At 44.0% G+C, this 59021-nt stretch overlaps 2 protein-coding genes and 1 non-coding gene across 3 annotated transcripts; all 3 read left to right on the forward strand.

Moving 5' to 3' along the window:
- Positions 1-5922: 5922 nt before the first annotated feature.
- On the forward strand, positions 5923-6083 carry LOC131822749 (U1 spliceosomal RNA). The gene has a single exon (XR_009350306.1). It is a non-coding gene; the product is annotated as a U1 spliceosomal RNA (small nuclear RNA).
- A 13407-nt stretch (positions 6084-19490) lies between these two features.
- Positions 19491-30459, forward strand: LOC131818937 (endotoxic shock protective protein U9-ORF-like). The gene is made up of 4 exons (XM_059153724.1): positions 19491-19557; positions 20375-20425; positions 28091-28126; positions 30191-30459. Exons 1-4 carry the CDS (start codon positions 19504-19506, stop codon positions 30308-30310), a joined length of 261 nt encoding a protein of 86 aa, XP_059009707.1. The 5' UTR covers positions 19491-19503; the 3' UTR covers positions 30311-30459.
- A 3642-nt stretch (positions 30460-34101) lies between these two features.
- LOC131820118 (uncharacterized) lies at positions 34102-47271 on the forward strand. The gene is made up of 4 exons (XM_059155679.1): positions 34102-34314; positions 38246-38311; positions 45037-45117; positions 46840-47271. Exons 2-4 carry the CDS (start codon positions 38255-38257, stop codon positions 47269-47271), a joined length of 570 nt encoding a protein of 189 aa, XP_059011662.1. The 5' UTR covers positions 34102-34314; positions 38246-38254.
- Positions 47272-59021: the final 11750 nt, after the last annotated feature.

The raw sequence follows: 59021 nt of genomic DNA on the forward strand, positions 1-59021 counted from the left end.
ACATTTTCATAAGATAAAAATCCCAGAGGTAGATCACTTGATCACAGAGTCATATCAGTCTGTAAGATTTCTTATAAGGAATTGGCTCACATGATTGTGGAGGCTGAGAAATCCCAAGACGCGCAGTCAGCAAGCGGGAGAGCCAGGAGAGCTGACCATGGTGTGGTCCTGGTCCAAGTCCGCAGGCCCAGTACCAGGAGGGCCGATGGTTGAAGTACTAGTCTGAGCCTGAATCCAAAGGCAGAAGACAGATGTCTCAGCTCAAAGATGTGCAAGCAGAGAGAGGGAATTCTCTTTTATTCAGCCTTCTATTCTATCCAGCCCTACAGTGGATAGGATGGGGGCCACCCACATTTGGAGGGCAATCTACTTTACTCAGTCTACCAATTCAAATGACAGAATATGGCAAAGGTGGTGAGTGTTGATCCTGTGATCACATTACATGATATAAAAATGTTTGTTGGTGGACTGGAGCAAAAGATGCTCCTAACTGGCTTGATGAAGCAACATGTGGTCTTCAAGGAACCCACAGGGCAAGGAACTTTGTAGGATCCACACATGGATTCCAAGGGGAGTCTACACAAAGCCAGGGTCTTCACTCATACAGCTATAAGGAAACACATCTGCAAACAACCTGATTTTGCGTGGAAGCAGATTCTTCCAGATGTGACTGAGCTTCCGGAGGGAAATGCAGCCTGGCCAACACCTTTACTACAGGTCTGTGCAACCTTGAGCTGAGGGTGAAGCCATGCCAAACTCCTGGCCCAAGAGACTGTTAGATAATAAATGTTTGTTGTTCGAAGCTACTAAGTTTGTGGTCATCTGCTCCACAGCATAGAAAATGAATACAACTTCCTTCTTGGAAAACGTTTTATTTTCTTATTCTACTACTCTGGAAAAGTCTGGATTTCCACCGGTGAGTACAATCCAGAGAAGAGTTAAGATATTTTAGTGAATACATATGACCCATGTGTTCATCTTGCCTGAATTAGTAACTAAGAGATTAAGTATACTAGTAAATTCATGCTTTTTAAAAAGATTTATTTATTTTAGAGAGAGACAGCACCAGCAAGGGGGAGCTGCAGAGGGAGAGAGAGAGAAGGAGGCTCCCTGCAGAGCTTGACATGGGACTCGATCCCAGGACCTGGGATCATGGCCTGAGCCAAAGGCAGACGCTTAACCTGCTGAGCCCCCCAGAAGCCCCTAACTCGTGCTTCTATCCGTCTGACACATCTTGTGCAAACAGCTCAAGTTCAACAAAGTGCTTGTTATTTTCATGTCACTTCATGACATTCCCACTTCCTGGTGATTAAAGGTAAACAAATATTCTGAGCCTTCAAAGGAATAGCTCATAAAACAAACAAAGGAATGACTCCGCGTCACTGAGATCGAGCTCTCGGGCTCTACTCGCATCTGGGCAAGGGCCCACGAAGACCACTGCTCTCCAAACAAAGGCAAGTGTTGGGCTTATCAAGGCAAAAAGCCACGGGGTTTCCCAAGGGATGGCTCAGTTTAACGCGTCCTCGGCTTCTCAATCCAGAATTGGTTGTAGTGGAGCTCGGTTGGTTGACCCGTAAACCCGGAGTTCCTTTCTCAACTGGAGACAGCACAGTCACAGATTCCTATCTGGATGTTCTGCTCGTTCTAACCCATTTTCTGCAAAGAAGTTACTCTGGTGCCTTTTTTAGGGGCGCTCAGTCTTTGCTGTCTCACACCCTTAGGGGCTGTGTGTCCCCAGTGGGGACAAGTCCTACACACACACTCAAGACTCAGAAAAGATGTCCTTTCCTGGTTAGCATAGCCAATTAATAGGGAGTTGTTCAAGGGAGTTGTTTTTTTGGTTTTTTTTTTAGGATTTTTATTTGTTTGACAGAGAGATAGAGTACAAGTAAGCAGAGCGGCAGGTAGAGGGAGAAAGAGAAGCCGGCTTTCCACTGAGCAGGGAGCCCCATGCGGAGCTCGATCCCAGGCCATGGAATCATGACCTGAACCAAAGGCAGAGGCTTAACGACTGAGCCACCCAGGCGCCCCAAGGGAGTTTTAATTTAAAAGGAATTTTAAATTGTGCAAGGAAGAAATAGCAAAATCGTACTTCTAATCCAGTGATGTGGCCTTAAATGCTAATTAAAATCATCTGGGGAGCTTTTAAAACTTGGGCCCCACTCCAGACAAACTAAATCAAAATCTCCCGTGAGAGGCCATGCTAGCGGGATGTTTTATTTTTTTTTTAATTTTTTATTTTTTATAAACATTTATTTTTAGCGGGATGTTTTAAATGCTCCCCAGGTGTTTTGGACGAGCGGCCCCGCTTGAGCTAACTGGCTTACCCTGCAGCAGTGACGGGTGATGACCTGGTAAGACTTTCAGCGCTAGTTGCTCTGGTTTCACTGTAAATAGGAGAGACCAATTCAGAAAACTAACAATTTAGATTTAAGATGAGGAAAGTGTCAAATACCCCCAAGTAGTATTAACAGACTGACGGAGAGAGATGAAACACATATACTTCACTTGGAGGTTTTTTTTTTTTTCTTTTTTAAGATTTTATTTATTTGACAGACGAATCACAAGTAGGCAGAGAGGCAGGCAGAGAGAGGAAGGGAGGCAGGCTCCCTGCTGAGCAGAGAACCCAATGCAGGGCTTGATCCCAGGACCCCGGGATCATGACCAGAGCTGAAGGCAGAGGCTTTAACCCATTGAGCCACCCAGGCACCCCTTCACTTGGAGTTGTAATGGACATTCAAAATTTAATGTTTACAAAATAAGCTCCTGTGTTCCTCCCAAATATCTGTTCTCTTGTGATCTGATTACATGTCAATTTCATTTTACCATTTTTCTTGTGCAAAACAAACCAAAAAACACACAAAACCCAAAAAACTTCTTTTTCATTTCCCACATCCAATCCATCTGCAAATCTTGTGGACTCTACCTTCAAAACACCCAGGATGTAAGGAACCTCTCCTACTCCTCCATCGCTACCTCCCTAGTCTAAGCCATAGTATTTCTCACTCTCCCCACTTTGTCCATTATCTATGTCACTGCGATTCTCAAAGTTTTTGATCACACGATCCCTTTAGACTGTTAAAAATTATTGGGGATCCCAAAGAGCTTTTCCTTATATGGGTTATATCTGTCGATGTTGACTGTATTAAAAATTGAAACTGAGAAATAGTTAAGATACTTATTGTTTAGAAAGAACAAAATGTCTATTAAATGTTAACATAAATTACATATTTTTAAACTTTTTATTTTTAAATAATTATAGACTGTAAGGGGTTAAATAATGCAGAGAGATCCCGTGTTCCCATCACCCTCCCCCAACTCACTTCACTACAGTGAATTGTCACAATCAAGAAATTGATAATAAACAACATATATTAAAGAAAATCAACTATATATCACAGAGCAGAAAAATAGAAGAGTGGCATAGTTTTAATGTCTGGCTTACTGGAAGACAGCTGGGTTACTGTATCTGCTTCCACAGGCAATCTGCTGTGATGCAGTTTGTTGGCTGAAGTATATGAAAGAAATCCAGCCTCACATAGATATGTAATTGAAAAAGAATAGAGTATTTTAATAACCTTTTCAGATCATTGTGTGTAACCAATCTTCTCCGATACTATACCAGAATTTGACAAATATAGTTTATAGACAAATATTGACATATATTTGACATATATAGACAAATATAGACAAATAGTTCTTAAACATTAGTAGAAATAAGTAATTTAAGCCATAACCATAAACGTTTCATGCAGGCAACACCATACAGCCAAAGACCACAAGGAACACACCTAAAACTGAACAAAGTTAGGTTTGCTGGATGTTCCAACCCAGCCAGTAGCAGCCCAAGCTGAGAACACATGGAGCAGAAGAATCACCCAGCCGAGCCCCGTTGACCAACAGAATCATGAACTATAATAAATGGTTATTGATGTCCTAAGCCACTAAGTTTCGGGATAGTTGCATAAATAACCCAAAACATTGACAATTCAGGGAATTAAAATTTAGCCATGTTAATCAAAATGGAAGGATAATTTTAGGAAGTGCTCACACTTACCCAAAACATTGTTTTCTAAAGATATATAATATTCTTTTTCTGTTTTGAGATTTTTGATATGTCTTCAATTTGTAAGTATTTTGGGGCTTTGTTGTCTATTAAACAATTATGCCTGCCCCCGGACATAGAATACACATGCAAGTATAATTAATGGTCCATAAATCTTTAACAATCTTTAAATGTGAGCGTTTATTTCTGTAGAACTCAAAACTTCTTTATTTTAATTAATTAAAATTATTTAAATTATTTTTTTATTATTACTTTTTTAAATATTTCATTTATTTATTTGTCAGGGAGAGAGAGAGAGAGAGAGAGAGCACACAAGCAGGCAGAGAGGCTGGCAGAGGCAGAGAGAGAAGCAGGCTCCCTGCCGAGCAAGGAGCCCATGTGGGACTCCATCCCAGAACTCTGGGATCATTACCTGAGCCAAAGGCAGTGGCTTAACCCACTGAGCCACCCAGGCGTCCCATTAATTAATTATTTTAATTAATTTAATTTAATTATTTTAATGAATTAATTAATTTTTTAAAAATTTATTTATTTGAGAGAGAGACAGAGAGAGTACAAACCGTGGCAGGGGCAGAGAGAGAAGCAGACGCTCCACCAACCAGTGAGCCCAAAGTGGGGCCCGATCCCAGGACCCTGAGATCACAACCCGAGCCAAAGTCAGACACTAAACCAACTGAGCCACCCAGGTGCCCCTGTATTTTCATTTTAAAACAAAGGCATAAAATTCTCAATCTCAAGGTTATTGTTTTGAAATATTTCCCAGTTACAGACTCAGAGAGTCTTATGAATTCTAAGGGACTTTAGATACTAAGTACAGTCTCAAAACCACTTCCTGGCAGGTGTCTGCTGGGACGCTCCAGGGAGGAGGTCACTGCGCTTAGAGGCTGCCCAGCTCCATTTGGAGAGAGATGTACATGTTAAGAAGTTCTCTCTGGTGTCCAACATCAGGAGAGTATGAGGATCTGGAGTCAGAAGGTTTGGACTTCAGTTCTTGGCTATGGGATCTGGGAGGTCACCTGTCTGACTTCCGGAGATCCAGCTCTTTTGGGGGCAGAGAGTAGCCCTAAATATCCACATAGGTGTGTTGAGAATCTGGAGGCAAATTAACATAAAAACAGAAGCAGAATTATCTTGACATAACCCTCACCTTAGTCTTAAACTAAATGTTACAGAGCTGAAACTCCTTATTACTAACTGATTATAAACCACTTTATTTTTTCTCCCCAAAAGAAGATAATTTTAGGCATGCATTTCTTTTTGCAAACAGATTAGAGTCATTAATATATTTCTTTTTATCTTAATTTTAAATAGTTCAAGTGTACTCATTTGGTTTTTTTTTCCCCTTTATTTTTCATTAAATTTATTTTTCTGGCATCGTATATATGGGAAAGGATAATGGTTCTTCAATTACAGTATTGAGGTTATGTTTTCTTTTAAAAAAGTGTTCATACTTGGGGAGGGGGGCGCACCTGAGTGGCTCAGTCGGTTAAGCATCTGCCTTCAGTTCAGGTCACGATCCCAGGGTCCTGGGACTGAACCCTGCATCAGGCTCCCTGTTCAGGGATGAATCTGCTTCTCCCTCTCCTCCCCCTGCTGTGCTCTCTATCTCTGTGTGTCAAATAAATAAAATCCTTCAAAAAAAAAAAAAGTGTTCATACTAGGACACCTGGATGGCTCAGTTGGCTAAGCATCTGCCTTTGGCTTAGGTCATGATCCCAGGTTCTTGGGATTAAGTCCTGCAGAAGGCTCCCTGCTCAAGGGGGAGTCTGCTTCTCCCTCTCCCTATGCCTCTCCTTGCTCATGTTCTATCTCTGTTTCTCTCTCTCAAATAAATAAATAATGTTTTAAAAGTATCCATACTTACCTGGTAGGGGAAACACCATGATCACAAAGGTGGTTTTCCCAGGGCGAGACTTATCCATTGCACAATGGATGTGCTGACTCTTGCAATTTCCCCAAATGGAGGAAACGCTGCATAATTTGTGGTAATGGGGGACTGCATTCATACTGTCCCCTAAAAAAAAAATAATAATAATAATTAATTAAATAAATAAAATAAAGCATCCACAGAGTTTGGGAAACACCGGCCTTGCAGAAGTCTAAACTCTATGATCTAGTCTGTGTCCACCTCTGTAGTCTCAAAACTGAGCAGCTTCCCTAAACCTTTCTAGCCACTTGGATCTCCGTATGATCCCCCAATTATACTCTACCTTTCACAGTGTTTCCTGGATCCTAAATGGCCCATGTCCCCTTTGGCCCAGCCTCATTCTTCAAGATCCCGCTCAAATGCCTTCTTCTCTGTGAAGCCTTCCAGTGATCCGTCCCCTCCTCAGTTGCTCACCTTGGGTTCCTTCCGGTGGAGCCGGAATCACACCGTCGCAGCAGTGACTGGCTTCTGTCCAGCCTCCACTACCTCCTTAGGAGCACAGGGCAGGTGTCATGTCCTATTCGCTGGATGTCGCTGGCAACCCGCCAGGCACTAACTAAGCCCTCCATAAATATCATCTGAGTTAGTCAACATTAATAAAGGCCCAAAATATCCTTGTTTCTGAACTGGAATCCACCACCAGCTTACAAATTCAGCATGAAATATCTCTGGAAGACTCATGGTCAGAAAAAAAAAAGGAAAAGGATCACAGTGAAGTCAACCTAGTCATGGCAACAAAAATTCCTTAAAACACACACACACACACACACACACACACACAAAGATTAAAAAACAGCTACACAAAGATTTTTACTTAGGTGATGATCTGGTGGTATCATGAGGACAGGGACACAGGCAGTGTAAGGGCCTGCTTAGCCTGAGGGAGTCATTTTGCCTTTATGCAGTGAACTTAGATTGACCCCACCCCTACCAGAGAACTTACTTGCAAAGCCCAGATACAGGGCGGGTCAGGCCAAGTGGAGACACCCAATCAGTGGGGCACGCATATATCTACTAAGGTAAATTGAAATTCAATTGGCCACCCGTGTGTAACCTAGCATGACTGTGCAGTTTTCTCTGTGTATTGCAATCTCATTGGCCACCTGTGTATAGCCCCGCTCAACCACCTCTATAAAAGTTAGTCGGTGAGGCTGGGAGGGGTCCTCTCTTTGTAACAGACGCCCCCCACCCCCACCCGTCAGTTTGATTCTCCATGCTTGGCGCGAAATAAAGCTTTGCTTGACCTTGGCTTTGTATCAGTCTCACTCCTTTGATTACGGACCCTAACAGGCACCCTCCAACATTGTTGGGGAAGGTGTGCCCTCCTGAAGAAATGCTCCTTCTCCCAGACTTGTCCTCCCACTTGTAGATGACAACCTCCAGAAACACTCGGTCCTACAGACCCCGCACCAGAGACTCACAGGGCAGCATCGCTTGTAACGGAGACACACAGCAAACCTCCCATCTACCCGGGAGTCTGTCAGTGAGGGACTGGACAGACAGGTTCTGCGCACCCCCTCCGCCTACAGAACCCCCCAGCACTGAAGAGAATACTCTGCAGTCACGTTCCCTGTCCCGCTCCAGCGGTGGGTCCGGGGACCTCACCGGTGCAGTGGCCCAGGAACATCGTGAGCGACATCCTGCGAGCACTCTTACCGCCAAGGCTGCTATTACTCAGTGTCCTCTGAGGTTTTCTAATCCTCCTGGGACAGTTTCGGAATTGAAAAAAATACAATAAAAATACACGTCTAAAAACTAAAAAGGGGCCTCCGCGCCTCAGTAAATCGTGCTTTTCACGCCACCAGGTGTCACTCTGAGCAAACGCCCTGAGTCTCCACCGCCGAGGCCAGAACGTGCTGTGGCTCCTGGTCCTTCCGCCGGAAACCGCGCCAGATCCGGTGTCAGGGAAGGCGGACTTCCGGGAAGCGACCCGGAGAGCTCCCGGCGCCGGGTGGCTGCGTCGGGAGGGGGAGACAGGGAAGCGGACTGGTGAAGCCTGGACCTCGGGGAGGCTGGGCCGGAGCCCGAAAAGGGATGCTCGCTCGCCCGGCACCGCCCGCAGCTCCTTCTCACGTCGGCCGTAATCTCCGTGCGTGTGGGCCTCCCTGACCTATGGTCTTGTCTCCAAAATGGCTGCCTTCAGGCAAGACCTTCCAGCGCCCAGCAAGGAGTTTGGGGAGAGGCAGAAAATCCAGGTGGAATCTGACCAGAATCTGACCAAATTTCCGGCACCTACTAAATTACAGGAGCTACGAGGCCCACAGGAGGGTGCCAAAGGACAGCAGGAGTGTGTCGTCCAGCAAAATCCAGGATGGGGACCATCCCGGACAAACGACCTGGTTTCTTCAAAAATAAATTATGGAGAGACAAAACAAAAAGAGAGGAAAGGGCGGCCCTCAGATTAAAAGGGGATCAAGGTTCATATCAAGCAGTTGCAGTGCACTTGTACTGATCCGATCCACTTGGATCCCTGATCAAAGACACTGTAAAAAAAAAAAAAATCAGAGATGTGTGACTACTGACCAGGTGTGTGATGATGTGAAGGGAATATTATTCATTTTTAGGTATGATATTGATTTTGAGATTCCTTTGCTTTCAAGTCTTTAGAGAAACATACTGAAATATTTACTGGGATTTGTTCCCAAATAGGAAGCAGTGGATGAGATTATAGATGAAGTCACACTGGCCCTGAGTTGATCATTATTGAGACTGGTTGATGATTACATGAAAGTTAATTATACTGTCCTCTTTACGTTCTTTGTTTGAATTTTTCTGTAATGAATTTGAAATTAGACATCAGTGTTCAGGTAGAGGGAGCAGGTTCCACACTGGCCAAAGCAAACAACCAAAGGAGATCTCTAAGGCACAGCTGGAACTAGAGGAGAACCATCAGAGTCATGGAGCTTCTGAGTGGACAGGAGTTGAATAAACACAGTTGATTCATTTTGTGGGAGTGGGGGGAGGGGAATCACCACATCTCATTCAGCCTCAGTTTCCTCATCTGTAAGATGGGCATCGTACAACAGTATTTTCCAGGGGAGGAAATGAGAGAAGCATATGAAAGAGTGTTCTGAACACAGAGATCATTGGGAGATGGAGAGGAGAAGGGAGTTGGGGGAAATTGGAGGGGGAGAGGAACCATGAGAGACTGTGGACTCTGAGACAAATGAGGGTTTTGGAGGGGAGGGGGGTGGGGGGATGGGTGAGCCTGCTGGTGGGTATTAAGGAGGGCACGTATGGCATAGAGCACTGGATGTGGTGCATAAACTATGAATCTTGGAACACTGAAAAAATAAAGTTAAAAAAAAAAAAAAGAACTGAAACCCATAGTAAAGTACTACCCAGGTACTAATAGTCGTTTATGTGATAACCCTAGCTCATTTATTCACACACATGTTTCATAAATGTTTATGGGATGCCAGAGGCTGTGTTAGGCACCACAAATACAAAGATGACAGGTTGCTAGCTCTGCTTTGTCTAATTCAGTGTTTCTCAACCCTGGATGTGCACTAAGGATCCCAATGGCTGGGCATCACCCCAGAACAATTGAACCGGAATCTCAGTATGGGTCCTGGCATAGGGATTTTTAAATTTTTTAAGTTTCACAGGTGATTGATTCCACTGTGCATCCAGGTTAAGAACACTTTGCTTGATCTTTGATCAAGGAAGGGCAATGAGCTGTCATTGCAAAGATAGGGTCTTGGTTTATGTGGTTCTCAGACTTTTAATGAACGGAGGTGTCCTCTAGGTGTTCACTTCCTGGAAGGACAGGCTTTGTCCAGCTCTAGAGCCGTGCTGTCCTCTGGCCACATCTGACCTCCTCATTAGACACAAGAGTAAGACAATTCTGGATATTTCCCATGGAATCTCATGTTGGGCTTTTCTTCCTTATAGGGAATTTTTCTTCTCTGATTATAGAAGCTTTTGGGTTTTGTAAACTTCCCAGTTTCAGGCATGAGCAAGAGAGACGGGTCAGAATTCCTGAGTCACATGCCGGGTCAGACCTTTCCGAGTTTGCACCCCTGAGTCATGCTAAACACTGAAACCACGGGACTGGAGGTAGGACAGCAGTGAGCCTGGCCGCACCATTCGACCCAGCACAGAATTCCCCGGCAGCAACTTCCTGTTCCATCTTCCTGTTTGTTCAGAAGGCTCTGGAAGGAGAGAAGCAGGATCAGTGGAAATGCCTAAGAAAGGAAAGAAAATCTTGGTTAATAAAGTAAAACTTCCGAGAGACAAGATAAAATAATGTTGGGAGAGCAGAGTTCCTGACTCTCCAATCTCTGTAGTAGAGGTAGGAGTTGTAGAAAACCATGGAAGTAAAGATCGACTTGCAGTGGCGTCTCACTGGACTTCTCTTTACACATCCAGGCACCTTTCTCCCTCAACACACAGGTTCAAATGCAAGCACCTAGAGGGATCTTCCTGGGCACAGAGGAAGCCGAAGGGGAAAAAAAGCTCACCTTGTAAAATCACAGATGCTAAGTGAAATCCCAGCTCTGACCTTACCTGCGGTGCGGCCTTGAGTAAAACGCTCAAATGTTTTCCTATCTGTAGAGTAGGGTTTGTGATAGTACCCACTTAATAAGTTGCTGGAAGATTAAAGAAGATAAAACTTGAATGCAATTAGGTGACGTAATGAATGCTTAGCACAATGTCCACTGAATAATAAACTATAATTAAGTTTTTCAGAGGATCTACTGCCGGAAGTCCCCTAGGCCATTGTTTCTTATACTTCTTTGTGCTTATTGAATCACCTGGAGACCTTGTTAGAAGCATATTCGGGGCACAGAGTTCTAGTTTGGGAAGATGGAGTGGGGTGTGAGGTTGCACCACAATGTGAATGTACTTCGTGCCCCTGAACTGTACATTTAAAAATGGGTAAGACGGCAAACTTTATGTACATTTACAATATATTAAAAGCTTTAAAAAGTAAAAAACCACACATTCAGTAACATTTCTAGTAAGCTCCCAGGCTGACGATCTGGTTTGAAGACCACCCTTTGGGCAGCAAGTTCCTCTAAATAATGAAGCCCTACCATCCCATTCACGCCGCGCTTTATGGTTCACATAAGGCATTTCTATATCTCTAGTCTCTGTGACCCCCACAGTAACAGCACATGCAACAGTAGCTAGAGCAAATGTAATTCTTCCTCACCTGCAGACAACACCTTGATCTTGGTAGTACGGCTTAATATAAAATCAGGGCTGCTTCTTTATATGGGCAGACAGGATCTTGGGGGACTCTCCAGTTTTTGCTCTTTTGCTGCATTTTTTAGGCCAAGTCTCCCACAAAAATGCTTCCTACATCAATTTAGGGCTTTTCTTCACCATTTATGTGTGTGCTTCAGACTACAGATGGGCCCTGTGGCCCAAATTGGGAATATTTGGGTTGCCTGGGTGGCTCAGCCTGTTAAGCCTCTGCCTTCTGCTCAGGTCATGATTGCAGGGTCCTGGGATCGAGTCCCGCATCGGGCAACTTGCTCAGCAAGGAGCCTGCTTCTCTCTCTGCCTGCTGCTCCCCCTGCTTGTGCGTTCTCTCTCTCTAACAAATAAATAAAAATCTAGAAAGGAAGGAAGGAGGGGCAGACGGACGAACTTGGCTTCACCCCTTGGGTACTTGCCTTCCTCCCAGTCCGGTAGGAAGCATCTCAAACATTTTCTTTGTATCTACCCTTTTACTGATAGGACACATGGAAAAGTGCTGTGTCATATTTCTTGAGCGTGGGGCATGACAGCATTTGCTGAAATTCTTGTCTAGTTGTCTAGACGACTTGTCTGGTTGTCTAGACAACTAAACATTCTGTCTGTTTGTCACTGCTACGGATCTGCAAGTGAAAACAGAGTTGGGATCTCCCCACTACCCTGTGTGAGCCGCACAATTTATGACGCCCCCAAAACATCAGTTCTCCAAGCGTATCCTACTTAATCGGGCTGGAGTGTCTTCTCCAGAGAGCTACAAATAGGGCCCTAATTAGTGCATTGGCTAACAGCTGTTTTCTGTACCAGACATTCAAGCAAATTTAGATTTAGGTCTGTCATTATTGTACATCTTTCCTCAGAGTAACCTGCAGTAATATAACCATTTCCCAAGCCACTGGGAACAAGTACGTGATCCCTGGGCAATCCTCAATCGACTCAAGAGTAAGTTGTCCTGTCTGCTCTCCCAGTACTAGAAGGAACCAAACTATTGTGGAGGCCAAAGTGCCTGCCACTGCCCACCCCCCTGCCCATAATAGGTACCATAGCAACCAGCAGCAGTAGGAATTCTCAAGGGTTTCAAATCTTAAAAGAAAAGAGGCAGGATAGGCACTTCCGGATTCAAGTCTCTTAGAACAGAGGCTCTTCACTTTAAAATCTTCTGGGAAGGCAATTGTTTTTTTACAAATATGAGGCCTGAGCCCCATCCCAGATCAACTGAACCAGAATGTCTGGAAACTGGGCATCATCAATTATTTTAAAAAGCCAGTCTAATGTGTGGTCATGTTGAAAACCTCTCCCTCAGAGAGTTTCTGCTTTGTTTTGTCTTATTTTTACCTTGCTCAGAGCAAAAATGGTAGTCGAAGACAAAGAGGCTGGAACTGTGATCATCAAAACATAAGATGCCAAGGTTTTTGTTCTTTTTTTAAGGATTTTATTTATTTATTTGACAGAGAGAGATCGCAAGGACGCAGAGAGGCAGGCAGAGAGAGAGAGAGGAGGAAGCAGGCTCCCTGCTGAGCAGAGAACCCGATGCGGGACTTGATCCCAGGACCCTGAGATCATGACCTGAGCCGAGGGCAGAGGCTTTAACCCACTGAGCTACCCAGGTGCCTTCACCAAGGTTTTTTAATGACAAAACAGGAGCCCTTGTGTCTGAGCTAAGCAGCAGTTTGAACCACGGCAGTGATGTTGCAGGTGTGTTTGTCCCCAGAGAGGGGATGATTTGCTCCCAGGTAAGAGTTCGAATCAAGGGCCGCCTGCCACCCGGTGATCCCTGGATTGCTGACCTGTCACTGAAGGAAAGGCCCTGGAGGGCAGGAGAGCCCCGTGAGCCTCGCTCAAGGAAGTGGTTACCAAATACTGGCTGACACATTGAATTTTGAAATAAAAAGCATTTTAACTATAAAAGATATTTCAAAACTTAAGTCTCTTTTCCTGAGAGATCAGTTGGGAATTAACTGTACAATGAAGTATTTGGCCAATATAACAGAACTCTGTGACGCGATAAATGAATTTGCCTAAGACTTGAATTCTGGATTTTCTGTAGCCTTTTCCGCACTCACACTCTCCTCCATCAGGAAGACTGTTTGGACATGCTTTAGAAAAATGACATCCCCAAAGACAAAAGGTAAAACCACACAGCTTACATTCCCTAAATCTATTCTCCTGAGTGGATTTAAAAAAAATTTTTTTTTAATTTTTTCACTTTGAGAGAGAGAGAGAGAGAGAGAAGAGCAGGGGGGAGGGGCAGAGAGAGGGGCAGAAACGGACTCCCTGCTGTGCAGGGACCTCAACGGTGGGCTCGGTCCCGGGATCCTGGGATCATGACCTGGGCCAAAGCAGACACTTAACCGACTGAGCCACCCAGGCACCAGCTCCTACATTGATTTAAAGCCATATTTAAAGCTTAGAAGCAGGATCCTCCAAACCTGGACAAATATCAGCTTTGTAAAATGTGCTGAATCAGAATCACCAAGGATGGGGCCTCGGAAGTTGGAGACAGCGTGCTTGCTTCCTCTTGCCGCTGTAGCAAATTACCACACTCGGTGGCTTCCAGCAACACAAATAATTGTCTTCCGGTTCCATAGGCCAGAAATCCCATCTGAGTATCGCTGAGTGAAGGTCAAGGTCTCGGCCTGGCTTCCTTCCTTTCTGGAGGCTCTGGGGGAGAGCTCGTCTCCCTGTCTTTTCCAGTTCTCGAGGCCGCCCTCATTCCTTGGCTCACGGCCCCTCCCCCTGCAGCCAGCAAGGGCAGGATGAGCTCTCCCCATTCCACTTTGCTCTGATCCCTTTTGCCTCCCTCCTGTGCTCCTCCATGTTTGAAGGCCTTCGTGATTACCTTGAGCCCATCTCGGTAATGCAGGGTAAGCTCGACATCTAAGGTCCTTAACTTAATCACGCCTGCAAACTCCCCCTTGCAACATAAAGTAACACGTTCACAGGTTCAAGGGATTCATGTCTGGACGTCTTTGGGGAGGGCCATAATTCTGCCCCCCACTCCCACAGGTGGTTAAAACTCCCCAGATTAGTCTGAGGACTGTCACTTGGGAACCACTGCTGGAGTCAGACTCTCTCCACGCCACAGCTCTCTGTCCCAGCCTCGATCTCCTTTTGCTGAGATTCTCATGGTTCTGGCCCCAAATGCATTGTCACTCCTGCCTCCACCCTCCATCTCAGTGGAGAGCAAGACCATCAGGTGATTTTAATTTATTCTCTCACAAATACGTCTTATCTCTGATTCACTTTCCCCATTTTACGTAGAGAACAATTTAGTTCTGAGCCCTTACTAATCAATAAATGTCTCTTTAGATAGAATTCAGTCGGGGATTAGTTAATATAATACAATAGTCCCTATAGTTTCTGTCAGAAAATTTATCAGTAGTCCATGTATTTAAGAATTTAAGTTGAATATTCAAATTTTTAAAAAATATCCTTTTTACCTGGGATCTTTTGGTTGAAAAGAACTAACTCTTGTCCATTCACATAAGCTGGTGATGGGGGAAGATTTCTTATAAAGATAGAGATGAACCAATTAGAGAGCTGGAATCAAAGGGCAGAAAATGTAGTAGTTTGGCATCATTCACCTTGGAATTGGAGAGAAAAGAGAGATCTTGTGATCCAATGTCATCCTTAGAATATCAGCATTAGAATGACCTCTACCCTAATGTGGTCCCCTCAGTACTACCCAGCAAATTCTTCTCACTTTGGAATAAATGGTTCTTGCAAGGCTAGTTTAGTGGTGATGAATTCCTTTAGCTTTTGCTTGTCTGGAAACCTCTCGATCTCTCCTTCAATTCTGAACTTTGCTGGGTAGAGTATTCTTGGTTGGAACTTTTTTCTTTGAGCTCTTTGACTGTATTGTGCCATTCCTTTTTATTGCCAAATAATATTTCATATTGTGGCTATACCACAAATTCTTTACCTGTTCATCAGTTGATGGGCGTTTAGGTTTTTTCCACTTTTTGGTTATCATGAATAATGCTCCTACGAACATCTGTTTACCAGTTTTTATGTAGATACATAATTTTTAATTCTCTTGAATATACAGAGGAATGAAATTGCTGAAGTGGTGTGCTTTTCTATATAGTCCAAATTTTCTGAGGGGCCTATGTTGGTTTTATGAGATGAAATAAATTTTGATGAAAAATTAAGTGTGCCCTTATCTTTTCATTTTGAGAACATAGATTAGCAATCTAAAACAGCTTCACCTCCCCCTCCTAGTTCTCCAATGCTTCCTCCTCCTCCTTCTTATTCTATTAAGTTTTTTATGAAGTGGCTTCCTGACTTAGTCATACCTACTAAGCTCAGGAAAACCTACCTTTGTGCCAGCCTTGGCAAGTTAGCACCCAGTGGCTTATAACACTCGTCTAAAACCACCAGAAACACATCAGTGACGCAAATGTTCTGTACCTCCCACTGGATTTCCCAAGTGGTGGCAGAACAAAACTTCAATCATCCAAGATCGTTCTAAATTACACTGATATATCATGCCCGCTTTTCTGAGTGGGTAGAAAATCTTTTCATGATTGAGTTGTCCCAGAAAATTAGTTAGAAACCCCATTCTCAGTCCCTGCTTTAGTCTGTTTGCATACTGCTAAGGGTTGGCCCCAGACATCTTCTCTTGTGCCAAACCTGTCTTCCCACTTAACTATATAAGTCTTGGTGTCTTCTAATCAGCTAAGGGACACTGTTTGCTCAAATGCCCCCTAACTATACGATGTTCTACTGAAACATGGTTCTTGGCACACTGGCTTAGAAGCAATGAGGTTCCATAAAAAAATCAAAAGACGCATGCAAAGACCACTGCAACATGTGACAGATAAAATTTTCCATAAACGGATAAGGAAAATATATGTTACACAGTTCTTAAAATGAGCATCAAATATACTGACAGAAATATAATTTGACATATAGACATGTGATAAGGCAAATAGAGTTCATCATTAACAATAGAATCCAGTAGGTGTGTGTATGTGGATGTCCACTGTATTTTTTCCAACTCGGCTCTATGTTTCAAATTTTCCATAATAAAATATTGGGAGGTGGAGGAATTGGATTAAGGTGGTCAAAAGGTACAAACTCCCAGCCACAAGAGAAATTAGTACTGGGATGTAATGTAGAGCATGATGACTATAGTGAACACCATTGTGCGCTATGTTCGAAAGTTGTTAAGAGAATGGATCCTAGGAGTTCTCAACACAAGGAACTTTTGTATCTATATGAGATGATGGATACTAACTCAACTTATTGTGTAATTATTTCACAATATATGAAATTCAAGTTATTACAGAGGTACACCTCAAACTTATTCAATGTTATAATTTCAATTACATCTCAATAAAACTAGAAAAAAGCACTCTATGTACTTTTCCCCATCTTTTTTTTTTTTACTTAAGATTATATTTTGATGATTACTTCATGGTACTCTATAGAAGTAATCTCTATGCTTTTTTATAGCTGTGTGAGTTGTAATAGGAAGTTTATCTTATAAATGGGGAGGAGGGAGATTGGCTCAGTGGATCCTGAGACCAGAATCACACAAGAAAGTACATAAGGCTTGGCAGAGGAATGCTTTCGCTGAGCTCTTGATGTCCCGCGGATGTTACTTCAGACTGAATAGCCCAGACTTTGGTAAAAACGCCACAGACACTGAATTGTTCTGTCTGGAATACGGAAGGAAAACCTACAGATGTGGAAAGTATAGAACTTCTCTGAAAGGAAATAGATTTTTATCCTGTCAGACATACTACAGCAGGAGATGAATGGATTTTTGTTGAAGGAGGGAAGAATTTTCTTCTTCTTCTGGAATTGAGTTAGCTAGCCCTGGACTCTGAAATAAAGAAAATCTGATTTTCTTTGTAGGAACTGAACTGATGTTGAGCGGGTAGAGACAACATAGGGGCTGAACGTGGACTGGACACCAGGGGCCTGACTCTCAGGCTAGTGATCCCTCCATCTACCCAGGTCGGATGTCTCTACCTCCCCACTGAATGAGATGGCAGAACAAGACATCTTCTGTAAATGCATGATTCATGCAAACTTCAATGGGTTTATTTTAAATCTATTAAGTAGAAATCCTCAAGGTCTATCTCCTAACCAGACTAATACATCATGGTACTTTGCTAGTTGTTGCAATTATTCTTCCTCATTGTTCATTAACAAAACCCGAGAGTCTCCTGAAAGAATTATTCATGCCTCAAGAATAACCACAAAAATGTACTGTGAGCACAGACAAGGGTCTTAGCCCCACAAAGAAGGAGACATGGGCCTACAAGGGAAATCCCAGCCCTATGTAAATGAAAATCATCAGAACTCATGTCTTTAATGTGCTAATATTATACGTCATTAGTATCTGTATATATAAATATCTTTTGATTACCCAGATCATGTGAAAAACGAGGCTTCAGGGTAAGCATAGTGATATCGGACATTTCATTTTTCCTGGTGTACAAGGTAATACCATTTTAATTATCAATTATATTTTCTTATAAAAGATATGGATGACTGGAGAGGTTGAGAATTAAAGAACTGTATTTAATTTATTGGCCATAACACTTTAATTTACTTTTTTAGTCATGGCATATGTTTTTATTGGATTCTGTAAATATTGTCCCATATAGTCACGTGTATACATACTTTAAATATGTTATTTTGATGTTTGTTCTGAGATATAGTAGGACTTTAAAATAGTGACTGAAAACAAATTATAGAAAAATAACAGTGACAAAAATTCTACATAAGTGAACTTTTTAAGGTTATTTTTCAAATTCACATTTTTCTTGCCCTCCTCAATATTTTTAGCAATGTATATAAGGAGAATGAGGTGACAATGAAGGATGTAAGCCTTCCTAGCAGGCAATAGTATTTACATAAACTCAGGTCTTCATATCATCTTCTTGAAGGCTCTCCCCATTTCAAATGTTTAATGTTTGAAGATGGATTTTTAATCAGCTGTTGGCAGTTTTGCTGAGTGTGTATTCTCTTCTGGTATTTTGCAGATCTAAGACTGGTTGGTATATGTTCTTATTTTCTGTCTTGATTTGTTTTAAGATTACATTTATAGCCTTCTTTGTGAAAAGTATTTCAAATGGTAGAATTTTTGTAATAAACACTTACTAAGAATGACATTTCTTACTCACAGAAATGAATCAGTTTATATATTCTTGAGGAAAATTAGAGTATTCTGCTTAATGAGAAATATAGCAACTACGTTTATCTTCAAAAAGCCTGATCTCGGGGTGCCTGGGTGGCTCAGTGGGTTAAGCCGCTGCCTTCGGCTCAGGTCATGATCTCAGGGTCCTGGGATCGAGTCCCGCATCGGGCTCTCTGCTCAGCAGGGAGCCTGCTTCCCTCTCTCTCTCTGCCTGCCTCTCAATCTACTTGTGATTTCTCTCTGTCAAATAAATACATAAAATCTTAAAAAAAAAAAAAAAGCCTGATCTCTCTTCTCTTCCCTCAAAACAATACAAAGAGACATTTTGTATATTTTTTAAAGGCATATTATAAACACTTCAAAAATTTTCTTGCTTTCATAGAAAATGAAAATGATTGAAATGAAAGCTGCCATGATACAGTTGAAAACAGAAAAACCTTGTATTGATGGAAATTTACTAATGCATCAAGTAAAATATCTACATTATAATACAGGGGTGTAGACAGGGCAAATACCCACTTCTGAATTGATACTATACTAATGACATCTACCTATCAGATTCATTGTAAGAATCAAATGAAATGATAAACATTTTAAAATACATTTTTAAAAAGTTTTTGTTTATTTATCTGAGAGAGAGAGAGTGAGCGAGCACGAGCCAGAGGGAGAGGCAGAGGGAGGGAGAAGCAGATTCCCTGCTGAGTGGGGAGCCCGATGTGGGGCTTCATCCCCGTCCTGAGCCAAAGGCAGATACTTAACTTGCTAGGCGTCCCCCCAAACTGTATTTTTATATGCAGTTAATAGAATAGAACAATGTTATTTTTAAATTACTAGGAAAATATTCCTACCAGGCATTAAATGTTATACTGTACTCGCATGCGTGTGTGTCTGGGGGGGGGGATGGTGTATGATGTAGACCTTAAATTAGGGTACATATCATTCTTAGGATATTTAAATCATGATCTATATTCCAACTGCTTAATATTCTCCAGAATCTCTCATTTACACATCCTTTGTTTTCCAACTGAATGATCTGTAGCCAAGGTCCTTAGTAACAAGCCTGATCTGTGGTCATGCAACCTGAGCAGGAAAGGGCTTCCTATTTTCTAAGTTAAGAAATAATACTCTTGTTTTACTTGTAGATAGAGCTGAACGATGAAGGTGGCGATTTTGATCACTTTCCTTTTGGTCACAGCTCACTGCACACCAGTAAGTAACTTTTTAATGTCTCTTCTGCCAATCAGCCTTGGTTTAGGCATTCCAAACTTTTAGCTATACTCCACCGGCCACCCCCCAAAAAAGCTATCCTTGGAGTCAAAACTATAATTTCCATTTCAAGTCTCTCTGGAGCTGAAATCAGGTCTTTCAACCCATTTTAAAAGATCCTGTTAGAAAAGCGAGAGACTTGAGTCAAACACCGTGGGCAGGCTCTCCTGACCCCGAAGGAGGAAGGGGACAGTGATTCTCAGTCTTGGCTGCACTTTGGAATTCCTCGAGAATCTTTAAAAAATCCTTATACGTGCCCCCCCGCCCACCACCACCATCTGACTTCATTGGCCGGGGCGTGAAGCAGGCGTGAGGATTATGATAAATGTCTTGGACAATTATGCTATGGGGTTGGCAAGGCTGGGAAGCAGCGCCCGAGGGAGAGGCTGTGGGGGCAGGTTCAGCAGTGGTTGCTCCAGAGAGACCCCAATAGAAAGACGCCATTGGGAGCTGGTTAAGCAAGCCTACAGCTCCTATTACTGCAAACAAAGAAGGGAGCAGGCTGAGAGAGTTCTCTAAGACAATATTCCTGGTACTAAAAATGTCTCATGACGCGAACACGTGCAAGGTCCATTCACTCATTCTGGAAACAAAATTTTCCTGACCGTCCGGGAGAGCAGGTGACCACACCAGGTGCCGGGATTGTGCAATCACAAGACTGAGAGCCTCCAAGGAACTCAGGGTCCAAACTGCCTGACGTGTTGCTCCTTGTATCGTAACTATGTCTTCAGTCTCCAACTCTGCCTCTCAATTTTCACAGATACGAGAACATTATTCTGCAAGGCCCTATCATCCTTTATTATGCTTGAAGGTAATTGCTTTTTATTTTAATATAGATTAAAAATGTTTGCTGTCTCCAGAAAGATAGAATATAGGGTGAAAATATTGGACATTTTGAAGAAGTAACATTTTGAGGAACTTAAAGTACGATTATAAGATTTTTATCCAAGGTAAACACTGAAAACCTTAGTCGGAGAGCACAGGAAAGAGCCTGCTTGGCTTAGCTAGGAGTGGGCCGCCTGGAGGCAGACCTTGCCAACGGGGGTCATCTCCCATGGGCCTGGGTCAGCTCTGGTCCAGGGGACAACACCCCCCTCAGTATACGTTTTGTTTAAATTCTTTGGCAAATTAAGGGATAACATAAGTCATGAAACTTTTTCAAGTTTAGCATAATCTGATTTCAATAGGAATCAATTCATTAGAGCCCAGAAATTACCAGAACATTTTGTTTTGCAACATAATATTCTATCTCTACTTTTCAGAGGTTTCATCAAGAATGATCCTATAAACACTATCACTGCTTCCCCAGTAAACTGATTTGCATACATCATTGTAATACTCGTAATTCCTCATAAATTTTACAGGGGTTCATTCCTTTTTTTTTTAATTTCTGAAATTTTTAATAAACATATAATGTATTACTAGCCCCACGGGTACAGGTCTGTGAAACGCCAGGTTTACACACTTCACAGCACTCACCATAGCACATATCCTCCCCAATGTCCATAACCCCACCCCCCCTCTCTGTAACCCCCTCACCCCAGCAACCCTCAGTTTGTTTTGTGAGATTAAGAGTCACTTATATTTTGTCTCCCTCCCGATCCCATCTTGTTTCATTTATTCTTCTCCTACTCCCCAAGTCCCCCACATTGCATCTCCACTTCCTCATATCAGGGAGATCATATCATAATTGTCTTTCTCCGATTGACTTATTTTGCTAAGCATAATACCCTCTAGTTCCATCAACATCGTCACAAATGGCAAGATCTCATTTCTTTTGATGGCTGCATAGTATTCCATTGTATATATACCACATCTTCTTTATCCATTCATCTGTTGATGGATATCTAGGTTCCTTCTGTCATTTGGCTATTGTGGACATTGCTGCTGTAAACATTCAGGTGCACGTGCCCCTTTGGATCACTACGTTTGTATCTTTAGGATAAATACCCGTAGTGCAATTGCTAGGTCATAGGGTAGCTCTATTTTCAACTTTTTGAGGAACTTCCATGCTGTTTTCCAGAGTGGTTGCACCAGCTTGCATTCCCACCAACAGTGTAGGAGGGTTCCCCTTTCTCCACATCCTCGCCAGTATCTGTCATTTCCTGACTTGTTAATTTTAGTCATTCTGACTGGTGTGAGGTGATATCTCATTGTGGTTTTGATTTGTATTTCTCTGATGCCGAGTGATGTGGAGCACTTTTTCATGTGTCTGTTGGCCATCTGGATGTCTTCTTTGCAGAAATGTCTGTTCATGTCCTCTGCCCATTTCTTGATGGATTATTTGTTCTTTAGGTGTTGAGTTTGCTAAGTTCTTTATAGATTTTGGACACCAGCCCTTTATCTGATATGTCATTTGCAAATATCTTCTCCCATTCTGTCAGTTGTCTTTGGCTTTGTTAACTGTTTCCTTTGCTGTGCAAAAGCTTTTGATATTGATGAAGTCCCAATAGTTCATTTTTGCCCTTGCTTCCCTTGCCTTTGGCAATGTTCCCAGGAAGAAGTTGCTATGGCTGAGGTCAAAGAAGTTGCTGCCTGTGTTGTTCTCAAGAATTTTGATGGATTCCTTTCTCGCATTGAGGTCATCCATTTTGAGTCTTCATCCATTTTGAGTCTATTTTCATGTGTGGTGTAAGGAAATGATCCGATTTCATTTTTCTGCATGTGGCTGTCCAATTTTCCCAGCACCATTTATTGAAGAGGCTGTCTTTTTTCCATTGGACATTCTTTCCTGCTTTGTTGAAGATTAGTTGACCATAGAGTTGAGGGTCTATTTCTGGGCTCTCTATTCCATTGGTCTATGTGTCTGTTTCTGTGCCAGTACCATATGTCTCGATGATGACAGCTTTGTAATAGAGCTTAAAGTCCATAATTGTGATGCCACCAACTTTGGCTTTCTTTTTCAATATTCCTTTGGCTATTCGAGGTCTTTTCTGGTTCCATATAAATTTTAGGATTATTTGTTCCATTTCTTTGGAAAAAATGGATGGGATTTTGATAGGGATCGCATTAAATGTGTAGATTGCTTTAGGTAGCATAGACATTTTCAAATTATTTATTCTTCCAATCCAGGAGCATGGAACATTTTTCCATTTCCTTGTGTCTTCCTCAATTTCGTTCCTGAGTACTTTATAGTTTTCTGAGTATAGATTCTTTGCCTCTTTGGTTAGGTTTATTCCAAGGTATCTTACGGTCTTGGGTGCAACTGTAAATGGGATTGACTCCTTAATTTCTCTTTATTCTGTTTTGCTGTTGGTATATAGAAATGCAACTGATTTCTGTGCATTGATTTTTTATATCCTGACACTTTACTGAATTCCTGTAAAAGTTCTAGCAGTTTTGAAGTGGAGCCTTTTGGGTTTTCCACATATGGTATCATATCATCTGCAAAGAGTGATAGTTTGACTTCTTCTTTGCTGATTTGGATGCTTTTAATTTCTTTTTGTTGTCTGATTGCTGAGGATAGGACTTCTAGTACTATGTTGAATAGCAGTGGTGATAATGGACATCCCCGCTGTGTTCCCGACCTTAGTGGAAAAGCTCTCAGTTTTTCCCCATTGAATGATATTTGCAGTGGGTTTTTCATAGATGGATTTGATAATATTGAGGTATGTGCCCTCTATCCCTACACTTTGAAGAGTTTTGATCAGGAAGGGATGCTGTACTTTGTCAAATGCTTTTTCAGCATCTATTGAGAGTATCATATGGTTCTTGTTCTTTCTTTTATTAATGTATTGTATCACATTGATTGATTTGTGGATGTTGAACCAACCTTGCAGCCCTGGAATAAATCCCAGTTGGTCATGGTGAATAATTCTTTTAATGTACTGTTGGATACTATTGGCTAGTATTTCGGTGAGAATTTTCGCATCAGTGTTCATCAAGGATATTGGTCTGTAATTCTCTTTTTTGATGGGATCCTTGTCTGGTTTTGGGATCAAGGTGGTGCTGGCCTCATAAAATGAGTTTGGAAGTTTTCCTTCCATTTCTGTTTTTTGGAACAGTTTCAGGAGAATAGGTATTAATTCTTCTTTAAATGTTTGGTAGAATTCTCCTGGGAAGCCGTCTGGCCCTGAGTTTTTGTTTGGAGATTTTTGATGACTGTTTCAATCCTTACTGGTTATAGGTCTGATCAGGTTTTCTCTTTCTTCCTGGTTCAGTTGTGGTAGTTTATATGTCTCTAGGAATGCATCCATTTCTTCCAGATTGTCAAATTTGTTGGCATAGAGTTGCTCATAGTATGTTCTTATAATTGTTTGTGTTTCTTTGGTGTTGGTTGTGATCTCTCCTCTTTCATTCATGGTTTTATTTATTTGGGTCCTTTCTCTTTTCTTTTTGATAAGTCTGGCAAGGGGTTTATCAATATTATTAATTCTTTCAAAGAACCAGCTCCTAGTTTTGTTGATTTGTTCTATTGTGTTTTTTTTTGGTTTCTATTTCATTGATTTCTGCTCTGATCTTCATTATTTTTCGTCTGCTGGGTATAGGCTTTCTTTGTTGTTCTTTCTCTAGCTCCTTTAGGTGTGGGATTAAGTTGTGTATTTGAGACCTTTCTTGTTTCTTGAGAAAGGCTTGTATTGCTATATATTTTCCTCTCAGGACTGCCTTTATTGTGTCCCACAGATTTTGAACTGTTGTGTTTTCATTATTATTTGTTTCCATGAATTTTTTCAATTCTTCTTTAATTTCTTGATTGACCCATTCATTCTTTAGAAGGATGCTGTTTAGTCTCCATGTATTTGGGCTCTTTCCAAATTTCCTCTTGTGATTGAGTTCTAGCTTCAGAGCATTGTGGTCTAAAAATATGCAGTGAATGATCCCAATATTTTGATACCTGTTGAGACCTGATTTATGACCCAGGATGTGATCTATCCTGGAGAATGTTCCATGTGCACTAGAGAAGAATGTGTATTCTGTTGCTTTGGGATGAAATGTTCTGAATATATCTGTGATATCCATTTGGTCCAGTGTGTCATTTAAGGCCTTTATTTCCTTGTTGATCTTTTGCTTAGATGATCTGTCCATTTCAGTGAGGGGAGTGTTAAAGTCCCCTACTATTATTATATTACTGTTGATGTGTTTCTTTGATTTTGTTATTAATTGGTTTATATAGTTGGCTGGTCCCATGTTAGGGGCATAGATATTTAAAATTGTTAGATCTTCTTGTTGGACAGACCCTTTGAGTATGATATAATGTCCTTCCTCATCTCTTATTATAGTCTTTGGCTTAAAATCTAATTGATCTGATATAAGGATTGCTACTCCTGCTTTCTTCTGATGTCCATTAGCATGGTAAATTGTTTTCCATCCCCTCTGTCTTTGGGTCTAAAATGATTTTATTGTAGGCAGCATATTGATGGGTTTTATTATTTTTTTTTATCCATTCTGATACCCTGTGCCTTTTGATTGGGGCATGTAGCCCAATTCAGGGTACTATTGAGAGATATGAGTTTAGTGCCATTGCATTGCCTGTAAGGTGACTGTTACTGTATATTGTCTGTTCCTTTCTGATCTACTACTTTTAGGCTCTCTCTTTGCTTAGAGGATCCCTTTCAATATTTCCTGTAGAACTGGTTTGGTGTTTGAAAATTCTTTCAGTTTTTGTTTGTTCTGGAATCTTTTTATCTCTCCTTCTATTCTCAATGATAGCCTAGCTGGATATAGTATTCTTTGCTGCATGTTTTTCTCATTTAGTGCTCTGAATATATCATGCCAGTTCTTTCTGGCCTGCCAGGTCTCTGTAGATAAGTCTGCTGCCAATCTAATATTTGTACCATTCTATGTTACAGACTTTTTTCCAGGGCTGCTTCCAGGATTTTCTCTTTGTCACTAAGACTTGTAAATTTTACTATTAGGTGATGGGGTATGGACCTATTCTTATTGATTTTGAGGGGGTTCTCTGCACCTCCTGGATTTTGATGCTTGTTCCCTTTGCCATATTAGGGAAATTCTCTCCAATAATTCTCTCCAATATTCCTTCTGCTCCCCTCTCTCTTTCTTCTTCTGGAATCCCAATTAGTCTAATGTTGTTTTGTCTTATGGTATCACTTATCTCTCGAATTCTCCCTTTGTGGTCCAGTATTTTTTTTTGTCTCTCTTTTGCTCAGCTTCTTTATTCTCTACCATTTGGTCTTCTATATCACTAATTCTTCCTTCTGCCTCATTTATCCTAGCAGTAAGAGCCTCCATTTTTTATTGCACCTCATTAATAGCTTTTTTTATTTCAACTTGGTTAGATTTTAGTTCTTTTATTTCTCCAGAAAGGGCTTTTATCTCCCCAGAGAGGGTTTCTCTAATATCTTCCATGCCTTTTTCAAGCCCAGCTAGAACCTTGAGAATTGTCATTCTGAACTCTAGATCTGACATATTACCCTTGTCCGTATTGATTAGGTCCCTAGCCTTCAGTATTGCCTGTTGTTCTTTTTTTTGTGGTGAGTTTTTCCGTATTGTCATTTTGTCCAGATAAGAATATATGAAGGAGCAAAGAAAATACTAAAAGGGTGGCAAAGACCTCAGGAAAATGTTCTTTAACCAAATCAGAAGAGACCCCAAATCATGGGGGGGGGGGAAGGGGACAAAAAGAAGTTCAGAAAAAAAAAATTTTTTAAAAAGAAAACAAATTTAAAAAGTATAAAAAAGAAAAATATATATATATATATATTAGACTGATGACTAGAACAGGGTCACCCACTTAATTTTGGGAGTATCTTGGTCTCTTAGAAGAAACTAGCTCCCAAAATCTTAAAGAAGGAAAAACATATATAAAGGTAAACACAATGAAGGGATGGAATATGCCTATACAGATGAAAACAAAATTGTTTTAATTTCTAAAAAAGGAGTTTATAAAGTAAGTTGGTTAGAAGAATAAAGAAAAAGAAAGTGGAGAAATTTTGCAAAGATTATGCAAAGCTCTATTCTATGCCAAGCATGAGAAGTCAGACTGACTGGCCAGGGCCGCCGAAGAGGGCGACCCCTCCCCAGCTTACAGGCTACCTTTTATTGGGTGAAACTGCAGCCCGTGTCTTGGTAACTCAACCCACCGGGTTTGTGTGTCTCTTGTTGACTGGCTAGTTTCATCCCATCTGGTGACGTGTTATTCAAGATGACTCCACACTAGGACAGTTACAAACAGTACTTTCTGGGAAGGCTTAGTCAGTTAACATATTCAGTGTGAACAATAAGGTCGTCGTCCTTCCCAACATGCGGTCATTTAGGTTTGGGCAAGACCTTCTCACCGTTACAAACAGTACTTCGAACTGATTACATGTTTCTATCCGGCCTGACTCGCCCTTGTATTCTGGGCTCTGTTATCAGGAACTAGCCGACTACATTTTACTGGTTTCCTGGACTTGCTTCTTAGTAAGTTTCTCTGGGGGAGGAGAGTAAATTTAAGTTTTCTGCACAAACAACAAAATGGCTATTTACCCAAGATGGAGTCACTCTGTACAGAGCAGACTTTTTTTTTTTTTTAAGATTTTATTTATTTATTTGACAGACAGAGATCACAAGTAGGCAGAGAGAGAGGAGGAAGCAGGCTCCTGGCTGAGCAGAAAGCCCGATGTGGGGTTCGATCCCAGGACCCTGATATCATGACCTGAGCTGAAGGCAGAGGCTTTAACCCACTGAGCCACCCAGGCGCCCCCAGAGCAGACTTTTAAAAGTCCTGATTTTGTGCTCTGTTGCTTCGCCGCTTGCTGGGAGCCGGCCCCTCCCCCCGTGGTCTACCTTCCCGTCACTTTGGATTCACTTCTCCGCCGGTCCTACCTTTCAGAAAGTGGTCGATGTTCTGTTTCTAGAATTGTTGCTGCTCTTGTCTTCAATCTCCTGTTGGATTTGTAGGTGATCGCAACGGATTGATAAGCTATCTAGCTGGTTTACTACCTGATGTCAGCCTGCTAATCCTCTGCCATCTTGGCTCCTCCTCCAGGTTCATTCCTTTTAAAGGATTTTATCTCAACTGACAAATTTTGACTTTTTTTGCCAAGCAAGCTCAGAGACAAATTTACACTAACTTTCACTAATTGTCTTCAGCATAGGTTTTGTTCTATAGATCATGGCCTCTTGGTATACTGCTTGCTTCCTGAGATGCTTGGAGTATCTTTAAAAGCTGGGGTTTTGCTTAGAGAGAATTGCCAAAGCACATAGCTCTCTGCTCCCCACTTGGGCTTTCCACTTCCCTTTCCTTTTGTAGTCTGAATACAAAGGCAGATAAATCACTATGTTTCTAGACCGCTGGTTGTTTTTCAACTTGAGTTACTATCTGGAGAAATTTGTACTGTTACTCATCTCAGCTACCTCCTGGTCTCCCCTCTATGTGGTTACAACAAGCCTCTTTACTATTCATAGACCTTAAAGCAATTGTGCAAGTTCTTCTTAGAAATGTCCCACTTTTTTTTCAGAACATTCAAAAATATATTTGAACTGAAACAAAATTTCTGAACAATTAAATGCCACGTCACCTTTTATTCTCTCACAGCTCCTTCAGAGATTATCGAAATACTGGAGCACCTGCGTAAGTTTCCATTTGTGACATTTCTAGCATTCTCAAGACTTGAAGGAAGAGTGAAGGTTCTCGAAAAGAAAGGGAAAGACAAGGAAGTGTGAAATGTATTTTGAGGGTTTTGTCATCACAACACTGGCTGATTTCCCATATATATCTTATTTTTTAAAAGATTTCATGTATTTATTTGACAGACAGAGATCACAAGTAGGCAGAGAGGCAGGCAGGGAGAGAGAGGAGGAAGCAGGCTCCCTGCTGAGCAGAGAGTCCGATGCAGGGCTCGATCCCAGAACCCCGGGATCATGACCTGAGCCGAAGGCAGAGGCTTAACCCTCTGAGCCACCCAGGTGTGCCTGTGTATCTTATTTGTAATTAAGCCTTAAATAATTCCTGGGGAACTAAAAAGGTTACAGAAATGTTAACAGAATTGCTAATTAAGGAGATAACTAAAATTCATGAATCTGTTTGAAAAGTGTTATGATTTCTTGAAAATGTTGAAGGCAGTTATTAACTAACAGTTCTCAAATCTACCATTGTCTGTTTCCTACTAAAAATATCTGAGAAGGAAATTAAGAAAGAAAACATTCATTTTTTTTTTAAGATTTTATTTATTTATTTGACAGAGAGAAATCACAAGTAGACAGAGAGGCAGGCAGAGAGAGAGAGAGACGGAAGCAGGCTCCCCGCTGAGCAGAGAGCCCGATGCAGGACTCGATCCCAGGACCCTGAGATCATGACCTGAGCCGAAGGCAGCGGCTTAACCCATTGAGCCACCCAGGCACCCTGAAAACATTCATTTAAAATCCACATAACTTTGATTTTTAAAATATCTCTAAAATTTTTTTTTAATTTCTGTGTTTCAGTAGTCTTACTGTAATGTGTAGTTGTTTGTATTTCTCTTCCTTGGGATTCATGGGGCTTATTCAGTCTTTAACCATTTTTTTTCCAAATTATGAGCCTTTATCTGATGGAAGACTCCATCTGCGTTATGCTCTGTATGCTTCTTAAACTTCGGACACACACCCAACCTTCACTCTGACTCTCTATGTCTCTTCTGCTATTTTCTATATTTGCTATCCTTTTGTTTGGCTCAGTATGAATATTTTCTTCTGGTCTATCTTCTGTTCATTAATTCTGTCTTCAGTTGTATTTAATCTGATGTTAGAGCAATTGACTGAAATTTTTAAAAAAGATTTTATTTATTTATTTGACAGACAGAGATCACAAGTAGGCAGAGAGGCAGGTGGAGAGGGGGGGAAACAGGCTCCTTGCTGAGCAGAGAGCCCGATGCGGGGCTCAATCCCAGAACCCCGGGATCATGACCTGAGCCGGAGGCAGAAGCCCTAACCCACTGAGCCACCCAGGCGACCCCCGAATTTGAAATTTTATCACCCACCGCTTGTAAGTTTTTCAAAAGTTCTGCTCAGCTTCTCAGCCTTTTACTCTACTTTTGGCATCATCAATTTCCTTGAGAAGAACAGAGGAAAATGCCTTCTTGGGATTCTTGCCAATCTTGAGTCTCTAAAGCCTCACTTAGAACTCTGCAACCTTCAGAACTATGCTTTAAAAAATGTCTAGTTTTTCTTCCTGGGAGGATGAGCTGGGACAACGAGGTTGGAAAGACAATACTTGATTTTCTTTTTAAAGATCAGATAAAAGCAGTTGAAATTCCACCGATTAACTGTCACACACATAGAAAATTAGAGAAAGTTGATAATAAGTTAATGGAACTAAAAAAAAATATGATGTTAGCTGAAAATTCTTCCCTCCTTACCTATATAAATTGTAAGGCATTTTTTGTTATATAAGTAACAGCTATGTAATATGTATATACTAAGTTTTTATAAATGCATTTTTTTAAAGATTTTATTTATTTATTCGATAGAGAGGGAAAGACAGTTGCAGCAGGGGCAGAAGGAGAGGGAGAAGCAGACTCCCCACTGAGCAGGGAGCCCGATGCAGGGTTCAATCCCAGGACCCTGGGATCATGACCTGAGACGAAGGTAGATGCTTAACCGACTGAGCCGCCCCGGTGCCCTTATAAATGCATTTTTGTCTTGACTTTTGTTTTATCAGAGGAAACCACCAATGAGCAGACCTACTACTGTAGTCCCCATGCCACCATTTCCACCAGTCTCTCCTTTGAATCCCGACCAAACAGTCCCTCATACCCCTGACAGACGTGGAGATTCATGAGTCATAAACTTCTGCAGGAATTTCAAGGCCAAAGACAACGTCTTCTTCCTCTGGCCGCCTTGTTTAATACCACAGCTGTAGAGCAAAGAGCTTTGTCTAGTTGCGCCTTTTACGACAGTGTATCCTTTTCTACATCGTGGATAAAATGACAGTGCTTCATTAAAAATGTTTGTATCACTATGTCATTCCCAAGTGAAATGTTATTTTCTACCATTATTGGCATTTTAAATTGGGATCAGGAAAATGAACAAAGGAATTTAGGAAATAAGATCAAAAGTTTTTCTTCTCGGAAGTCCTATGCCCAGCTAAAAGTCAGAGGCTCTGCAACAAAGGAAGAAAGAAAGCAATATTGGAGCGGAGCGCACAGGCTGCGGAGTCTGCCAAACTTGGGGAGATGGGAGGGGGCCGTGACAGGAGGATTCTGTCCCCAGCTGTTATCCAAGCCCTTGAAGAGGTTACTGTTTGTTTCCAGCAAGAGGGGACGCTGTCCTGACCTATTTAATTGTGACAGAAATTGATGAAGCCAGGGGGAAATGCCCTAAAATTTCCTTTTGCCTTATTTGGGAGCCAAAGTTCCAGGTCTCTCCCTCATCTGTCTATGCAGATATGCAAAGCAAAGGGGAACAAGAAAGAGTTTACAGATGTTACTCATGCCCCATCTGTGCAAAGATGTGGTCTGTTTTCCAGGAAAGAGAACAGTAACCTTCATAGCTCCTAATTAAGAACAATGACCACAGTGTATTAGTCCCTTCTGTTCCTCCATGTGGAAAAATCATTGTATGGCCTTCCTAGAGGACTTTGCCCTCATCGGGGAGATTTCTCTCCTCACAAATGGTCGCCATAGGGCCACACTAGAAGGGAAAGGGAGTGGAGTTCTTGTAGGAAAGGACATGTATCTATTTCATAAAAACCTGAGTCTCAGGCTCAGAAATGATTTTGAAGACCACAGAGTCGACATTATCTGGGAGCTTGTTAGAAATGCAGAGAGAGCAGTCTCCACTCCAGAGTGGAGTGTTGGCATTTAAACAAGACCCCCAGGGTCCTCCACAACACCATTGACATACAGACATCGGCAGAGTACCTTCTAGCAATGGAGAACTCACCCTGTACAGGATAGCCCATTCCATAGTCCTTTCTTTCTTTTTTTTTTTTTTATTCTCAATTTTATATCTTTATTCCAGATTTTCTCCAAATCCCAGACCCGTAAGTACAATACATACAGAGCATTTCCACTTGGATGCCTCAGATGCACATCACATTCGATGTTTACTACTGAGCGTATATATTTAAAAGTATGCAGTCTATATTGCTGTCATTTATTTAGGTATTTTATTTTTTTATCTTTGAAAATGTAAAAACACTTAATTTTTTTATATAAATTAATTTATTTATTTTCAGAAAAACAGTATTCATTATTTTTTCACCATAGTCCTTTCTTGGATAGCTTTGATTGAGGAAAAGTTATTCTTTGTATGGTACTAAAATTTGGTCCTAGCTCAACTCTTTGGGGGTCATATTGAATAAATCTAGCCTGTCTACCCCATGATAACACCTTAGATATATAAAGATAACCTCACAGCCTCCAGTTTCTCTAAGCGAACATTCCCAAGCCCTTCACCATCCTCTTTATGACATGGCTCAGTTTCTTATCATATCCCAGGGGTCTTTTCCAAATATACTCTAGTTTTTATAAGGTTCCCACTCTTGATGGTGGGTTTCAGAAGGTCCACGTAATGCCGCAGATGTGATCTAGAAAATGACAAAGAGGAAAGGATCACCTCCTACAACCTAGACCCTACATCTATTAATATGATCTGGGGCTAAAATTGTCTTTTGGGGCAACCACTAAGTCCTTTCATGCATTTCTGAAAATGTGTTTGGTGTCTTCTGTCCCTGCGCCCTTGGACTGAAGAATCGGACCTGACATTTACCTCTGTTATCACGTATCCGATCAGACTCCATCTCATCTCCTCTCACACTCAGAGACGGGTTTCATCCAGATTCTATCATTCAATGTATTTGAGTTCGGGAGCCCAATATATGGTCTTGGTTTTCTCTGTTCAATCATCAACCCATTCGACAAATAATATTTTTTAAAGATTTTATTTATTTATTTGATAGAGATCAGTAGGCAGAGAGGCAGGCAGAGAGAGAGGGGGAAGCAGGCTCCTTGCTTGCGGAGCAGAGAGCCCGATGTGGGGCTCGATCCCAGGACCCTGAGACCATGACCTGAGCCGAAGGCAGAGGCTTAACCCACTGAGCCACCCAGGCGCCCCTCGACAAATCATTTTTTAATATCTACTTGGTCCTCGTCCCTAGGGAAACAGAAGCAGCAAGACATCCCACACCTCCGTCCTCATGGGATTTCGTGGCTTCGAGAGGCGGTATTTGCTCTACGTGGGAGGGTGGGGTTAAACACAACAAGGCATAGTTGAATGTATAGCAGGTACCTGAAAGGCTATGCATTATAGTCTCATGATCAAAGTACTGAGGCAAATTAAGTACTCAGTAAAGCAAAGATTTACCTGGTTAATGAAGGCTACAGTCACATCCACCTTGAAGGCTGATTCAAGGAAGGAAAAGCCTCCCCAGCACTTCCCAGCCCTGACTCCACCTTCAAGTCATCTAGAAACCTTTAAAAATCACTCCAAATCTTATCCCAGACCGACTGAATGGAAAATTGGGGTTGGGGAAGGAACCAGGACATCAGTATTTTAAAAGTGCCCAGAGGTTCTCACGTGCATCCAGATTTGAGCGCTGTTGCTCTGCATGGCTCTCGGAAGCCGGCTGTGTGCTCTTCTGGTCGCCGCAGAGGCTGGCTTAGCTAGCAGACCCCATGAGCAGCTCTGGGTGAAGATGGTCTCCCACCGTGGGTGTGGGTCCAGGGTCAGGAGCAGCTGGTGTGGGACCCCCTGACTGAAGCTGCCTGTTGCAGCTTGACGGTGTGTTAGAATGTGCTGGAAAGTCTGCTAAAGTAAGACTGGGCATAAGCTTCCTCGGCTTCCTCTGCTAGCAGTCAAAGTACTTCTCATATGTACTTGTGCAAGATACAAGTTTGCACTCTAGAAAATTCTGTTCTATGAACTTCCTTGGCAGGATTTATATGTTCTGGTACATTTTTTAAAAAAAATCTACTTACTTATTTGAGAGAGAGAGAGAGAGTGTGCACATAGGGAGAGAGAAAGGAAGAAACAGACTCCCCACCAAGTGGGGATCCTGAAGATGCGGGGTGTAATACGGGACTCAACCCCAGGATCCTGGGGATCATGACCTGAACTGAAGGCAGAGGCTTAACTGAATGAGCCACCCAGGCACCCCACGTTCTGGTGCATTTCTATGTCTCCACCAAACATAACATTTTGTGTTTTCCTGGCATTTGTTCGAAGCAACGTAGGACAGGAGAAGCAAGTATTGTTTATGTCCTGAGCTGGAGGAATTTTTATAACGAAGACTGAGCAGATTTTAGATCTCTGAATAACAAAATAATGTCTGAGATAAAAGCCAGCACAGAAGATGTGATAGAACTGAATGAAGTTTGTTTAGTTAGAATTTGATATCTGCCTTTTATTTTTCTCTGACAACAATTGTAAGTTTTTAACCAGTAGATTGAAAAAAAATAAAACTGACATGTACAAGATTTCAAATGCTAACCTGTCTACAGAGCTGGCTTTGTTTGTCGTAGGGGTTCACTGGTGGTTAGGAATTCACTGATCTGCGCACCATAGACCTGGCCCCAGCCAGCTCTGGGAGCTTCTATATAATTATGTGCCAAGAGGGGCAGTGTGGTTGGCTGCAAAGCCAGGGGTAAGCAATTCTCTCAAAACAAATCCGGAAAACAGACTGTGGCGCCCTGACATCATGTGCTGTAAAGTCTCTTACACAGAAAACACACAAAACCACAGAATTCTTTGCCAGGAGTGTTCCAGGGGGTCAAGGGAACGCCTTGTAGGGGTTGCTTTCTGACAGAATCTTAGGCTTGTCTTAGAACACTCCAGTGGCAGCAGGTAAGTCTCGAGGGGTCTGGAGGGAAGTGTCTGTCCTCTAATCCGTGGACTTTTTCTGGATGTAGTGAACGCTCAGGCCTCACGCGGACCTGGAGCGATTCTGGGGGATTCTGGGGGACGTAGCAGATGCGGTGGTCGCTAGAGTAAGAGCAGCGTGTTTGTGTCTGAGAGTGGGCAGCCAGACCCAGCAGAGCAGGAAAAGACTTTTGGAATTTGTGTATTTTAAATCCCTTACTTCAAAACTTGTTTTTTAGTGAGCTCTATAAGGTACATAGTGTATATGTCATGGAACATGCCTAAAACTGATAAACGATTAAGTTATAAATTTCGTTTACAGTATGGATATGTGGTACGGGCTCAAAGGGTTTCGTGGATTACACGTGTGGTGGAAACAAACAAACAAACAAACAAACAGTCAGGGACCTGAGGTGAGCTGCTCTGTTGACGAGGCCTCCTGGGCTTCCAGTTCTTTCTCCCTCCTGCTCTGCCGTTGCCATTTTGCTGGAGGGAAAAGGCAGACCCAGAAGCAGCAAAGTGTGTGGCTAAGAAAGACTTTTCCTTACATGTCTTGCTGCGTCCAGCTCAGAATGACGAGGCAGTAGCCCTACGGTGCGTTTCTGCCTCTGCCGGACGCTGCAGGAGCGCTCCGTTTAACAGCAGAAGAAAACAGACCAGTCCCACACCTGCAGACCGGTCTGACCATTTAGGAGCCAAAAAGGACATTGTGCTCAGGTTGTTTAAGGTAGCTTTTCTTTTCATTGTTTGTTTTTTTAAGATTTTACTCATTTCTGTATTTGAGAGTGAGCATGGAAGAGAGCGAGCGAGCCCGAGACAGGGAGGGTCGGGGGACGCGGCGACTCCGCGCGGAGCAGGCGGCCCGGGACCGCACTGGGGGCTCCGTCCAGACTCTCAGGGACCATGACCTGAGCCGAAGGCCGAGTCTCAACCAACGGAGCCATCCAGGCGCCCTACTGTAGCTTGTCTAAAGTTGTTCCAGCCAAGCTTTTTTAAAAAACTATCGGAGGAAGGCCGGGTGGTTTAAATGGTTAAGCTGCTGCCTTCAGCTCATGCATGATCCCTGGGGCCTGGGATCAAGCCCTGCATCGGGCTCCCAGTTAGCAGGGAGCCTGCTTCTCCCTCTCTCCCTGTCTCTCCCCTGCCTGTGCTCTCTCTGTCTCTTTCTTTCAAACGAACAAATAAAATCTTTTAATAAAAACAAACTATTAACAGAACAGGTAATTTAAACACATGCCAGTTACTTATTTAAAAGTTTACCGTTTAATGGTTCTTAAAACCCATTTTGTAGCATGTTTACAAAGAGCCAACGAGACTGCCTCATTTGTAATGAGAGTTTAGTAAGGGTTTGTTTTGTTATTATTTCATTTGTTATTATTTACTCTTTTTTAAAAAATTTATTATCATGACATAGCTCCTCACTTGGCCTAACTTTCCTGAGATGGTTCTCTAGACTTCTGGAAGGTTTTTGGGAGAAATCTCTAGATTTCTGGTCGTTCTTTAGATGTAGGGACCCTGGGAATGTATTTACCTCTATTCTCTCTCCAGGCGAGACTGGTTTCAATTCTCATTGTCCCCGACCCAATGTGGGGGCTTCCTTGTCCCCGAGACAGACCATTCTTACTGAGCAGGTCCCTTGCAACGTGCTCGTACCAGCAAGGTTGGTTTTCCTGACTCAGAAGGGACCCGAGGAACTGGCAGACCCGCTAAGCCTTCAGTATCAAAGATGCTATCTTTCATGTCTATGTCCTGCCGCCTTGCACAGCGCTCAGTCAATGTTTATGGAATTGAATTGATAGGAGAAGCAGTGTTAATGCAAAGGAATGGTTCTATGAAGGCGGAATGTCAGACAATATCCTTGGGAGGGGTGGAGGGGTCACCTTTGGGGGTCCATATCGCTCAGCCAGTACAACAGAGTGGTAGCTTCATCTGTCTCCAGAGAGTCTGTCCAGCTGCCTCTCCTCAATTCAGGTGACTGAGTGGTGAGTGGGGAGTGGCCCCCCAGGGGCAGTGCTGGTCAGGAGGGTGGCGGAGGACGACACCAGGCCTCATCGGAAAACGAAAACCAAAGTAGTCGTTGTCATAGTTCATGACAGAACATCGGCTCGCAGGGGCAGAGCTGCCCCAACCCCTGGGACTGCGCCACACACAGAACCAAGGGGCCCGAGGAGCAACCTGGCGGCCCGTGTCACAGCCTGGCTCCTCCAGCACAGTGCCAGGAGCTGGCTGGATTCAACAGCAGTCGTCCCTGTCTCGCGGGTCTGAAGGCTGGTGCCACCACGGTTGGGTGCTGGGGGAGCTCCTCCCGGGTTGCAGGCGGCCGCCTTCATGCTGTATCTGCCCACGGCAGAGGGAGAGAGTGGGAGCGAGAGCAGGCGGTCTCTCCAGTCTCCTCTGATAAGGCTCATCTGACCGCGAGGACCCGCCCACACCACCTCATCCCGACTTCATTCTCTCCCGGAGGTCCGTCTCCCGATATTAGCACCTGCAGGCAGATGAATTGGGGGGAGCAGAATACAGTCCACAGCAGCCTAAGAACTTGGGCTGGAACAGTGATGGTCATTTCATAGCAAGGACTTGGGGCAAATTATTCAGCTGCACTGTGTCTCAGTGTCCCCACCTGCCAAATAGGAGTAGAAATACTCCCTCCATCAGGGCGCTGCTATGAGGCGCGAACCAATGCAGTTAAAGGAGTTGGCAAGTGTGAGACACAGCGGGGGTTATTTTTATTATTGGCTATTGTTCCCTGGGGAAGTCGGGGCCACTAGACACTTGATTTTTTTTTTCTTATATTTTATTTATTTATTTGAGAGAGAGCGCACAAGCAGGTGGAAGGAGCAGAGGGAGAGGGAGCAGCAGACTCCCCACCGAGCAGGGAGCCCAACGCGGGGCTCCTTCCCGGGACCCTGAGATCATATGACCTGACTAAAGGCAGAGGCTTAACCAACCAAGTGCCCCCAAACAGACATTCGATTAGGTGGAAGGCAAGCTAAGCCCTGGACTCACAACAAGCACCCACTTTAGCTAAGACGACATTTACCAGTGGCCTCAAAGTTGGCAGCAAATGACCTGGAAACAGGAGCTTCCAGCACTGGGGCAAGAAGCACTGGTACCTCCACCTGTCCGCTCTGTTCTACCCACTCCCCGGTGCACAGCACTTGGCTTCCTCTGCCTCCGCTGGACCTACCCGCTCCCCACTACTGCCCACCAACCCCCCAACTGCTGCCTTTTCTTAGCATCTCTCTTTGTCTCTCACTTTTTCCCTTCTCATGGTTTTGCTTTTGTATAAAGCAAATTTTTTTGGCTTTTTGGGGGGGAGCAATTTTTTTTTTTTTTTTTTTTTTGGTAAAAAAAATTGTCTTCCCACCTAGACAATTGCGCAAGGGTCTGTTCAGGACGGTGTGCTTGCCGGCTGTAGGCAGTTTGTGGATTCTCTCCGCAAACATTTAATGAGCAGCCGCTGTGAGCAAGGAGTAAGGCAGCAAGCAGTGCGGGCAGAAACGCCTTCCTCGGACTTCATCTCTCCAACAGACTACGAGTTCCTGACGCCAGGCCTTCCCTGTATGGGCCCGGTGCCCGGCTCAGAGCGTGGCAGCAACAGTAACAGCTAGACCGGAGGTGCCTTTGTGTCCTACGCACTATTTTAATGACCTCATTCAAATGTCCTAACCACTCACAGAATAGCTCTCAACGTTACCCTCACTTTATAGGTGAGGACGATGAGGTACGAAGAGGCTAGAGCACGTGCCTGAGTCGCACAGCGAGCAAGGGTCAATGTCAGGGCTTCAGACTCAGCCAGGGCTCTACTGCTTGCACGGTACACAGTCGGTGCTCAATAAAGACGGACGAGACAGCATCGATGCATGTACATGCCCATGTTTATCTGCAGGAATAAAAATTTCTCTCATGCTTTCAGCACCTCAGCATGTCCCAGTGTGTGCGTCTTCTGGTCTTTCTCCACGGAGCTCTCGCACTTCTGGCGGTGAGTAACCACCGGGGTTTTCCCAATTCTGCCCTTGCCGGGCTTCGAGATTTACCAGCAGGAACCCTGAGGCCCGCACCACTTGGTCTTTGTGGCATCCAGATTCGGATACTCTAGAGCCAAGGTTAACCGTGTCACTTGTCCCCCCCGACCCCGCCTTCTTACGCCCTTTTACACTGATGAGAGAAAAAGACTCTCCAAACTTCTGATAGGCAAGGGAAGCCATTTTATTTTACTCCACTTTTAATTTAATTTAATTTAATTTTATTTTATTTTATTTTATTTTATTTATGTATTTGAGAGAGCGAGCAAGCGAGAGAGAGAGCACGAGCAGCAGGGGGCTGCAGAGGGAGAGGGAGATGGATTCTCTGCTGAGCGGGGAGCCAAGGGCAACCATTTTAGATTCCTAAGACGACGTGACTGTAATCCTTGTGCACACCGACACCGACACCGACACGGACACCGGACAGCCGGACAGCCGGACAGCCGGCCCGTCCCGCACGCGCCATGCACCTGCTTTGCGAATGAGTAGCCTACAGGAGAGCATCTCGTCCTCTAGAGCTTGGTCAGTGCTCCTGCTCTCACATTCCTTTTATGATAAAACTCGGGATTCCTGCCTATATGCGAATGTAATCTCTTGAGCTTTTACAAGCTGTGAACAAAGTATATGACCCGGTAAACTGTGGAACATTTTCTTCCCCGAGAAGGCCGTGTTTCTCAGGCATGAATAAAACTCTCTTCCTTACGTTTCGAGGTTCTAAAGAGGTTTCTTCACTTTGCTCTGACAATATCCGCTCCCTCTTTCAAGAAAGGATCTACATTCATTTTTGGTAAAATGAGGGTGCTGAAACAACTTAGGAATTAGTGAATTTTCAGAAATGTTGGACTTACTTCCTCTTAAGGTGGGGAGAGAGAGGGACTCTAAATTAGATAAGGGGGAAGGCCCTTCTGCTCAAGAAGGTCTCTACAATACTTTCCACCTAGGACAATATTAGTTTTTCTTTCTTTCTTCTTTTTTTTTTTTTTTTAAAGATTTTATTTATTTATTTGACAGATCACAAGTAGGCAGAGAGGCAGGCAGAGAGAGGGGGGGAAGCAGGCCCCCTGCTGAGCAGAAAGCTCGATTTGGGGCTCGATCCCAGGACCCTGGGATCACGACCTGAGCCAAAGGCAGAGGCTTTAACCCACTGAGCCACCCAGACGCCTCTATATGGACTTTTCTATCAAGATAAAACCAGAAGAACACTGGCCTGCCTTAGCAATTACCAAGACTAGGTCACTACTCTTCCTACCTGAAAAAGATACAACAAATTAATATTCTTTGTTTTTCTATTTTTAAAATAATGTTCATGATATTCACTACAGAATTATTTATAATGGCAAAAAACAATCCAAATATGCACCAATGGGAAATCTTAATACAGTTTGGTTCAAGTGTACAGTGGTTTCCTGCACTAGATACTGCCAGGACAGCAGTCTGCGATGTATTGCCAGATGAGAACAGTGGAAAAGCAGTATCTACCGTGGGATCTCATGTGCGTGGAAACACACACACACGCTATGTTCTCGAGCACAGATACAGAAGCAGATGGAAGTGATCTGTAGCAAAATGTTAATAAGGACTGTGTCCGGACTGACGAGTAAGGACACTGAATGGTTTGAAATGTATAGCAGTACGTGTGTGTGTGTGTGTGTGTGTGTGTGTGTGTGTGTGAGTGTGTGTGTGTTTAGAGGCCTAGGAGAAGAGGCAAGAGGGGACTTACTTTCCCTGTATATCTTTCCCCTTCCCCGCATATCAGTATTTTAATTCATTTTTTTCCCTTAAAATCGATTTATGGAGGAACTAACTTTAATTTCTTTCAGATTCTATAGATGCTTTATTAAACAATTTAACTACATATATAAGTATGCGTGATCTAGATCTGTGTACGTGTGCATGTTTCCTGACCTACTAAAGGAGAGGAAGTTGGAGAGGGTTTCAAGTTAAAATCTTTCCAAATTAATTTTTCCTGCTTATAAATGTTCTACATGCTCACAGTAGAAAAGTCAGAAATAAAAAAGAACAAAGGACATAAAAACCACCCATCATACCACCGTACGGTGGGGCGCTTCCATCCAGACCTTTTCCTGTGCATTTGTTACCTCCCAGATTGGCGTGTTTCTTTAGAAAACAAGAAACAAAATCGGGATTTAAATTAACTTCTGATGCATCTCATTACAGTCTCTCTCCCAAAGAGCCTCCCACAGTGTCCTATGTCAGCAGTCATGTCACAGGTGTCACTGCATGATTTTACTTCATAACTTTGTACTGGTTAAAAGTTAAATAACCTATTTTTTAACACTACAGTCGTCCTCCCCTTGTCTGGGGGGCGGACACGTTCCAAGACCCCCCGTGGATGTCTGAATCTGCAAACAGCGCAGAACCCTCCATCTAGGGTCCCAATAAAAGAGACAACCGCAACAACTGATTGGACTGAAAGGGATGTGAATGTGGCCTCTCTGTCTCTCTCAAAACATCTCACTGCACATGATTCTCCTTGCTTCTGGTGATGACATGAGGTGATAAAACGTCCACACGATGAGATGAGGTGAGGTGAGTCACGTAGGGCTGACTGCTGAGCTCTGGGCATTCGTCAGAAGGGTGATCACCTGCTGCCCGGCCACGGCTGACCGCAGGTAACCGGACTGTGGGAAGCAAGCTCTGACTACGGGGGAGGGCGTGGGGGGGACCTACTGTAATCGTATGTCATTATCAGGACGCGGAATCACCACACATTTTCATAGACACTTGCCATTCAAGAACAGCCTAGCCAAAACAAAGGGGACGATGGTATCCATGTCCTTGATGAATGTCTTTTCCTACAATCAAGAACACATTCGTAGCTGCTTCTCTTTATAATTTCAATAACAAACTGAACCCGCTTCTTGCTCGGCAGGTCTTGCAGTAGGGCGTGATGTCAGTTCTAATCCAAAGCCATAGCTGGAGGGCTGGGGAGGGCTCTGAGAACGAACACGTTAAAAGCTACGTGGTGCATCACAAGAACAAATTCCTTAAATTCTCATTGATTCACACGGTAAATTTAAATCGTCAGGCTCAAGAACCCATTCAAAGGCTGTCACCGCCAATTTGCAGTTTTTGCTTGAAGAACAGTGTAACCCAAGTAATGACTCTTCTCTGCTTTGAAACAAGCGTCCCGAGGGAAGAGACACATTGTGATTTGAGAAGACACAGCTTGTCGGAGCCACTTTTAATTCTGTTTCCTGCTCTCCACAGAGAAGGTAGCAACTTAATACCCTTTTAGGAATTCTAGGAGAGGATGCATGAAAGAGAGTGAAGCTAAAAAAGAAAGGATTGAATTGGGGAGATTCCAGAAACAGGGGTAATTTCAGGCACCTGGCATTCTTCTCCCACTTGAGGGGAGCTTTATCTGTTCTCACACCCTGACTGAGCGACCCTGACTGAGCGACCTTGACCACCTAACGGAAATTCATGAGGAAAGCGGTCTCTGAATCCATTCAAGGCCATGATCATTATCTTTTCGCTGTTTGTAAAGTCAGAACATTGACATCTCCTCCAGCACCATGGGCTGCTTATTTTGGTTTTGTTTTCCAATCAGTTCTCTCTCATCAGCCATATTTGAAATGTTTTCCCCTTTTCTAGCATCCTGTGGGACACTTTTCAAAGTTTCTAACATACACTGCTAGAGAGTGTCCCATTTTCCTGCTCTTCTGATTACATGTATGGATGTGACCTAATTGTCTACTAGCCTGGTCTAAAAATATGCTGAACTAATTTTCCGAGTCACATTTGCCAATACCAGATGAGCTACTCCTTTAAGTTATTTTAAAATACTTCAAAATATATGAAAATATATCATCCGGCAATCTTCACAACTGTTCAACAAACTACTGGATACTGCTACAGAATGGCAACAGACAGTAGGTGAATGCCAAGGTCAAGTGCTCAGCTGAGGCCAATTACGGAGTCAGACCAAAGTACTCCGAAGCACAAATTATCCAATTTTTATAGGTAAGAATATTTTTCTTGGTCTTCACCCAAATTTGTTCATTCTTATATGGCCTGCACCTGGTCAAACACACCTCTGATGTTCTCAAGATAAAGATCTACTTGGAAAGCATCTGTGAGGGGAGTTCCAGGCTGTTCAGACACTAGACTGAAAACTAACTGTGGCTTTGCCACTTTGCCCGACAACAGTGGTTAAAACTAACTTGCGACTCTATGGCGGGAGCAGGGTTCAAATATTGAGGTATTATCTTTGGAATTGTGATTTTTGTAGTTTCCGAGCGAATCACTTTCCTAGGACGGCTGTAACGAATCACACAAAGTCAGTGACTTAAAGCAATAGAAATTCATTCTCCTGGAGGCCAGAGGTGAGGAATGAAGCCTTCAGCGGGGCTATGCTCCCTCCTAAGGCTTTAGGGGAAAATGCTTTCTTGCTTCTTTCCAGCTCCTGGTGGCTCGTAGGGTCCTTGGTTTGTGGCAACAGAATTCCAGTCTCCACTTCCTTCTTCATACAACCTTCTCCCCTGTTTCTCTGTGTCTGAAAACCCTCTCATTGGATTAAATACAAGATGAACTCATCTGAAGATCCTCAACTTATATGCGACCACCCTATTTCCCAATAAGATCACATTCCCAGATACTGAGGGTTAGAACTGGGCTGTCGTTTTAGGGAACACAATCCAACCAGCTATAGTGACCAACACATTGCGGGCATTACACCCACACTTCTCGTGTATCATAATGTGCTTCCTCAGAGGACCTGCTGGGGGGCCAGGGGTGGGCCACCCCACGAGATGAACATGGGTCATCTTCTAAGTCTATCAGTTTTCTAGATTTTTTTTTTTTGTTTGAGAAAAATTTAACTGACAATTTAAAACATGTTAATATTACAATAAATCTACTGCGGTATAAATACACAATTCACATGAATTTTTAAGATGAAATGTGTGAATCCAGCACATTTTTGAGCCAGGCAATACCTTTCTTGCTAGGCCTCTGGAGGAATAGCATTCACTCTTTTGCTGATGAGGAAGGTCGGAGCAAAGGTTTGGGCTCTACCATCACAGTTTCCATTGTGTGCCTATTCCTTACAGACATCCCTAGGAGTCTCTAATATATCATTTGTTTTTGTCAAGGTAGAAATTTCAGTAGTGGAAGCTGTAGGCTGCTTTATGCAAACAAATTACTGACCTAGTAAGTCCGTCTGCATGGTCACCACCTTGACCATCCGGGCTCTGCAACATCATTCTCTGGCTCTCATCCATTCTGGGGCAGGTGTGATCAAACACAAGGTCGTGTGTGATATTTAGAATTTGTACAAGTGATTTATTCAACATATATTTGTTGATCCATGGTATGGGGATATAAGAATGATCAAGAAGAAAACCCCACAGACAGTTCTTCCTCTTTCCAAGCAGATGACAGGCAGAGATAGAGGCACGTGTCTCCTCTCTGTATCTAGACGTAATGGCAAATATGAGCATACCTGCCCCCACTGCCCATTTATCTGACCGGGATAGTCATTGCTAGATGATCTTGGTGCTTTTTCCTGCTGAGCCCTTGGGTCAGTCTGCTCTGAATGCTGTAACAAAATACCATAGTACTGGTGGTTTAACAAACAAGGATTTATTTCTCATAGTTCTGGAGGCGGGGAAGTCCAAGAACAAGGTGCCGCCAGTGTGTTCCTGGTGAGGGACCTCTTCATGAGTTGCAGAGGAACAGCTCCTTGTTGGGTCCTCACATGGCAAAGAGAGAGAGAGAAAGAGAGGAAGCAGGCTCCTGTGTGTCTCTTCTTACAAGGGCATCAGCTGCGTTCACGAGGGCACTGCCCTCATGACCTAAGTATGTTCCAAAGGCGTTACTTCCAAGTACCATCACACTAGGGATGAGGGATTCAATATACGAATCTTAGGGGGACACAAATACTCAGTTCATAGCAGTCCAGTTATCTAACAAAGGACATCTGTGCTTCCTGTGTACCTTCTTTTTGGGTTTGTATCAGAAACGAGAGCACATTGTTTTAATCACCGACTTCAATAATGGTACAGTCGGAGCCATGCTTTTTATTGGTTTTTTTCATGAGATATTTTCAGCATCGTTATCCACTTAAATCCATCCAAGGGGCTGAAGACATTTTCAATATTATAAAATGTCACAAAAGGCCCCAGTTTGAAGATTTAAGTGGAAATCCCATTGAGTTCAAAAAAGGAAATTTTTGGCAATATACACACACAAGCCCGTCGAGGGGGGAGAAGATAAAAATCAGGTCAAAACCTGGCTGGCTGCTCCTCGGGGCCTGGCTGTGTGTGTGCACGCGTGTGCTGGGAGGGGGTGGTCTAGGGTTATGCACATGGGCTCCTAGACCACCTTGGACTGTCTCTGACATCCCAGAAGGGGAGGGGGCTGGAGCAAGGAGGCTGAGGTTGGCACTGGCGCAGAGCGGGGTGCGCAGACACAGCAAGAAGGGTGCGGACCCACGGCTGTGGTGAGAAGGAGGGATGGCCCTTGACTTGCCCCCAGGTCTGTCTGGGGTGTTCTCATTTTATCCAAGATATTGTATACCTGGGCAGAGCCACTAACTTACAGCAATTACTTTGAGTAGCTCTTCTCCGAGTGTAGAGCAGTACGGACCCATTTGGAAAGGAAGCCACAGACTGAAAGGAAAAGGAGGTTCTAAGACAACTGCATTCTCCTTTTCTAGAAGGGGGTGCTTGGTCTGTCAGACGAGAGCAGCGACAGCAGTCCTGGACCCAGGAAAAGCTACTACATCCTCCAGATGCTGGTAAGTCAATGCAGCGTATTGCCTTTCCAAAAAAAAAAAAAAAAAGGAATTCAGTTCCTTTGGATCAGGATTCGTCAAAGTGGCACTATGGACTTTGGGGCCGGGTAATTCACTGTGTCGCGCTGTCCTGGGCCCTGTAGGATGTTTAGTAGCATTGCTGGCCCCTCCAGGCAGCACCTCTACTCCCCACACGTGACAACCGACAAGGGCTCCAGATGTTGCCAAATCCCCTTGCGTGGCAAAATTGCTCCTGGTTTAAAACATTTGCTTTAGATCATTTGCAGGAGAAGTGTGTATTTGAAATGTAGAAACTTAACACAGTGGTAATGTTTGAGGGGCTCGTAAAACTTGAATGTGTCTGAATTCTTCAAACTTCTTGTGTATGGAACCTGAACAGAAATGTTTTGGATTCTGTGAGAACACTTTTTCCCCCCTATAAAATACATCTGTCATACTAGAAAAATTAGGTATTAGGCTAAATATAAAAGACATAAAGTTGAAACACTATCTAATACCATCCTAAAGGAAATCCTAAGACTAAAATAGCACCCACCACCAACAAAAATTAGTCATCTAGGCATAATGACTAGGATGTTTATAGGATCTAATTCCTGCCTGAAACGTCTACTGGCTTCCTCAGCCAACAGACCTTGGGCTCAAAAACATTTTTTACTTACATCTGCATGGGGCGCATATCCTTTTAATTAAATTTTTTAATTTTTTCATTTGAGAGAGAATGAGAACGAGAAAGAGAGAGGCCTGGAGAGGGAGAGAGAAGCAGACTCCTCGCTGAGCAGGGAGCCAGATATGGGGCTCAATCCCAGGGCCCTGACATCAGGACCTGAGTCAAAGACAGACACTTAACCAACAGACCACCCAGCACCGCGGCACTTACTCGTTCTAACAGGCGTGCGAGCGTGACAATAAACAGGTCAACAGAGAGAAGGAGGTTGTGTACAAACATTTAGGCCAAGTGAAAGGACACTGAAGAGCCCTGGGGTCTGTGTAACGAAGCACCGCTGTGTCTAAAACATTTCTTGGTGGGAACTGTCCTGGTATCAAGGCACCTGCGCGCTCAACTGAGTCATGGCCCCAGGGTCTTGGGATGGAGCCTTGTATCGGCTCCCTGCTGGGCGTGGAGCCTGGTGGGATTCATTCTCTCTCTCTCTCCCCCTTCCCCCCTCCCTGCAGCCCCCACCCCCACTCGTGAGAGCGCACTCTCTCTCTCTCTCTCAAAAAAAAAAAAAGAAAAAGAAAAAGGAAAAGAAAATGTCCTAGCGGCGTGTCGCACTGATCATAAAGAAAAACAGTACAATGAAAGGGTAGAAAACATCTAGCCCGTCCTACCCATTGAGTCAAATCGCTGGCGTGGAAATCACGCAGGGGGTGGGAGGCGGCGATCCGGACAGTGCGGGGCTCTAAGCAGGACAGTGCGGGGTTCCAAGCCTTGGTCAGGGCCTGGCGCGCTGATTCGGACCCATCCCCAGACCCGGGGCCCCGAGCTCTCAGTTTGTATCGGAGAGGACAGATGGCCTCAAAACGCAGGTGAATCAGGCAAAAGCCGAACCAGTGCCTGGATGCGTCACCCCAGCCTCAGGGCCCCCCTTCGCTTCATCTCCCGCAGGGGTCCCCTGTGCCCGACCCCCCCTCATCTTTCAGGCCACGGCTCTGCGCCTGGACACGGGGCCACCTGTGACTCGGCCTCTGTCCTTCCGTCCGCAGCCAGTCCAACGCGTGAAGGGGAATCCGGAGAATGCCGGCGCCGGGAACACGGCCGACGCGCCAGCTCCGGGGCCGTCCCGTGTCGGGGGCGCGACGGATACGGTGAGGCCCGCGGCCGGCGCGGTGGCCTGTGTCCAGCTGCCGCCCGCGCCCCGCGAGCCTCGACGCGACCCCGCCGCTCCCGCTCCGCCCTGGACGGGGAGCGCAGCTCGGGGAGGCCCTGACCCCGCACCCCCCGCCCAGGCCGGGCTCCCCGACAGACAGCGAGGGGCCTCTGTACCCAGGCACCCGGGGGACCCCGGCACCGTGGCGGCCAGGCTTCCCCCGACGCCCCGAGTGCTGCGTCCTCCGGGTCCCCCCACGGACGGAGCCCCGCGCAGCACCGGCTCCCCCGCCGCCCCCGCCGCCCCGGAGCCCAGAGGGGACGCGTGAGCGGACGGCGGCGCCCCTGCTCCGGGGAGGCCCGGCCCGTCTGTGCCGCGGTCTGGGCGCGGGGAGCAGCGGTCGCGGTCGCGGTCACCAGCCCCTCCAGGAAGGAAATTCCTCGGGAAAGAGTTTTCGCAGCCCCAGGAAGGTCCTGTCGCCAGAGCTCTGTGGCTCTGAGCAGTTTCTCTCACGGTTCCCTAAAAATAAACCAGTGCGGCTCTTAAATCATTGCTGAACTGTCTAGGATTTTTATGAAAAAGTCCATTTCGGGGGCGCCTGAGTGGCCGAGTGGGTCGAGCACCGGACCCTTGATTTCGGCTCCGGGGTGATCTCAGGGTTGTGGGGTCGAGTCTGAGGTCGGCTCTGCCCACTGGGGAGTCCGCCTGGGATTCTCTCTCCCTCCCCCCCAACACCCCCCTTCTCAAATAAAATCTTTCAAAAAAGGAAAAGAAAAGAAAAAACCAATTTCAGGCAAAATTGGGAAGCCACAGGAATTTGCTATCTGGTGCCCCCCCCCCCATTTTTCTTCCTGCCCTGGGAATTAAAATCGCCCATGCTCAAAGTGTTTCTACCAAGTCTGGAAAGATTCTGAAGTCGGTCATTTACACTTTTAATGCTTACAGTGCTCTTCAGACGATTAAAATAATCCTGACATCATTGGTTTCTAGTACTGGAGCTGTGGCCTCCGGAGTGAAAGGGAGTAGCCCAGATGGTAACAAACGGAATAATTCTAAATTGGAAAAATCTTAAAGGAAAAGGGTCGGAAAGGGACTGGTTTAGCAGGAAATATTTAAAAATACGCCAGTTTTCTGCATGGTTCAATCAGATTCTCCTTCAAGTGGAAACAGCTGCGCTGACGAAACGGCTTCAGAGAGTGAGTGCGGCGGGATGGTCATGGGGGAGAGCGATCCGGAGAGCCTGAAACCGCACGCCCCGCCGGCCACCAGCCAGCAGCCACCAGCCCCCGGCCACCACCCCACCACCGTTAGTGACAAGCTGCCGCAACACACTGTGGCGCAGGTGACACAGAGGCACTCAGACTTTTCGTGGCGTCTTGTGCGCAGCCAACGAAACCAGCAACTGAGAGCTGGCCTGGGCGGGGGGTGGGGGGGAGGCTAACGCACTTGACAAACGAGCCCGTCTAACCTTCAAGCTAAGACCACCTTGTTTAGATGGGGTTGAAGGGACCAAGCAGGCGACTTGATAAGAACTTTCTATGGACTTGGTTGCATCAATCTTGACCTTGGAAGAAGAGGAACGATGCAAACATGAGCATTTGGTCATGAAAGTTTCATATGAGCAACATTTTGTGGGCTTAGACAGTGGCGTGCTGGCAAGCAGTTAGCAACTGGCTTCCTGGGGTGGTTGGCGAGCTGATGTGTAGTTTTGGCATCACTAGCGGAGTTGTGAGGGGTGTGCAGCAGCCACGCCGTAGCCACGTGTCCTCCACGCAGAGAGATATGATGGGCCCAGGTGGCCTCGGGAGCGTAGGTAAGGACAGACGTAGCAAGCAATTAGGAACTGGTGAGCTTAGAGTACTTGTCACCTTTGTTCTTAATTTAGTTTATTTAATGGTATGTTTATATATTTGAATTTTCATGAGGCCCATGTTTGAACGCCAGCTCACAAAATCCCTAAAAGAGTAACCAGCTCCAGCACACCAGTAGGCAGGAAGATGAAATCAGAAGGTACAAAGAGGCAGCCACAAGGGAATCTTGCCGTAGGAGGGTGAGTCTCATCCAGTTCTCTTACGTCTATGTAGTATCTTATATTCCCAGACATGACACAGAAACATTGAGAAAATTTGTAAAATAAAAAGATTATTTTTATGGTGATTACAATTGTATGGTACCTCTGGAACTTTTCTGCGTTGTCCTTGATGTGGGGACGTGTGTTCACGAATCAAGAGTCGAGAAGAAAGCTGGGGGCACCTGGGTGGCTCAGTGGGTTAAGCCGCTGCCTTCGGCTCGGGTCATGATCTCAGGGTCCTGGGATCGAGTCCCGCATCGGGCTCTCTGCTCAGCAGGGAGCCTGCTTCCCTCTCTCTCTCCGTCTACTTGTGATTTCTCTCTGTCAAATAAATACATAAAATCTTAAAAAAAAAAAAAAAAGGGATTAAGAGTCAAGAAGAAAGGAAAAGGAAGTATTCGGACAGACAGGGCTGTCGTCACCGAAGCACGTGCTAGCACGGGATGAAGGAAATAGGAGAAAAGGAAGAAAATCATCGAGCTGGGCAAAACCAGAGCAACCTGAGAGATGCAATGTGGCCCTTCTCTGATTTGGAATAATCTCTGTCCTTCAGAGTCTCAGACATCACAAAAGCTCTTGTAGCAAGACATGAAATTTAGAAATAGAGGTTTACTCTCTTGCATTATAGACTTGCTGACTTTTAAAGGAGATGTGACAAGAGAAAACATTTTGAAAATCAGAGGGTAAGGAGCTGGGGAAACATGTGATTTTCACTTCTTTCTTACACCGGAAACTTCTACCCTGAAATATGGGTTAGCATTTGAAGGGGATTAGTATACGTCTCCCCGAAATATGCCACTTTGACATAGGATAATTTTGAGCGGAAGGCAATTGAGAATTAACACCTTCGGAAGGAGCAGATTCCTACCTTCTCCTTATCTGCCTGAAAGCAGGGCTCCATCTCCCTTTGTAAGGGTGCCCTCCCCCACCTCTACCGGGAAGAGAAGGGCACTCTTAGCCTCGGGCACTGAGACGGAGGATGGAGAGTCCACGCCGACGTGAGTTTGCATAAAGAAATTTTACTAAAATAACCCTATCCTCTATTGGCTCTCCCACATATTTTCTACTTCCCCACACTTTCTTGTCTTGTGAACCCCAGATCTACCCCCAGGATGAGCCCTTCTTCTTAGTTTCACTTTTTTTGAAAAAATATTTTAAAAAAAATTTTAATTAACATATAATGTATTATTAGCCCCAGGGGTACAGGTCTGTGAATCGCCAGGTTTACACTTCACGTAGTTTCACTTTCTTTGAACTTCTATGCACATAAAAGAAATGAATAAATTTGTATTCTTTTTCTATTAATCTGTCTTTTGTTAGTTAAGTTCGCAGGCCCCCGCTCATTAAACCTAAAAGGGTAGAGGGAAAGCTTTCTTACTGGACATATTAAAGGTAACTTAGTGGTTTTCAAAGCTTGCTTGAAGATTTACTGGGCTTACCTGTGGCAGATGCACAGCCCATCAAAAATATCTATTCTTGCAAATCAAAACCACAATGAGATATCACCTCACATCTGGCAGAATAGCTAAAGTAAAACCCACAAGAATAACAAATATTGGCAAAGATGTAGAGAAAAAGGATCACTCGTGCAGGTTGGTGGGAATGCAAACTGGGCAACCACTGAGGAAAACAGTATGGCGGTTTCTCAAAAAATTAAAAACAGAACTGCCATATGACCCGGAAATTCCAGTACTAGTGTCTACTCAAAGAATATGAAAACACTAATTCTAAAGGACATATGCACCCCTATGTTTATTGCAGCATTATTTACAGCAGCCAAATTACGGAAGCAGCCCAAATGTCCATTGATAGATGAATGGATAAAGAATATTATATATATATATATATATATATATATATATATATATCATATTATTTTATATATAAATTAGTATATATAAACATATATTTATATATATAAATGAATATCTATAATGGAATATTATTTAACCATGAAAAAGAATGAAATCTTGGGGCGCCATGGCTCAGTTGGTTAAGCGGCTGCCTTCGGCTCAGGTCATGATCCCAGGGTCCTGGGATCGAGTCCCACATCGGGCTCCTTGCTTGGCGGGGAGCCTGCTTCTCCCTCTCTCTCTGCCTGCCTCTCTGCCTACTTGTGATCTCTCTCTGTCAAATAAATAAATAAAATCTTAAAAAAAAAAGAGAATGAAATCTTGCCGTTTGCAACAACACGGATGGACCCAGAGACTATAATGCTAAGTGAAAAAAATCAAAGACAAAGATCATATGATTTCACTCATATGTGGAATTTAAGAAACAAAACAAATGAAGAAAAGGAAAAAAAAAGAGGCAAACTACAGAGAACAGACTGATGGTCACCAGACGGGAGGTGGGTGGGGATGGGGGATGGGGGATTAAGAGCATATTAAAAAAAAAAAAAAAAGAAAGAAAAAGAAAAAGAGTGCATGTATTATGATGAGTACTGGGTAATGCAGAGAATTATTGAATCATGATATTGAACACTTGAGACTAATATAGCGTGATATATTAATTCTACAGGAACTAAATTTTTTTTCAAGATTTTATTTATTTATTTGAGAGATAGAATGAGAGAGAGAGCATGAGAGGGGAGAAGTCAGAGGGGGAAGCCAACCCCCCGCTGAGTCCCTGTGTGGGACTAGATCCTGGGAGTCTAGGATCATGACCTGAGCCAAAGGCAGTTGCTTAACCAACTGAGCCACCCAGGTGCTCAGGAACTAAAAATTTTTTTTTAATTTTAAAAATAAAATATCTGTTCTATTTCCATGGTAGACATGACTAATTGAAGAGAATATTACGTCCCACTGAGCGACATGTGGTGTCATAATCTCAGCTCAGTACTAGCTGTCATAGAGTGAAGCCGACTCGCCAATTCTGGCTAAGGCAAGTCATCAAAAAGGCCAACAAACATTGCCAAAGAAATAAAAAGAACAAAAATTTCATGTGGTCATAGGCAACTCATGAGTCCTCTTCTCTGCCACTGAAGAAAATACTCAGCTGCTTCAAGGCAAACTCATGGTTGCAGGGAGCTCAGAACCCATCGCCCCCGCTCTACAGATTGCAAAGAATTGTATCTAATTCCAAGGACGTGGAAAAGAGCTTAATGGCTATTTAACTCCATTAAGGACAATTGGATGGGCAGGCCATTAACGGTAGGCTCAGTTTCTGTGCTTGTGCCCAACAGAAATCATCTGCATTTCAAGCCTTTAGAAAAATTGCCGTCATTTAGATTTTAGTCGATAGAGTTTTGGGGAAGTTGATGCAGTGACCAGTGCTGGATAGATCCCAGCCGTCTGGTCTGTAATTCCTTACTAACAGGGACAGAATCCAGGGTGCCGGCATCTGTGAGAACCATCTTCCAAGGTCATCTCTAGTCTAATACCCTTTTGACGACAAGTGCAAATGTTTATTAATATAGACGTACTCTTCTCCTACAATTTCCTTAATCGGTTTGGGTAATTTCAATTATACCGAGTAGGAAGGATAGAAAAAAGAGAATAAAGCCCAAAACTTTCCCGATTTTTTTTTTAAATGTAAAGAATGATACAGAGTCAGATTAGTTGCACAAGAACTTAGTTGCTGTGTCATGGGCCGTAGTAAAACTTTCAAAAACAGTGACTGACTATGGGTCCATTTTCCTCCAAGGTCCTGCAAATCACCTCTAAGAATGCTTTCAAAGTAATCTGAACAGAGAGCTCCGGGCTGGCTCCATTGGTGCAGCTTGCGACTCTTGATCTCGGGGTTATGAGTAAAAAAATTAATTTGGGATCGCATGGGTGGCTTAGTTGTTAAGCAGCTGCCTTTGGCTCTGGTCATGATCCCAGGGTTCTGGGATCGAGTCCCACCTCTGGCTCCCTGCTCCACGGGAAGCCTGCTTCTCCCTCTGCCTGTTGCTCCCCCGACTTGTGCTCTCTCTCTCTCTCTATGTGTCAAATAAATAAATAAAATATTTCTTAAAAAATGAATTTGAACAAAAGTTGCCCTTTTTTTTGAAGATGCAAAAAAGAACATAAAATTATCAGAGGACTGTAGGCATTGTCAGATAATATAAAGCAGAGGAAAATCAGAAAGAAAGAAGAAAAAGTATGGAGGGCACAACTCAGCAGACTATTCATCAGAGGACTTAAAGGAAATGTTTCTTTGCCCAAATAAACATAAATACAATGGAGCACATAAGCCAAAATTGCTGTTCATCATTATAAATAAATCCTCTATAAAGCTAAATATAGCAAGATAGGCTTATAAAACTTTGTCAAAGAGACTGCCACATCATTTGAAAATGACTTCTCTAAAAAAACACCAGTTCCTTCCCTATGTCTCTCTCTCTCTCTCTCTCTCTCTCACACACACACACACACACACACACACACACACTGGAGAGAAAACTTAAAAATGCAAAAAGAAGGAAAGTCTGAAACAGATGAACATCATCAATACTTTAATTTTAAAAATTTAAGGAGTACTTGGGCTAATTGAATGGCATTATAGAAAAATGTGGTTCAGGAAGGCCCACAAAGTCGATGGGCAGCAAACATCAATGAGCCATAAGGAGTAACCATGTTACTCCTTAGCTAGGACAGGAAGTGAGCTCCTTATTAACAAAGATTAAATATCCAACCCGAGAAAAACACTCATTATGACCAAACGGATTCATCATGAACAAACCTTTGGTGGCTATTAAGAAAAATTTTTGTTCATGACTATAAATTGCAGAAAATGCCCAAATTAATATAAGCTACTTATAAAAGACATTTCTTTGAGCATTTTAGAAGAAAAGGGTAATTTCAAGGAAACCTCCTCAATTAATTCATAATTAATGTTCCATGTAAGTCACACACAGACCCCAGCAATTTTAAGTCCTAGGATCTCACAGGGAACCGGAACAGGAGACGACCGCCCCCTCTCCCTTTCTTGAAGGCGATCGTCCTAACACCAGGATCGCTGGGAGAAATCATCCCAGATCCCCCTACGCGACGGTCCGTGAAGCTTCGCCTTCCCAAAGTGTTGCTATCATGCAACTCACTCCATGCAGTGTAGACTCTTATGATTTTAAAAGTCTCAGGCTTTAAAATTAATCACAGAAAATTATTATTTGGCCAATTGAATGAGCAATAAGACAAAACAGCAAGATCTTTGAAATGATGGCACACAAGTTCTCAGATTTCCGATTTGATTGTGAACAAGTGAACGGGACGCATTTATAGAGTCAGGATTTACGGAGTACCCGCTCCATGCCAGGCATCCGTCGAGGCACTGGGACCCAGGGATGAGGAAGACAACTTTCTTACCCTCGTGGTGCCTGCATTCGTTCTTGCAGTTATAGGGACAGAAGCAAGTATTTGTGGGCAGTGATTGTGTTGGGAGGTGAATAAAACGGCGTCATGGGCCGGAGGCTGGAGGCTGCTGGGTGGCACGGCGTCCTCCAAGCCCCGTCCCATTCCCACCCACCTGACCTCTGCCTCGCTCTGCTCTACAGATGGCCTTGTCCACCCCCCGGTCCCCTGCCTGGGGAAGACCACTTCCCCTCATCCCTTCGGTTCACATCTTCCTGCTGTAGGAAGCCGAAACAGAACACACAGACAACTTCTGGAGTGGAGAATTTGGCCCGTCTTGGGTCAGGGGTACAACCTTGAGTCCAGTCAACTAACCAGACAGAAACATCTAGAAAAGGACAGATAAAATGTACTTACAAAGAATGCAAGGGAACAGGCTTCCCGAATTAAAACCAAAACAAACAAACAAACCCCACACAAGTACTTAAAGGAAAAGAAACTCAAGTTGCCAAGGTTATGACAATTGTATCAGTCTGCTCGTGCTGAGAAAACAGCAACTTTCCCACATGATTAGACTTTTCCCAAAGGTCACTGTGCTTTTAGATATCAGCACAGCTTAAACAGGGATCAAGTTATTTTGGTTAGGGAGTCCGGGTTTACCAGAAACATTCAGGCTGTGTTATTTCAGAGGTCAGAATGAGTTAGGGGGACTCTAGTCTTTTTGGTTTATCTCAGGGAGCAAAGCTGTGCTTGTCCTGAATGTGATGCGGAAAGTGCTCAGTCATCTTGGAAGCAGGCCCAAGTGTCAGCTTTTGCCCCTGCTGGCCGCGGCTTCCTCTTCCTCCTCCTCCTGTCCGCCTTTTCTTCTCCCTCTCCTCCTCCTTTTTAAGTGAGCTCCACGACCGGCAGGGAGCCCAATGCAGGGCCTGAACTCAGGACTCCGAGATCAAGACCTGAGCTGAGACCAGAAGCTGGACGCCCAACCGACTGAGCCACCCAGGCGCCCCTCAGCTTTTGCTTCTACAATACACAAGCTATAAGCACAGCTGGGGCCCATCCCCACCTAAAGGAGGCAGCTAAGGGGGTTGCTCTGAAGTAGACAAAAATCTAAAAGAAAATGTTCACGGGACGTGCTAATCCTGGATGATGCTAAGCCTGGTTAAGCCTAATTACACAGCCGTAGACATCTACACTGCAGGCGCCCGAGTCTTCCCGTGTGACCAGCACCTTCTGTAACGCACGTTCATGCCTACCTCAGGCACGTACAGGATCGGCATGTGTAGCCAGTGCTCAGGAGCCTGGGCGAGAAGAATGTTAGTTACGACTTGCTAACACTTCCTCCATGTGCCATCCAGTTATTAAACGTGTGTGTACTAAGTTGCAAGCACTGTTCCAACCCCTTCTCTCATATTAACTGGTAATCATGTAATTCCTGCAACATTCCTACGAACATGAGGTAGGATTATTACCTGTTTTTTAGATAACGAAGCCGAGGCCCCGGAGGGGGTTAAGTACTTGGCATCAAGTCACACAGCTAGAATGTGGTGTAGTTGGAATCTGATCCCAAGCAGTCCAGCTGCAGAGTCTATGCTTTATAAAATTTTTTTAAAGCAACCTCTAAGCCCAACATGGGACTTGAACTCCTGACACCAGGATCAAGAGCTGCATCTCTACTGACTGAGCAGCCAACCAGCCCTGCAGTCTGTGCTTTTAACCACGGTCGCTCTAGAAAGGAGTGTTACTCCAATTTTACAGATGAAGAAATAATCAGTGCAGCAAAATTAAGTAAATTGCTCAAAGTAACTAATAGAATGAGTGGATATTTTATTTTTATTTTTATTTTTATTTTATGAGTGGATATTTTAAATCAATCTTTCTTTCCAATGTGACTGAGCACTTCACATGTCTTTCACTTCAAGCCAAGTTTCTTTCAATAACAGTAACAGCAGAAGCAACAAGTTAACAGTTACGTTTGTCGACACGTTACCTACCTGAATGAGCTTAATCCACAGCTCTGTGGCATAGATACTATTATTCCCATTTTACATGGGAGGAAATGGAGGCACAGAGAAGATAAATAACTTGCCTGCGGCCATACGGCTGGAAAATGGCAGAGTCTAGCTTCCGACTCAGAGTCAGATCTAACTAGGGTTGGACCTGATGATGGGATGAGTCTTAAAAGAAGAGACACCAGAGCTTTCGTTCTCTCCTTCCATGGGCAGAAGAGGTCATTATGAGCTCATAGCAAGATGGCCCCTTCCTACAAGCCAAGAAAAGGCCTCGGAAGGAAACCTACCCCTCCCGTGCCTTGATCTTAGATTTCTCCATTTCCAGAAATGAGAAATTCAGTTCTATGGCTTAAGCCGTTCAATCTATGTAATTTTGTTATGGTAGCCTGGGATGCTTAAGACACATGGAAATTAAAAAGTGTAGGAGCAAGGGTTTGACCTTAGGGCTGCCTGTTCTTCCTACAAGTATCAGAGCATTTGTTCATCCCTATTAAATGCATAGGGTAAGTGGGAGAACGACCTGACATCAGTTCTCACCAGCAGGAGAACACGATGTTTCTAACGAGTTCAGTTTGCAGGTGAGCAAATGCTTGTTAAGAAAGAACCAATGGGGGGCGCCTGGGTGGCTCAGTGGGTTAAAGCCTCTGCCTTCAGCTCAGGTCATGATTCCAGGGTCCTGGGATCGAGCCCTGCATAGGGCTCTCTGCTCAGCAGGGAGCCTGCTTCCCCCTCTCTCTCTGCCTGCCTCTCTGCCTACTTGCGGTCTCTCTCTGTCAAATAAATAAATAAAATCTTTAAAAAAATAAAAGAAAAGAAAGAAAGAAAGAAAGAACCAATGGATAAAAAGAAGTTGTTTAAGAAGACACTGATGTAATGAGTTTTTCACTAATCGTCAGACGCTGGGAATTTTACAGGGCTCTATGCATGGTTGGCCCTCCCAAAAAAATATGTTAAATGAAAATTATTTAGTAAGACAGGACTTAGCATTCCAAGTATTTTTAAATAGTTCAAAGTCTATTTAAAACCATAAAATTTGAATTTCATATAAGTATGAAGATTATGTTAGAAAACTGAGAGGTGGGGTTTAGTGCTTGGTTACATCTGAGAGAGGGACAGTGAGAGACAGCATCAGCCAGGAGAAGGTCAGAGGGAGAAGCAGACTCCCCATGGAGCTGGGAGCCCAACTCTGGACTCCATCCAGGAACTCTGGGACCAAGACCTGAGCCAAAGGCAGTTGCTTCACCAAGCGAGCCACCCAGATGCCTGAGAAGGTTCTACTTTATCTTTCTAAAAAGAGATTTTATTTATTATTTGGGAGCAGGAGCGTGCAAGCAAAAGCAAGGTGAAGGGAGAGGGAGAAGCAGAATCCCCGCCGAGCAGGGAACCTGATGCAGGGGCTCGGTCCTGGAAGCCCAGGATCATGACCTGAGCCAAAGGCAGATGCTTCACTGACTGAGCCCCCAGGTGCCCCCAGCTTTCCTCCTTAACAGTACTTTAACTCTGTCCACATCTTTCCCACCCCCACAAAGCTGTGTGCTCTGAGAGGGGCTGCCCAGTCACTCTCCACACCCCACGGTGAACTGCGATTAGCTGAGGCAGTCTCTGTGGCCTTCTTTCCTTTGATGCTAACTGGTTTGCCAGCAAATGGGTCTGCCAGCCAATCCTGGCCCAGAGACCCGAAGACACAAATCGAGTTAAGGATCTGAAAACCAGTCCTGCTTCAAATGCCATTCCATCGCCCATCAGTCACTGTCACAGGTGTGGATTGCCAATCAAACTCATAAGATACAATAGACTTTATTCTAACACTTCATTTTTTAACTTTCCAGAGGGATACAAACAGGAATGGTAACTGGACATTATCTTTACGCCATCAGGAGGCTCAGGGACTGTCCACGTATTCCGCTTCTCGCCCCCATCACCCCCGGGTCATGCACAGCTGCTAACTAAGTTCAAGGTGCCCAGGTTCTCGGGACCGCTTTCTCACTGGTGTTACCGCCGCCAACGTGCAGCTCGCCCTGGGCAGGTTCTGCAGATCGGGATTTCAAAGCCGGCCGGGCGGGGAGCTGGCTCTCAGATGATTCCTCTCCAGCTTAACGTGGTCATTGCCAAGGAAGTAGTGAGGTGAGACGCTGTTCCAGGGTCAGCCTCCCCGGCAGGCTTTAATCTGTCCTGAGACCCAGGCCTGATGTTAACCTCTCCGGGACATTGGCAGGCAGCTTCAAAGGAAAGGTTTCTGGCCTCTTAGGAGACACAAAAGAACATGAAGTCTCATTCGTCCGGGCATTTTTGTGTCTGAAGTTGATGCTCAGAACTACATTTTCCTGGGCTTTTCCATTTCCCGCGCTCTACCCTAAAACATCTCTTTTCCCATCTTCTCCGCTTTCCTCAAGCCTCTTCCACAGCTCCTACTTCCAGCAGATTTCGTGCTTTCTCCCGGAGCGAACAGCCGCAAGCAGAAGAGAACTTCTGCACATTCCTGCAGCACGTTCCGAACAATTTCTCTTCCTCCCCCCTCTCTGTCCCCCGCCTTGTTCCTGGGGTTCGCTGTCCACACTCCACTGCCAGGTCACACCCTGCACGTGCGCTTTGGACTTTGTCACTCAGGGACATAATTCCAGCCGCTGAAAGCCTCCTGCTCTCTGGTTCATCATTCCCGCCCCACACAGCCTTTAGATTTTCTGTTTTAAAATCTCTCTCACTCGACCGCACACCCCCGTCCGGC

This window comes from Mustela lutreola, chromosome 1, assembly GCF_030435805.1.
Source record: "Mustela lutreola isolate mMusLut2 chromosome 1, mMusLut2.pri, whole genome shotgun sequence".
Taxonomy (NCBI): Eukaryota; Metazoa; Chordata; class Mammalia; order Carnivora; family Mustelidae; genus Mustela; species Mustela lutreola.

Bases quoted from the DNA above. Each gene is read 5' to 3' on its own strand.
- LOC131818937 (XM_059153724.1), top strand. From the start codon at position 19,504: ATGAAGGTGGCGATTTTGATCACTTTCCTTTTGGTCACAGCTCACTGC. The intron at 19,558-20,374 runs GTAAGTAACTTT...CAATTTTCACAG, and splicing joins TCACAGCTCACTGCACACCA to ATACGAGAACATTATTCTGC. The intron at 28,127-30,190 runs GTAAGTTTCCAT...TTGTTTTATCAG, and splicing joins CGAAATACTGGAGCACCTGC to AGGAAACCACCAATGAGCAG.
- LOC131820118 (XM_059155679.1), top strand. From the start codon at position 38,255: ATGTCCCAGTGTGTGCGTCTTCTGGTCTTTCTCCACGGAGCTCTCGCA. The intron at 38,312-45,036 runs GTGAGTAACCAC...CTCCTTTTCTAG, and splicing joins GAGCTCTCGCACTTCTGGCG to AAGGGGGTGCTTGGTCTGTC. The intron at 45,118-46,839 runs GTAAGTCAATGC...TTCCGTCCGCAG, and splicing joins ACTACATCCTCCAGATGCTG to CCAGTCCAACGCGTGAAGGG.